The sequence below is a fragment of the Jatropha curcas genome, chromosome 3 (genome assembly GCF_041381405.1).
Source record: "Jatropha curcas cultivar XTBG-Jc1 chromosome 3, XTBG_Jcur_1.0, whole genome shotgun sequence".
Lineage (NCBI taxonomy): Eukaryota > Viridiplantae > Streptophyta > Magnoliopsida > Malpighiales > Euphorbiaceae > Jatropha > Jatropha curcas.
The window spans coordinates 31,390,352-31,457,427 of NC_143153.1; the positions used below are offsets into that span (position 1 = coordinate 31,390,352).

Below are 67,076 nucleotides of genomic sequence, written 5' to 3' on the forward strand. Positions count from 1 at the left end.
ATTTTGCCTTCATGATTATACTTATATGCTTGTAAGTATTAAAAGTACTCATCATGTGATTCGATTAAAAGAAGAAGATGAAGAAAATACCAACATTGTGACTTGACCTCATGATTCAAATCTCAATAAGAAAATGGAGAGCAAAGGAAAATAATTCTTAATTAAGGTTAGAAATAATTCCCATTTATTAATTAATATAATGTTAAAATGTCTTATTTTGGTTTGTCATGCTATAAGTTGTAATAAAATTATTGGTAATCAATGGGAAATTATAAATTATAGAATTCTTGAGTATTGACTAACAATATATTTTCATGATGTGCCAACTGTAAAAATAATAAAATAAAATAAAATAAATACATCTTTATCTTAAGCAAAATATTATACTTAAATAATTAAATTCAAACAAAAAAAAAATTTACTTAAAGTATTAATTAAAACAGCATCATGCATGTTTTCCCATTGAAAAGTCGAAGGTTATAAGTTTCAAAAAGAATATTAAAAGATTATGAAATGGAAAACTGAAGTCAGTGACCTAAATAATAATACTTCTGCAAGCAATGTCTTTTTTTTTTTTTTTTTATGTCCCACCTTATCAGTAATCCAACAGTCAAATAATGCTGCTTGTACAATTATTTTTTTGACTTTAAATATTTGATTTGATCTATTCTAATTACTAAATATTTGTTAAACATGGGTAATTGCTTTATTAATTTCTATATTTAACATTTTTAGTTGTCATTCAAAACTAAAAATTGGAAAAAATCCAGAGTTTAATTAATTAATATAATTAAAGAAATACACATGGATTGTATTTTTTAAATATTTTTATGCATAAAAAGCTAAAAAAAAAAAAAAAGAAATGGACGTGTAATAATGAAAATAGAGAAGTGTCGTGGTCAAGAAAGATGGTTTATTTATAACTGTGAAGTTGTCTATAGCGAGCTTATTCTATACGGCTAACGTCTGCGCAGAGAAAACACGGCTAATCCACGTACGAAAGAGACCTCAGTCAACATTTTACTCATTTTACATCTCTACCCTTTTATTTTCCCTCAATTATTTATGAATTTATTAATAATTAAAAATATTATCATTTGAATTAAAAAATTATTTTAATTGGTTTTGTGTATTGAGGATCTTATTTTCCATTATTTCCTAGAGTCAATTAAGAACTTCTTCTAAATCAAAATATTTATTAATACTAATACCCAAAAAAATATTTTTTAATATCAATCATTTTCAATTTTAATTAATTAAATAGGTCTTCCTCTCTCTCCTTTCTTTAAAAAAAAAAAAAAAAAGGAAAAACAAAATTTAGCCATATACATAGGTAACGTGGAGAAGTCCACAAAAAAAAAAAAAAATGATAGTATATAATCATTTGGTCTATTTTTCATTTAGTCAAAAAGAGAATAAAAAACTTTGATTTAGTTGACTTTATATCCCTATATAAATATTTAAAAAATATTCCGTAGCATGATCTTTTCTTACTAGTTACTCCAATGGAACTAAAAAAAGGATTAGGTGCTCTATCCCAAAATTGCACGTATTCAATAAATATAGAAATACCAACCATTAATATAAATGGAACGGATAAAATTTGATCCATTTATAAATAAATTAAATATAAATATATATTAATTCAATTCGAATATACTCAAATTAGATCAGATTAATTTTTTAATTTCATTTAATATAAAATCAATATGTAACATTTATTAGAGAATTGGATAAAAATGTGACAATTTAGTCGAGCTTATTTGTAATTTATCTTTATAAATACTCATTGAACTGGTTTTATTTGTAGATTAAATTGATGAAAAATAAATTTTCTAATATTTCTGATTACATATTTAAAAAATAATATATTTTTATTTTTATTTATTTGATTTATAAGTAAACTATAAATTTCCAATGAGTTGAATGAAAGCATAAGGAACGGCATTTGTGACATAGGATATGATATTTATAGCCCATGAGATTGAGAAGGGTGGTGAAGGCCCACCTCCCTCCTTTCTCAAATTCCTCAAATAAAAAATTATTCATTATCTCAAAAGAAAAACATAAATAAAAGAGGTTTAGATGCTGTCCTGTCCACACATCACATACTTTATTCTAGTCAAACCTTTTATAATTGCGTGCTGACTCTACCCTTCTCTCTTTGTCTTTCTACTGTAACAATGTTCATATTCTCCAGTCCATGGTCTTAATGTTCAAGGGTATTTTGGTCATGTTAAAATTATGTATTTAGTCATGAAAAACCAACCTCTTCTTCCCTATTTGAGTGTTTTTCTTTTTCCTGTTTTTTACTTCTGCACTGTTTGATTATAGAAACCAGAAATTAAGACAAAAAAAGGAAAGGAGACGGAAAAAGAAGAGGGGGGTTTTGTGGGGCTTTTGATTTTTTTTCTTTCTCTAAGTAAATAAAAGCAGAGTTTTTTGTGTCTATAGCTTGAGTTGGAAATTGCAGAGCAATTACCCAGTCATTGAAGAAGGTCTCAGAAGAAAAGGTAATGACTCATAAATTCTTGACCAACCAACCCTAAAAGCAATTTCCTTTTGAAAGATTTTTACTTTCTTTTTTCTTTTTTGAAATGTCATGAAAATTTACTAAGTACTATTTATGAACCTCTATTCTATGGAGCATTTATTGGTTTCAGATGGCTTCCCAACGGCACCAAAAACCTCTGCTTTTAATTCTCTTCCTATCTAATCCAACTTCCCAACAGAAAATACTTGATTCTCGATAGTTTGCTTATTTCTTGTTTTCTTTTTTCTGCAGAAAATTAAGGTTAAATGATTCAAGTCTCTTCAAATAGTAATCAAGAATGATTTTTGAAGAAGCTCATTTAGTTCTTATAATACTCACTTCAATTTTCTTGAGAGCTCATAGCCATCATAACTCATCGATCCCTTGCCAGAATTCTTGTGGAATCGGTAACTCAACCAAACGGGTTCCACACCCTTTTGGGTTTTCTGATGGATGCAAGATCCGATTAAATTGCAATCGAGAAACAGGGGATGTCAAAATCGGAGAATTTATAGTACAAAATATAACTCCAAGTGGAATCTTTATATATCTTCCAGCCAAATGTAATCGTTCTCTCGAATCAATCGAATCTCTGTTTGGCCATAATTATGCTCCAGCTTGGCGAAATGGGTTACTTCTTCAAAATTGCAATAGTTCTTTGTCCACCTGTGTTATACCGACGAGTTCGTTTTCAGATCAGTTGCCAATACAGAATTGTGATGCTAAAAGTGATAACATAAGTTGCTATTCGAGGGAAAGATCGGGAATGGATGTTTTGAATTATGGGAACTTAAGTTCTACTCATTGTAAGTTCGTTTTCTCTTCGTTTGCTATTGGGTCGAATAGCCGGGTCATCTCTCTCGAGTTCGAAAGAGTAGAGTTGGATTGGTGGCTTGAAGGTTTCTGTAACAATGATTCTTGTTCACATAATGGGAATTGCACTTCAGTCAAGTATGATCACGGGAAGGTTGGATTCCGGTGCCGGTGTAATGATGGGTATACCGGAGATGGGTTCAAGGACGGTGAAGGTTGCCGGAGCGGTGAGTCAACTCGGTCTTTTTTGATCAATTAATTTGCTTATGATCCTTTATTTATTTAGTATGTTGATTTTTTTTGGTGGGGTTGGGGAGGTGGGTATGGGTTGTCTTTTGACCAGGGGCAAGTGGCCCTGAGTTGGCTAATTGGAGAAAGACATTTCAATAGGGAATTGGTCGGTCCATGGTCATAAAAGTTGAAAAAGAAAAATTAGGAATGTGGAATATGATCTGATGGTTATGGACCATATATAGGAATATTACCCTAATGAAGGATTCGTTAAATTTTGGTTGGAGCTTAACAGTAAAGACATTACTCTTCTGAAAAGTTTATGAAAAAGGTAGTATTTTTTTGGCTCCAATATCATTGGTTTTAGATTATGGATGAAAGCCATTCCTTTTAGTAATCAGAAATCCTTAAAGAGTTCTAGCAAGGGAAAGAAAAAAAAAATCAGGGTTCAAGAGTTCTTACCCTATCACTTTAATCCATTTTAGTTTTAGAAAATTTATTAGTTTAACAAAGTTTGATTACTATTAATTAGTTACTTTTATGCAAAGTAACATAAAAATCTTTGAATACCTCTTTGGATGATGTAAATTGCAAAGGATTGCTCTAGATTTAAAAAAATGAGGGAAATGTAAAATTTTGACTTTTGTTACTTCAAAAATGTACACAAAGTCATCTTGGACCTGTTCAAAGATAAATTTAATCACATTTTTCACTATATTTTATGGCTTAATACACACACAAGTCTGACCATAATTAGTGCAGTATACCTGCCCTGTTTGTTGTCTCCTCTAGTATTGAAAAATCACCACCCTGTTTTTTGACTTTAAGTGCTAAATTAAAGGGGGAAAAATGTTTAGGTGAACAGAACCATTTGATCAAATATATTGATGTTGACTTGGCAAAATATGACATTGATTTTTGTCTACACATTTGTGCATGAGAAATGTTTGATTTGGCTTTTTTTTTTTTTTTTTTTTTTTTGGATTTAAAAATTGGTTTACCATAAGTTGTCAAGAAATGTTATGGCTGATAGATAGATTTGAATTTGAGTTTATGTCGAAGCCTTACGTGCACTAGCAGTTAGGCTAAGCCTGAGAATGCAATTGGGAATTGATTTAGATAAATATTTAAGCATATGATATCCAATTATCACATTTGGAACTTCATATAGCCTTGAAAATTTTCAATTAGACAATTTTTGCTGATATTTTTTTGTTGTTATATTGTCAGTATCTGGCTGCAATCCTTCAAAGTACATAAATGGCCAATGTGGTGGAACAGCTAGAGTCGGTGTTCTTGTTGGAGGTAAGTTTCTGAAACTGTAGCAGCAAAAAATAATGTGTTATTTGTTTTGTGTACTGCTGCATACATTTACTCAATTCTGGAATTTGGTGTCCACATTGTTCTGTTCTCAGGTGTTATTGCTGGAGCTTTATTAATGTGTGGTTTGGCATTTATGTGTTACTTTATCCGACGGCGTTCCACTTCTTTGAGAAACAGGTTGAGTGCAAGGCGACTTTTATACCAAACTGCAGGCAACTCAAGTGTTCCTTTTTATGCATTCAAAGAAATTGAAAAAGCTACTAATGGCTTCTCTGAGAAACAAAGACTTGGAACTGGAGCATATGGTACTGTATATGCAGGAAAACTGCACAGTGATGAGTGGGTTGCCATAAAAAAGATTCGTCATAGAGATACTGATAGCATTGATCAAGTCATGAATGAAATTAAGCTCCTTTCTTCTGTAAGTCATCCGAATCTAGTACGCCTGTTAGGATGTTGCATAGAGGAGGGTGAACCTATACTCGTCTATGAATTTATGCCTAATGGAACTCTGTGTGAGCATCTACAAAGAGAGAGAGGCAAAGGGCTTCCATGGACAATAAGGCTCACCATTGCTGCTGAAACTGCTAATGCTATTGCCTATCTGCATTCTGTAATGAATCCGCCAATTTATCACAGAGACATCAAATCTAGCAATATACTGTTGGATTACAACTACAAGTCAAAGGTTGCTGATTTCGGTCTTTCTAGACTTGGAATGACGGAGTCATCCCATATATCAACTGCACCACAAGGGACTCCAGGCTATCTTGATCCTCAGTATCATCAATATTTCCATCTTTCTGACAAAAGCGATGTTTACAGTTTTGGAGTAGTTCTTGTAGAGATCATAACAGCACTAAGAGTCGTTGATTTTTCTCGACCTCACAGTGAGGTAAACTTGGCTGCACTTGCTATTGATAGGATAGGTAGAGGTTGCGTGGACGAGATAATAGATCCACACCTCGATCCGCATAGGGATGCTTGGACATTATCATCCATACATAATGTAGCTGAGCTTGCATTTAGATGTCTTGCTTTTCATAGGGATATGAGGCCTAGTATGATGGAAGTAGCTGAAGAGTTAGAGCACATTAGGCTTAGTGCTTGGGTTCCAAATATGTACACAGCCTCACCGGCAGCTTCCTCTTGCTCATCACCGGACAATGGAAGTGAGAAGTCGCTGAGTGTTATTTCAATTAAGAAGGCAGCGGTAGTGAGCCGGAGATTGCTTGTTCCTCAAAGGGCAGCAGATTGTTTGACTTCATTGGAAGAAGTTAAAGATAGCTCCCCTGTTTCTGTTCAAGATCCATGGTTAAGCGAACAGAGTTCACCTTCAACAAATAGCTTGTTGGGTAATGCAGTTCAGTGACAAAAAGGCTGATTTTTTTGTGTGCTTGACTTCAAATACTTTATTATGTGAATACAATTGAAGTATCTTATAGTGTTTTTTTTCATTACTTACTGTTTTTATAGATCTTTGATAGATATATATGTAAATCTTTGTATTTCGACCTATTATCTCTCGTTTTCTTTTCGCATAAAATGTTGACAATATTGAAAAGAGAGAAAAAAAAAAGAAAAAAAAAAAGTTATTCTGCATATATTTTAGAAAGAATGGTGTGTGCATGAGCATTATTTTTTGAGGGGGTAACCCACATCTAAGCTAATTTTCCTTCATTTGTTTTCCGTGGTGGATTGACAGAAGTTTAAATTTACCTTTTACATTAACATTTTTACACTTCTTTTATGTTGAATGAAAAAAACCATAAGAGACTTTTTTTTAGAATCATTTTCTATTTTTGGTCATTTTTCTATAATAAAAATTTGTCCTAGAAATAAAGAAAAATAATTTTCAGTTACAATAATATTTCTTTTCCACATTAGTTAAAAAACAAAAAGAAAAGAACAATAACAAGGGTAACCAATGCAAGTGAGCCCTAGCATAGTGACTAGGGTGATGCCGAGGTTCAATTCTTAATATCGTGGCATTTAATTCCTTCTCCTTGTAGTGGATTGTCTTATCTGAATGAGCTTTATAACGCCTCTAATGGGCTTTCAAATTGTTGTTACTGATGTCGATAATGCATCGGGCTTTCAAATTGTTGTTACTGATGTCGATAATGCATCGTGTTTGTTACTAATGTCGATAATGCATCGTGTAAAAATTCATTGTATATAATATCGAATAAAAAAAAAAAAACAATGGTAACCAATAAACAGCAGCGACCTGTGTTTAACTTTCACGCTGTCGTTTTATGATGATACGACTTGTATCTTAACAGTAATCCACAGTCCACTTATCTACTTGGAGAATATTCATATTGCATGAGAGATCAAAGTGCAACAATCTGTTCATATAAAACTTCTGTTTTGAGTAACTGGACAGCCATGCAAGACTAAAATCATTAGCAAAACTGAGAGTGACATGCAATGTCCCCCATTGAAAGCAAAAGTCTACGAGGCATATAAGTAAATTGCAAGTGCCATTCACAATTAATATCGGGAATATGTATCAATTAGTATTTTGTACATCAATACCTGCAGGTTATACAATACACGAAATTCTTCCGTAGAAAGAAATTATAATCAAGAAACAAATTGAACCTGTAGAAACGTGTAAGTTTTTACAATTTCATAGCTGCTTCTTGGCAAGTGAACAACAATGCAATCTCAATTTTGATGTAAATGTTCAATCTGCAGAAACAATTAAGATTAGCTCCTGGATACATTTTGCGCACGGTCAAGCTTTACTATATGAAAGTAACATATATGCTTGAAACACATTTACTTGGCTCATTGGCAAAAATAGAACATTCCTATTTACCTATGATATGGCTTGCCTCACATTGAGAAAGGCAATCTGACACATAATCATTTTACTGGAGTCATATTTTAAGACAAGTGCAATAGATGGCCTAAAGCATTCAATTCAAGATTGAAAAAAACGAAGCAAATGCATAGATGCTTTCAAAAAAAAATTCCATCATCAAAGGTAAAGCCAAGTTGTACTCCTTCAATGTCATGAGTTCTTGGCTTATGAAAGGAATAAATTGTAATCATGTGCTAATGCATCTTGATATGGATGTACTCAAATAAGATTATATTAATGCATTAGCAACCAAATGAAGCAATTTATAAATTGATCAAAATTACTTCTTGGATTCATTTTCAGAAAAGACCCTTTCAAATGAATGTGAACCCTGACAAAGGAAGTGTTCCATGCTAACAGAGAACCTTGGTCTTATCCCATGAACATCATCTCTAAATTAATGCCGCCTCATCCTACAGACTTGCAGAAATTTGGTACAAGGAGAAGAACATCAGTAATTGGGAAACATATTACCTTCGAGCTACACTTCAAGTGACAATCAGTCGGGTCACTTTTGAAGGAGGAATAGCATCTATCCATGACTTCTAGGATCAACAACTTGGTGCACCTTCCTAGATTCAGCACTTGAATACTGTCCAATAACACGAGCATGAGGAACATTTGCTTCCCCGCGAGCAAGAGCATCTACATTCTCAAGGAGGAACTGTCTCGGAAATCTACCAATCACATTACCCTCTTCATTCCCATCTTTGTCCAGGAATGCAAAATGTGGAATACCCTCAACACCAAACTCATCAAGTTCTTGTTCCCATTTTGTATTGTCAACATTCAGCATAACAAAATTAACACGATCCCTAAATAAAACAAAAGGCAGCTATCACTAAAAAAAGTGAAAATAGACTAAAACAAAGCAATTAAACAAGCCAATAATTACCCAAAAAGACAAAAAAATTGCACAATTTGTCAATCAATGGAGTTGGTCATTTTTAGAGACCAAAAGTGATCAAATAAATATATATAAAAAGATCGTTACTTGAACTGCTGTTCAACTTTGTAAACATCTGGAGCTAACTCTCTACACACTTCACACCAATCCGCATAGAACTCCACAACAGTGGGCTTTCCATTGGAGAGAGCCTACATAAATATCCTTTCTTTTTTCGTTAAAAAAAAAAAAAAAATACAAAGCTAGAAAAATAAGCTTTTTGACACAGAAACGTAATATATAAAAACCTCTTCGTATGGTACAGCATAAGCAGACAGGTCCTTTAAAGAAACACCGAAATCCAGCCGCGCGGATAAGAAAAGCCCCAGCGCCGCAAGCACAGAAACCGCCGCTATTTGCCTATTTAAATCTTTATTGGGAACGGGCAATCCAGAGGTGGGGGACGAAGTTGAACCTTCGGTTTTAGTATCGGTTACTGAAGCAGACTCAGCAAGCACCTTCTCCTGCATTGAAATATAGGAAAGTTAGGTCTTTCATATAGAAACGGAAGAAGAAAGAAAAAAACAGTACCTTTGTGGAGGTTTCGGTGGGTTTGGAGTCTGTTTGGCAAGCTATAATGGTTGGTAACCGGCTAGGCTTAGTTTGGCAGCGAAGAGAGGATTTCATGAGCAGCTGTGGAAGTTGATCGGCTTGAAAATATGGCCGGAATCTATGGAGGCCTAAAGGATTCGAAGCCACACGAGCCATGGAGATTTTTCTTCGAGAATTTCTTCCTTAAGGTGTTCTGATTTTCAATTATTTTATTGGATAAATCCAATTTAGACTTTGGCGTGTGCTGATGATAGACGACAAGGAGTTTGATGGTGAACGACAGGTTAGTCTCGAGAGAGACATTTTATTGCTAATTTGAATTACTCTTTATTTGAAAAATTGATCCACCGGTCGTTGGACGAACGCGCGTAATCTGCATTGAGCCTCGTCTTTCAATGTCGTTTTTTTTTTTGACGTGTACATATACTAGCCAGTCTTATTGCCGTTCCATGGGTTTTAAACCCACATGCTAACTGACACATCGTTTTAACATATTCCGGAGCTCAACGGCAAGTCATCGAACGACAGCCCATCCTTGTCTTCGTAAGCTCTTCTGAATCAAACCGGACAATCCAAATTTGAGCCTTGAGATTTTTTTTTTTTTAATTTAGTGACACTTGAATTTTATAATAAAAATTTAGTGACACCTCAATTTTTAGGATCTTAATTATTAAAATTTTACATATTCAACACTTTAACTTATAAAATTATAAATACTAAACATATTAATTTACAAAATCATATTTATTAAATACTTATTAAATGATTAAAAATATGAAAATTATTGTCCATTAATTTTTGTCAAGATATATAAAAAGCATGGCATTTGTTAAACATCTACACAATAATTAACAATTATGTCAAATTATAAAATTAATTTTTTTTTTACTAATTTCTAATTTAATGGAATAATTTTGTTTATTAAAGTATAGTATGACAATATTTTTTCTATCGAAGAAAAAAGAAAAATGAAATTCTATGGTTGATGAACGAAGAGGAAAATTTTTCCAGTCAAAAAAATTTTCAGACCACAGAGAAAATTTTCTGCAAAAATTTATGTTTCCAGCACATAATCCATCATCAACTGCATTACTACAGCATACTAATCAAAATGGTAATAAATTAGAAAACCAGATTTGAATTTACATTACTCGATTGAAACTCTTAACACATCGCATTACCAGAAGCAAATCATGATTTTCGACCTTCAGGTCCCAAAATCCCATTTACGACGGAAGTAGCCACTACAACACCCAAAACTTCCGCTCCCGCCACCACAACGGCCTGTGCCAATGCCCCAAAGCTCACTGCTCCCTCAATTTCTCTCTCTACTGTCTCGACACCTCTCTCCGCCGTTTCGATCCCTTTCTCCACCGTTTCTATCCCTTTCTCGGCCGTTACAAGTCCCTTCTCAGCCGTTTCAAACCCTTCCCTCACGAGCTCTTCCGCCTCTTCCTCCGCTTGCTTAAGCTTCTTCCTTAACCCGAACAGCGGTATATCCTCCGCAATGGACACCGATTCTCTTGCCGTCAATGCCGGTGCTGCTGTTAGAAGGAAAAACAACTTCCTTCTGCTGGTGAAAGATGCCGGCACAGATTTAGGAGCGTGCGCCTGGCAGGATGGAGGCCGACGAAACGACAGCGTGTGGAGAAGAGAGGGAGAAGATGCGGAAGCCATCGACTGTGCAACTGAAAGAGAGCAAGATTATCTTTTTGAAAAGACGATGAATATATGTGGTGCGCAGCGTTTTTCAACTGTAATTGTAAAACAATAAAATTACAAAAGTAGTCAAGTCGTTGAACAGATTGCTTCATGTACTAGTAGGCAATACAGTCATTTAGCTGCGAAAATGAGAACGATGCCGTATAAAGGATAAACATACTTTTTCGTGAAATTTCCCTCGCTTTATCCAATTTTTTCCGCCAGAAAACAGGGTTTTGAAGCGCCAAATTAAATACACCAAAATCATTTCCCTCTCACATTTTCATATTCTAAAATCGAGAATTCAACAATGGCGGAAGAAGAAGCTGTGATATCTGAATCATCAGTGACAATGACTGAAGAAACCCTCGTTGAGGCCCCAAGCGTAGCGGAAGCCCAACCTTCGAATGAAGCCACTATCGAATCGAACGCGCTGGGCGGCACCGAGTCCACTTGCAACAATATCAACAGCAACGAAGAAGCTCCGGCTATGACTTCCGATGATGATAAAGACAAATCGCTAGAGTTAGCTGCCGAGTTGACGGAGAGAGGAACAAAAGCCCTCAAGGAAAGTGATTATGGCGAGGCCGCCGAGTGTTTCAGCCGTGCCCTAGAAATCAGGTTAGGGTTTCAATTTCGATGTAATTTTTCTTATTTATTTTGGTTCTAATTTTAGTTGCTGAGGAATTGCAAAGAATAATTAAAAAAAAAAGAGTGAAATTGGATCTTGATATGTCTTTCTTTTTCTATCTTCTTGATGATATTTTTTTTAAAGAGTTAGGGTTTATCAAACATTTCTTTTAACTTGTAGCTATTATCATGTGATAATGTTTGGTTTGCTCATATATTGTTTTGTGAAACCTTCCTGTTCTCTGCTCATAATAAACCCTTGAACTGTATTTGTGATGTTCTTTGCATTGGTTGGGACTAGGGTGTAGGCTGTGTTGGGCCTTGGGGTCTGAGGCAAAGAACAAGATAGTAGCGGTTAAATTTGCGTCTTTATCCTATAAAGTGTCCAGAATTTGTGTGGCAGATAAACAATTATCGGATACTCCCTTCTTTACAAATGGCATGATTTTGGGTTTCGTTTTCCAGTGACACTTCTTTATTTTTGTACTAGCTTTGCCTACTTTTGATAATTTATTGCTTGCAATTACCATAAGGAGTTTTCCTATACTGTCATTCAGAACATGCCATGCTTGCCTGCTGTGATGTCTATGGTTACTAGTTTGGAGCTGTTATTTTGATATTCTTTAGTTACAAGAGAGAGAAATAGTTTAGTAATAGAGTTTTTAGAATGTCCATTTTGTACTGAAAGAATAGGCATTACAAAAATTGCTCTGCTATTCTAATCTATTGTGCATCTCTCACTAGATAATTTAAGATTTGAGGGTGCTTTGAGACTCTCTCTTATGAATACTTTGTTAATCCTCGTAATTATAGGGTTGCACACTATGGTGAACTTGCCTTTGAATGTCTGAACGCATACTACCAATATGGACGTGTACTTTTGTACAAAGCTCAAGAGGAGGCTGATCCATTAGCTACAGTACCCAAGAAGGATGATGAATCTAAACAAGACTCTGATAGAGATGGATCTGTTAAAAGTGCAATAAATGGAGAATCCTCGATTGCTTCTGTTTCGAGTAGTGCTGATGAGGACAGGACTGATGCCAATCATCAAGGAGCAACAAATGATGGTTAGTATTTTGCTATCATAGTATGTGTGTGTTACTGTATTGGAAGTTCATATATAAAGTTGGCAAAGGACCTTTTTCACTTGTGCTCATGGTGGTGATTAACATGCTTCCATGCTTGTTGAAGTTTATCAGCATCATATGCTTATACACACACACACACACACACACACACATACATATACAGTAGTTAAATGGATTAAAGTATCTAGATTTTTGGGGCTTCCTCACTCTCTGTGTATACAATGATAGTATTTTAAATTCTTTTTGCATGACCTTCAGCTATTTTTGTTACTTAAATGCATGTGATTGTTAAAAGGTTAACAGCAATCAGGATAGAGGATGGTGATATTGGATCATAATTGGGAGAAGATATTGATATTTGTTTTTACATTTCCACCATTCAATGACATGGTTGTGCCCCTTGTTCCCATAGACCAAGAAGACTCACCACAGTAAATTATGGTTTAAGTTTCAGATTTATATGTAATTGCAAGACTGTTATATGGGTTTGGCTACTTGATTTGTTACAAAAGTAATGAGTTATGGAATCAAATCATTTTTAGCTCCCTCGTTTCACTTTTCCCCTTTACACAGTATGCATATGATCATTTTAAAGTACAATTACAATCAGGATCAGGAAAAATGTATTGAAAAGAGATGGAGAGTGGAGAAACCAGCATTTATGTGCCCTGAAATGGTGGAAAATGACCAGTATTATTGTCGAGAATATACTATTTCTCACTGTTTCCTGTTATTACTTTTTTATTTTGTTATAGCTTCTGGTGGAAAAGATCAGGAAGAAGGTGATGAGGATAGTGAAGATGAAGACATAGCAGAAGCTGACGAGGATGAGTCTGACCTTGACTTGGCATGGAAAATGCTAGATGTTGCCAGGGCAATTGCTGAAAAACACTCAGGCGACACGATGGACAAAGTGGATGTGCTATCAGCATTGGCGGAAGTTGCTTTGGAAAGAGGTATTTGAGCTAGTAATTCATTTAAAATATCCTGAATTTTGCGGTTTGTATTAATTGCACCCTAAAACGACCTTAACTCCCTGGACACCTCAATTACAAACTTTTGTAATAATTGTATCCTAATTTTAAATCAGGTCAGAAAAATGAATAAACAATATAAAGCTAGGACCCACTCCTGACACATGGGTTAGTTTGCAACCCAACTTTGGTGAAGCCATTAAATGCACCATCTAGCCAAGAGAAAACAACTCCGGCCTTGTTCTTTCTCGGTACGGATTGCGTGAAGATCTATAATCCCAAAATCCATAACCCTAAACACTATACTTACATCTACCTGCAAATTGTAAAAACAATTGATTTTTGGCAATACAAATATATTATGTTTTCCATCAGCTGCAAATTCTATGAAAACTAGAATTGTACTGTTTCATACATTATACAGAAATTGCTGTGAGAACATAAGGCTGAACACCATTACAAACACAGAGAAAGTGTTATCAACAATAAACATAGGAAAGTAATTTGATTTCCCATGCATGTAAAAGGGGAAAAGAGCCAATTCCAAACAAGAAAGTGATGAAAAGGTGGGAAGGAGCATGGATATCCAGGTCATAGCATTAAAATCCACAACCATAACCTTTACCATCTCAAAATTACAAAATCTAAAATGAAGTATATTAGAATATTAAGTAACAAATGTGCGAAGAAAGAAAAACAATTAAGATGAAAATGAAATCATTAGATGTTAAACTTGATGCCACTTGAATTTGATGCTTCATAAGTGTTACTTGTAATCATCCCTCTTTCAAGATCATTAGATCTTCCTCGGCCCTCTACAGCAGCTTGATTGACTAAAAATATAATTATTTCCATGGTACTCGAATGAAACAGAACAAGGACCAAACTAGATCAGAATTGAAAAATTGAAGTCTGGGTAAGTTGTTTAAGGTTAGGGATTTTGGGATTATAGCTAGATCTTCAAGCCATCCTTACTGAGAAAGAACAGGGTTGGAGTTGTTTTCTCTTGGCTAAACGGTTCGTTTAATGGCTTCAACAAAGTTGGGTTACAAATTAACCCATATGTCAGGAGTGGGCCCCAGCTTTATATTGTTTATTCATTTTTTAGATCAGAATTTAAAATTAGGGTAGAATTATTACAAAAATTTATAATTGGGGTGTCCAGGGGGTTAAGGTCATTTTAGGGTACAGTTGATACCAACCGCAAAGTTCAGGGTATTTTAAATAAATTACTCTATTTGAGCTGAAACTTGAAATGTTGGGACAAAATATGCTGCTTGGTTCTGTAAGCCTCTTGTTTGTCTTAAATATGGTTTGTACTTCTTGTCATGCTTCATGTAGAGGATATTGAAACATCTCTCAGCGATTACCAGAAAGCCCTATCCATTTTAGAACGACTTGTTGAACCAGACAGTAGACATTTAGCAGAACTGTATCCTTGTTAAGGTTGGAACACTCCTCAATTTGGGATGATTAAGAATCATCTATTGCTAATGAAATATCTATTCAATCAGTTCTAAATACTTCAATTTGTATCTTTTCTTAATCAATTATCCTAAATCTTTTATGTTTCTTCAGCATTTTTCTTTGTCAGATCCTTAACTGTATTTCAGAAATTTTCGCATATGTTTGTGCTTGGAGATTGGATCTAGGCCTCAGGAAGCAATAGCATATTGCCAGAAAGCTATATCAATTTGCAAGTCCAGGCTACAGCGGCTCACAAATGAAGTAAAGAGTTCCTCCGAATCTGCAATATCATCTGCAGTTTCTGAATTAGATGAAGGTGTCCAACAGTCATCCAATACCTTGCAGAGTGATAAATCTGTGACGGATAAAGAATCAGAGATTGAGACACTTACTGGCTTGTCTGGAGAGCTAGAAAAGAAGGTCATCTTTGTCTCATGCTCTCACTGTTAGATATTAGAAAAATTCATTTGAGTATCTTGGGTTTAATGTAAATCTCTGGATTTGCAGCTCGAAGATCTTCAACAGCTGGCCTTAAACCCAAAATCAATTCTTTCTGAAATCCTGGGAATGGTATCTGCCAAGGCAAAAGGTGGAGAGGATAGTGCTGCTCCAGCTGTTGTGAATTCTTCACAGATGGCTACTGCTAACAGCAATGGAGGCTTTGACTCTCCAACTGTTTCCACTGCCCACACGAATGGGGCTGCAGTCACTCATCTTGGTGTTGTGGGAAGAGGAGTTAAGCGAGTGTTGATGAATACAGGCTCAGCTGAATCAAGCCCAATGAAGAAAACTGAATTGGATTCTTCAGCAGATAAAGATGGCAATTCAAATTAATCATTCCCATCTAAAGGTCCATCCTTTGGCATGTGTAGTCCAAACCAGTAAGTTCCAGTCTTGTATTCTGCCATCAAAATATTGACACAGGGAATCTTTATAAGCTGCTTTATTGGCTGTGACTTGGACTTGTGCCTGGTCCAGGATTCTGTTGTATGATGGAAGTTCTAGTACTTATGTCTATTATGCATTCTGCAACATGAGTTGGAAAACAATATTTCTACAGCCTCTTGTAACATCTTTGCAAAGATTTCAGTTGTTCTGAACTTGTCACTTCACTTGTTAATCTTGGAGAAAACAACCTTTTTAAGCCATAGTGCTGCATCTGAAACCTTTTGTGTGCTGAATGCCTGTATATACTTAAGCTTGTTTTGTTTGGTTTCTTGCTGAGTTCTAGTCTAGCAGAATTAGTGATGATAGATTATAGATGATACTTATCTTTGGTATTGTTGGCTACCTGTCATGATTTTAGGAAACCAATTGCTGTATTACATGGATTCTTGAGGTGTGTGCTAGTGCTATACATGTTTTAATGTCCTTATTACAAAGGATATAGGTGGTCCAGAACTGTGTCAAATAAACTAGATCATGTTAGGTTGGACATGGAAGCAAAGTCATGGTGATTGGCGTGATGAGTGGATGGATTATATTGCATTAAGACACATCTTTTGAACTTGAAAAGTGAAAATTTCGATAAAGCGTATGATTGAGCAGGGAATGCAGCTGAAAGTAACTGATCATGTGAGAAACTGAATTATGAGCAGGACCACAAATGTAAGAAAGCAACCAGTTGGTGTTGCAATGATAGTGAGGGCACCAACAATGATAACAACTTATTGTCTAAAAAATATCACCATACGTCGAGGTACTAAGGAATAACAAAGACAAAACTATAGAAGAAAACTTGGTAGTCATTTGTTTTTTATACTAAACCCTAATTGTAAGTCCGACAATGATTAACGGTTTGATTTCATCTTGTCCTTGAACAACTCATGACTAAAGGTATCTTATTCATTGATCTTTGGCAAATTTTCTATCCCTTCTGGTTTGGGTATTATTTTACTTCGTTCGCACCTGAAAAATTGTGTTCGTTTATTTAAATATTCATTCGGCAGCTTAGTAAAATAGTTGCCATTAGATTCCGAGGTATCATGCCTCTAAGTTTGTTTATATGTATTATTGTAACGATTATGTCGAGGCAATTTGATGATATCGAAGTGGTAAATTGGTAATATAAACTGGGGCTGGAGAAGGGAAGTAAAGAACATATTTAACCAAAACACAAATCTCTAGTAACATATATAGTGAACAAAACCATGTGTTTTAGAGTGGATTGCCAGAAATGTGGGAAGTATTCATGGGCCGGGTGTGGCAAGCATCTTGCCGCTCTCTATGGTAGCATAGAGGAGGGAAAGCACTGCATGTGCCGATCATGGCCGGGTGTTCGCATCCCAACTCGTGCAGAGGAAGCTATTGCTCCGCAACCGTCAGTAGCTTCACCTACAACCACCACAGCAGGTATATTTATCTGCAAAATTAAGGTTACTCAGATGATTATTTAAATAACTTGGATATTTCTTTGTTCCAAACATTTAATAACTATATTAACACTCAACAGTTCAACCTTTCAACGCTATATTTTAGAATTGGAATATATTCTTCCTCATATGTTTATTAAGCTAATCTAATGTAATAATCTTACGTCATAAAAGTACGTGCAGGTATTGAAACATCTCAAGATGTTGGTCGACAGGAAGTGGTGTAAGAGTGATGATGATGGGGCTAAATATAACCTTCCCTTGCAAGAATAAATTTGTCTAAGCTTGGCTATATCTCAGCGAGATGTTATTAGAAATAATGTAATGGGTCAATGTTTTATTGACCAATTATCATGTTCCTATATTTTTAAATAAGCTCTATTTGCTCACGAACAGATAAGTGTGTGGTTTAATTAATAAAAGAATCAAACTCCTGTTATCTTGTGCAGGGTGCCATAATGCTTCAGATTAACGCACTAGTCTCTTGGGTTTTGGTTTTTTTTTTGGATGATTTGTTATGGTCTTTGTGCATTCCATTTTCTAACCTACTTGGCTATTGTTTGCTATAACAGTAGGAATTTGGTGAGAGAGAAGTGAAAGTTATTTAAAATTGAAACTTAAAAATGAGAGATTCTAGGAAGATGAAAATGGTGCCCTAAAATCTCTGAAGTGGTAGGGAGTACCCATAGTTTCATGTATTCAAGACAATGTGACCCACATTTTAGCATTCTATAAGCAAAAATATGGTCTGACCTTTGATAAATTTTGGATCTTTATTGTTCTGCTTTTGTTGTCCTTTTCATTTAAGAGTGGCATAAGCCATTCACATACCACAAAATTGCTGTGTGTGTCCTACTGAACTATGCAATTGCTTGTTTTTGTGCATTTTGTCTAATGATTAGTCACCAAACCACGTGAAATGTAGAAATAAAAGGGCTCCATTAGTCCACTCACAGTAATCATCTCCCTCTCTTTGAAACTTTCATTCACAATCAACTATTATAACAGAAGATTCAGTTCTATGCAAGTGGTGGGCTGTGGGGTGAGTTTCTTTTTCCTTTTAAAAATCCATAGCCACTATTTCTGACATCACCATAACCATTCTTTATTATCAAAATTTTTAGTTTAATAATTAGATAATTATCCGTACGATTTACTGGTTCTATTCATAATTTCATGTTTCATTATCAAAATTATGCAAACATTCTAAGCTGTTTCATGGATGATCACATGCTATTCCTGTCACCTAATTAATATGGCCATAAATGTTTTGAAGGAAGGTAGGATGGTAGATATGCTGCTATAAATGAGACTGTAACCCATTTCTTGTTCTAATTTTTTTGTTCGTTTTCAGACCTAAGTTTCAAGGGAGGAAATGGGAATTCATTTGTAAAGAGAAATGAATTTCAAAAAAATCAGCCATTTTGAAATTGTAAGGTTTTCTTTTTATGTGGGTCATATCTCCATGTGACCATTAATTTCCATGTAAAATTTTTAGATGAATCCTATGGGAATTTTACAAAGTTTGAAAATTTCTCCCTCTCTTTAAAGAATTGCTTCATTTTCTCTCTTTCATGCATAATCAATATTATAGTGTTGTCACCAACTAAATTAGTGCACCAGCTAAGAGTTCTGTATTCTTGCCATTTGGACTTTCATACATATAATAGAAATTACTATTAGCTTCCAAAATAAGAAGAAATCATTAAGATCTAATCATCATTATCTTTTTGTCGCTTTAGCTGTGATGTATCTTCCAACTAAAGATTATGATTGTGAGATTGTTAATTACAAGACAAGCGTCAAGGCCTAAGTTGAAATCTCTGATTAAGACTCATTATGTTTGCATGTCCCACCCACTTCTTTTTGATTATTAATCTATAAAGGTAGGTAATTTACATATCATTAATCTCTATGACCTTGGACTTGGATAATTGGATATTTGGATTGATTGAGCCATGCGTAATTGCTTAAACAAGTCCTTGACAGGGTAAATCACATTAAATTATTCCACAATTTACGCAAAAAGCAAGCAAGCAATGTGTTTATTGCTAGTGGGAGGTAAATGTAATGATGGCCTTTTTAGGAAGGAAGGAAAAAGAATTCTTCCAGAAAGACTTTCTTTCTTCTGTATAAAGATACAGAAGAGAGGTTTGAGTTGTGGAGTGGTTGGGATTCTGATCCGATTCAAAGAAAGGCAAGGGAAATTTTAGTAAAGAAATGATATAAATAAATTATTGATCTACTTTTTCGAAATCTGCTAAAGCTTTTTCATTTGTTTTGTCCGTTCTGAGTTTATATTTGGATACCCAAACTCACTCTTTCTTCCTCAATAAACACTGTGACTCAAAAAAGAAGCAAAAACATTTTGCTTTCTTGCTTTCTTTCAAGACTCCACTGTCTTCCTACTCATGGATCTAGCTTAGTCTGCATAAGGCATCTAAACAGGAATAGATTTTCCTTTTTAGAAGATAAAAATGGCAGCTGAGAAGACCATCACCAAGAGTCAAGCATGGTTAGAGCTATCTTTAATTTCCCTTTTCTTTTAAAGGAAAATCAACAAAACATCGGGTGATATTAATTCAAGTTTTCTTGCAGGTTTTGCACTACTGGATTGCCAAGTGATATTGTTATAGAAGTGGAAGATATGGCCTTTCATCTTCACAAGGTCAGCCTAATAATACCCAGAAAATCTATGTAGATTGTAAGACTATACTATGACCTAATATAAGTCATCTATATTTCCTGATTTTTGTTGGTTATGTCTTGGTTCAGTTTCCTTTGATGTCTAAAAGTCGAAAGCTTCACCAACTGATAACAGAGCAAGAAACAAACGAAACATCTACTGCAGGAAGAGAAGGAGAAGAGAAAGAACCTGAAGACGAAATCGAGGAAATCCATTGTCAGATTACGCTTCCAGATTTTCCGGGCGGCTCGCAGACTTTCGAGATGGCTGCCAAGTTCTGCTACGGCGTTAAAGTCGATCTCACCTCTTCCACCGTCGCGCCACTTCGTTGCGCTGGAGAGTTTCTTGAAATGACGGAAGAATATTCAGAAGACAATCTTGTTTCTAAAACAGAGCGGTTTCTCTCTCAATCTGTACTCAAGAGTCTCAAGGAGTCGATAAAGGCGTTAAAATCGTGTGAGAAAGTTATGCCTCTTGCAGAGAGCCTAGGCATTACTCAACGTTGCATTGATTCCATTGCTTCCAGGGCTTCCTCCGCCGACCCGGCTCTGTTTGGCTGGCCGGTTAGTGATGGAACCAATGAGAATAAACCCATATCCAATCAAGCTTTATGGAATGGGATTGAATCTGCCGTGCGAAGAAAGGGAGCCGCCACCGCTTCTACAGCCGCCGCCTTTGGTGGTAGATTTGCTAATGTGGCCTCATGGTTTGAATATTTGGGGCTTTTAAGTTTGCCTTTGTTTAAGCGATTGATTCTCGCCATGAGAGCGCGAGATCTGAGTCCACAGATTATAGAGAGTTGTTTAATGTTATATGCTAAGAAGTATATTCCAGGCGTATGTACATTGAACCGGAAGCCATCTTCGTCTTCCTCTATAGCTTCAGAGAGCGAACATAGAGAAGTTTTAGAGACTATAATTTCAAATCTTCCATTAGAGAAGAGCTCCAGATCTTCAACGGCGACAAGGTTTCTATTCGGCTTATTTAGAACAGCAAACATATTAAATGCGTCAGAATCGTGTCGTTCCGCGTTGGAAAAGAAGATCGGATCACAATTGGAGCAAGCTACACTGGACGATCTACTAATTCCTAGTTATTCATATCTTAACGAGACTTTGTACGATGTTGATTGCTTGGAGAGAATTCTAGGCTATTTTTTGGATGGACTCGAAGAGAGAAATGCAGCCGGAGTTGAAGCAGAGGAGGAGGAAGGTGATCGCAATGTGAGATCACCGGCATTGATGCTCGTCGGAAAACTAATCGACGGTTATCTTGCTGAGATTGCCTCCGATGCCAATCTGAAACCTGATAGATTCTACAATCTGGCAATCTCTTTACCAGAGCAAGCTAGGCTTTTCGACGACGGCCTTTACAGAGCCGTCGACGTTTATCTCAAGGTAACTATTAACACCATATAGATTTTGTTAACTTTTATGCTCCTTAAATTAATAATAATTTTAACTGTATAGTCTGCATTTTTCCTCTCAAGGCTCATCCATGGATATCAGAAGCAGAGCGGGAAAAGATTTGTGCAGTAATGGATTGCCAAAAGCTGACATTAGAGGCTTGCACACACGCAGCACAGAACGAGCGGCTTCCACTGCGGGCGGTGGTTCAAGTTTTATTTTTCGAGCAGTTACAACTCCGCCACGCAATCGCCGGAACATTAATAGCGACGGAGACGGCGCCGCAGGAAACTGCTAGACTATCGCTGATAAGAAGAGAACAGGAAGATGTAGAGGAGGGAGCTGCAGCGACGGCGGCGGCGGAGGCACGGGAGAGTACTACCTGGAGGGCAGCAGTGAGGGAGAATCAGGTGCTACGACTAGATATGGATAGCATGAGGACGCGGGTGCATCAGCTGGAAAGAGAGTGTTCTACAATGAAGAAAGTGATCGATAAGATTGATAAGGATGGTCCACGTGGATGGAGAGGGTCACTTACGAAAAAGTTGGGGTGCAAATTCAAGACTCAGGTGTGTAATTCTCATGAACAGGCGGTAGTAAATGCAAGCAAAGGAAGGCACCATCACCACCAACAATAGGCTCTCCCGTACGTGAACACAGCTTTGTCGTTAATTAATTAAAATATTCCGTTGTCTCGTGTGAGTTGACCAACTTACACTGTGTAGACGGGTGTCCATGATTTGTTATGTCCATGTAAGTGGCTGCCACGTATGATCTGAAAAAGGAAGGAAAAATAAAATTTCCAAGTCTTTATTTTTTCTGACCGAAATTATATTGTTTGATTGGCCAAATTTACACGACTTTTGAGGAAATGCTGTTCCAGAAAGCAAGTGGCAGTGGGAGATTAATTACAGCCCCTTTCTCTGTATAAAGTTTGTGCAATATGAATACGACGAACTCACTCCTGGTCCGTCCAAGGATTTGATTTGATTTTTTAGTTTATTTGATTTAGTTTGATTCCTTTTATTTTTTATTCTCAAATTTAATTATATAATCGAATCACGTTTATTTGATTTTTAAAAAATTATAATTTAATTTTTTTAATCTTACGATTTGGTTTGATTCTAAATCAACCGAACGGCACACCTGGCCTTTTAAATTAGAAAATGCTATTGGTCTGGGTTAGGATGCCAATTTCAGACTAATCAGATATTTTTTTTATTTTAATTATCTCGTATTAAAAAATCTATTTGTGCAATTAATTTAAATTTGCACTGCATAATTCATAAATGATAAAGCATTTCATTTTAAATATTTACACAAACTATATGCTCGGAACTAAAGTTCAAATATTTAATTATAAAAAAAGAGATTTTTATCGTTTCATAGTCATCCATCCGCAGTTTAACATCAGAATTGATCCCTGCTTTCCTTTGAACTTTTGGAATTTAGTTTGTTATGCGGTTAAAGTAAGCCTACGCGACAATAACACAAACACTCTGGCCTCATGATACAATACGTAACGCTTTTAAATCAAATAATTTTAAAATCAAATTAGTTGAATTAAAATAATTAACTTGTTGGCTTCGTTTTTCGATTTGATTTGAATTATGCCACTTGGCGCACCCCTGTGTATACACAAAAAATTGAACTGAGAAGGTGGCCTTGACGTTGGGCTCATTGATGGGCCTACAGTATAAGTTTCTGTAGGCAACAACAAGCCTTATGTTTTGAGCTCGAGTTAGACTCATTTACAGTTCAATTTTTAACGCGGGTGATCTAAACAGTCAACGGTCTAAAAAACAGTTAAGAAGGAGGAGGAAAAAGGGATCCGAAGCTTCACTCTTATCAATATCATGTATCCTTCCTTCCATTACCGTTATCAATTCTTTGATTTATTATTAATAATAACTAAAATTAAGGTCTCACCTTGCACTCGAAACGGTGACGTAGTCATCATCCTCATCCGTTAGTACAGTACAGATCCATCCAAACGGAGTTGCTTCAAAAGGTAGTTTTCTTCGAGTGTCTTCGTGTGATTAGAACTCTTTCGCTATTAATACCGGGACTTTTGTGTTTTAGATCTGAGAAAAAAGAGGGAGAAAGTGAAAGAGCAAAAATGGGGAGAATGGATTACTTGAAAATGAGTACTGATGATGTAAAAGCTGATGATTTGATCCAGTCTGATATCAATGAGCTCAAAATTGCTGCAAAACGACTCATCAATGATGCTACTAGACTTGGTGGCCTTGGTTTCGGCACTTCTTTTCTCAAATGGGTCGCTTCTTTTGCTGCCATGTGAGTTTTTTTCTTTCTTTTCTCCTTATTCTTTTTGGGCTTTTCTCTTTTCTTTTGTTCTGGCCTGGGTTTATTATGACTTGAGAGTATATTGTGTAAATGTGTGAAATTAGCTCTTTTTTACGATTTGTCATGCTGTTGTTAAAAGGGAAACAGTAAAAGGAAGGAAAGCGTGCTCTTCATATCTTCCTTTTCCAGAGAAAGAATCGTTTTTGTCTCAGTTTAGTTTTTTTGTTAAACAATTAAAATCCAATGCAATATGTTGATATATTCATTAAATGGATTATCTTTCACAGACAGCACTTTGCTGATAAAAAAAAAAAAATGCTAGTTTCTTTGATTTGCTGAGTCCTGTATAGGATGATATATAATTGTTGCAATATATATGACCATACATATTGCAGTTTTCTTGCTTGTAATGTTAGAAAATGCCAAAATCTAATGCTTTAGAATTTAAGAAATGAAAAGAAGAAAAGAATTATTCCTATATCCTTTAATCTCTTATTCTTTCTTGAATTGTGAGATTCAATGAAACAAACAAAAGAAGTAAAGGACTATGTTTCATTCTAGGTGGTTTAAATTTAGTTTCTACTTAGTTGCATCTGTTCTTGCCTTCGATTCTGACATTGATCTTGGATTCTTGGTCCAAAATTTAGCAAGCAAACCATTGGCTTACTTTCGAATTGATTATATTAATCCAGATATCATTTTATGTTCCTTTAAGGAATGTATTTTGCAATTCAATGATATTTTCAATGTTCAATGCAGATATTTGCTGATATTGGATCGGACAAATTGGAGGACTAACATGCTGACTTCGCTTTTAGTCCCCTATATTTTCTTTAGTCTTCCTTCAGTAATATTCAACTTCCTGAGGTGATATGACCATCGGCAATTAAGCTTGTGTATATCTTTCATTTTTCATTTATCTTCTGCTCAACTTTTTTTCTTGATACATTCTTATGTTTCAGAGGTGAGGTGGGGAAATGGATAGCATTTATTGCAGTGGTGCTTCGGCTTTTCTTTCCTAGACACTTCCCTGGTATAGTTAATTTCCATTTCAGTGCACCTGTTGATTTTCTTTTTCGGTTTTATGTGGGAATGCTATCTCCAATTGCCTTTCTTTGTGCTTCTTCCTCCACTTTTGACTATTAAGAACCATAATTTTCCAACTTATTGGGATAATTCAGAGTTGAAATTCCAGGTTACCACTGTTGCTAATTAGTATTATCTGAGAATTAGTTAGTTAACCTTTCACCATTCCATTTAGCTATATGCATGCATTTCTTTTTCACTTACAATTGATATTAGTAAACCGCAACAATCAAATCAAAACTTGCTATAGCAGCTTGCTTGCCGACACGGCCAGCCACTCTCACTCTCTCCCTTTACATGCACACGCACTAACTTTAACCTCATTTAAATTCGGAGAACAATTCTGTCACCTCTTTAGTGTTCTTGATCCGACTTTGCGGTTATTAACAATGGCAGATTGGCTGGAGATGCCAGGATCATTGATTCTGCTTCTGGTTGTGGCTCCTAACTTCTTTGCACACACATTGAAAGACCACTGGGTTGGTGTTGTCATATGCCTCTTAATCGGTTGTTACCTACTGCAAGAGCACATCCGGGCATCTGGCGGATTCAGAAACTCCTTTACACAGTCTCATGGAATATCAAATACCATTGGTATTATTCTGCTCATAGTTTACCCAGTGTGGGCACTGGTGCTTCACTTCATCTAAGCAATAATGGTGATAAGACTTTTGGATTGGATTACTGAACTGTTGCTATCAGACTTGATCAATCATTTCATGTATTGTGTCTAAATTTATTTGTTGTTTATGTCCAAGATGTGAGAACTCTGATCCATTATTGTCAATGATAACTATGATTAATTATTTTGAATGGATCAAGCATTTTTTTATTTGAAGCCATTTATATCCAGTATATATATCAGGTGATTCCTTTTTCCAAATATAGCATGCCATAGACTGATACATTATGTAGAACACAATTGTATCTAAACCATGTGATAAATTAACATTTTGCTTAATTGGAGTTGATTTTGAGGTTTGTAGCCTTAGAAATTTCAGCCCATTAAATTACTATTAGACTGATAAATATGTTTAGCCCCAAAACATATTATCTTGTTACTCATCTAATTTACAAATAATCTTTTATAAAATGCATATAATTTCTTCTTATTAAGGAAATTACTTGCATACATTTAGTGTACAGATAGAAGAATCACTCATACACCAAGCTAATAGTTAACTGTTATTTCAGAAATTCATCAGTATCTATTAATTTTTTTGTCTATCTTGTTTTCTAATAAAAAACACTGATACTCTCGTTTATTTCATGTATGTTTATGAGATTTTAAGTGATTATTGCTGATTAAAAGTGAACCATTTTTTTTTTTTTTTTCGTTTTTAATTCGAAGCCCAATGGTTCTGGGCCCATTGAGTTAAATCGACTGCAACAAGCCCAAATTATTCCAACAATCCTTAGCTAAGGTAAATTAGGTTAAATGAGGGCATATGAGTAATTTGACAAACGGAATCGAATAAAACGAAGCCCTAGCTCTAGCAACCTTTCACCTATAAAAGGCAACGCAAGGCCTCGTCTTCAACAATACATTCTCCCGTCTCTTTGCTTCATTCCGCATCATCTATCTATATGTGTTAATTGCGTTTTCAGTTCCTATTTGATTTCGCTTTTCGTTTTCGTTTTCCTTCCCCGTTTATTCTTTTAATTCCTTTTTCTTGAATGTGCGTCAAATAGTTATTTGAGTTTTGGTTTCTCGATGATGAAGAAAAAAAGATGACGAGTCCGATCAATTCCATTCTTTCAATCGTGACGACAAATCGAGGCATTTGTCTGAGAGAAATCCTTTAATTGCTATTTCGATTTATGATTTTTTTTTTCTTAGATCCTTTTTTTTTTTTTTGAGAAAAAAGTATTTTATATATTTATAATTGCTTTTCTTTAAGCGGGATTGTGATGATTGATATTCTATTTCTTATAGTTTATGTGATGATTCAACACCTCCTACTCATTCTGAATCCCGCTTTTAATTACTCAGAATAATTTTTCTTGTAAAAAAGATTTATATTAATAAAATAAAGTTGTGTTGGAATGGTAACTCACGCAGCAATGATGATAAAGTGATCTAACTCTCTACTTTGTAGTGAATTGAGGGTAAACCTGTGATCTTCCTTCAAGCACTTTTGAGCTGCTCTCTTGATTCTTTATAATTTAAGGTTTGAACTAAATATTAAAATTTTTTTAAGAAATGTTAAAAAAAAAAAAAAACAAAAATAGTATAATTTGCAAGTCTTGATAGGTTTGGACCAATAATGGACACTCCAGAATGAATTAGTATTTATAGTAATAATTTAATTTTAAAAAAGAATAATTTTAACAATTATATTTTTTTTATAACTAAATTACTATTAGTTCTCATATTTAGCTTAATTAATAATTCTTGCAAAACATTTAGTTAATTTTCTCAAATAAGTACAAAATAGTATTTAACCAAACATGCATACTTTGTGCCAATCAAAACATACTCAATATAAATATTATAACATTAACCCAGAAAATAAAATTGTATAATATTTTGTATAGAATGGAATAAAAAAATTATGTTGATTACAAGGCAGTGGACAGTAGAAAATGTGTCTTATTAAATTGAACTTAGAAGGGTATTTTTATCATTTATGATCTTATATTTCATTAATTGAGTTTTACTTGAGAACTGCTTAATGTATCAGTCGAACACAATTACATTAATTTCCCAGAGAATTGTTCGATTTGAATCAAAGGCAAAGAGGCCTAAGTTCCATTGAGTGCCATATAATTTATGTGATATTATTAAATTTAGCTCCATCCCTGAAAATTTTTATAAAAACTTATTTAATGAGAACTAATAATGATGGTTGACTCTATTTTAAATAGTTATTTTTAAAATGCATCAAATTTTTATTTTTCTAAACAAAAGCAAAGCTTGAATTCGTTCAAATTTTTTTTAAAATTATCTTAATTATACAACAAAGATGTATTTGAGTTTAATTAGACTACGTGGGAAAAAGAAAACTATAAGAATTAGTTTGATATAAGAAGGCTAATGTGTTAATAAAGGCAAAATAAGTGATTGTTTTAATTCACCATTTAAAATATATATTTAATTATTATAAACAGGAAAATTCAAACATTGTGGCCTATTAGCTCAGTTGGTTAGAGCGTCGTGCTAATAACGCGAAGGTCGCAGGTTCGAGACCTGCATGGGCCAATTATCTTTTTTTCTTATTTTTATAAATTAATTACTATTTAGTATTAAAATATAAAGTCAGAAAATGGCAAAATGATTTTAATCAGTAATCAAATGAAATATACCAAAAAAAAAAAAAAAAGTTTTTTTTGGCCATAATAATCGGTAATCAAGCCCTACTTCTGTTTTGTATTTTGTTTCTCATAAAAAAAATAATATAAACTACCATCTAGCTACAGTGGGGCAGACAGGAATAGGAAAATAGTACACTAACATCATCCAATCTGAGCTGACTGAGAGAGCAGTATCTATATCCTAAATGAAAAACTTCCACGTGGCAATCTCCATAACCATTGTCATTAGCTTGAATCAACCAATAGGAGAAAACCTTATCCTATCCCTTATCTTCCTCACACCAAAGCCACCAATATACCAACTTATTGCCACAAAAACACTTCCTCTCTTCTCATGCACTCACTTTTAATACATTCCACAACTCAAACGAGGACCAAGTGAAAAAGAAGAAAACAACTATGGCAGCCTCACTGCAAGCAGCTGCTACTCTAATGCAACCCACCAAAGTGGGTGTGCCTTCTAGGATCAGCCTTCAATTGAGATCTTCACAAAATGTTTCTAAGGCTTTTGGGTTGGAGCCTTCTACTGCTAGAATCAGTTGCTCTTTGCAATCTGATCTTAAGGATTTGGCTCAAAAGTGTGTTGATGCTACTAAGATTGCTGGATTTGCTCTTGCTACCTCTGCTCTTGTCGTTTCGGTATGTGTTTTGTTAATTTTCCTGTTAATTATGTCCTTTTTATGTATATGCAGCTTTGACGATACATATATTGTTAGTATAGATTATTATTTGTTGTGAGTACTCTTTTTAACTAGTAATTACCAAGAACAAGAACAAGATTAACTAGTAATTGCATAGATTATTATGTGGTCTGATCATTGATTAACAAGCACAAGATTGATTAGTAATTAACATAATAAAAAAAAAAGTTTATGTTCAATTAAGACTTGTTTTTCAGGGAGCGAGTGCAGAAGGAGTGCCAAAAAGGCTAACCTTTGATGAAATCCAAAGCAAGACATACATGGAAGTAAAAGGAACTGGAACTGCTAACCAATGCCCAACAATTGAAGGTGGGGTAGACAAATTTGCGATCAAACCAGGCAAATACAATGCCAAGAAGTTCTGTTTAGAACCAACATCTTTCACTGTCAAAGCAGAAGGAGTAAGCAAAAATGCTCCACCAGAATTCCAAAACACTAAACTAATGACTCGCTTAACCTACACACTTGATGAGATTGAAGGACCTTTCGAAGTAGCCCCAGACGGCACTGTTAAGTTTGAAGAGAAAGATGGCATTGACTATGCTGCTGTGACTGTACAATTGCCTGGTGGCGAACGCGTCCCTTTCCTTTTTACCATCAAACAGTTAGTAGCAAGTGGAAAACCAGAAAGCTTCAGTGGACAGTTTCTTGTACCATCTTACCGTGGTTCATCTTTCTTGGACCCAAAGGGCAGAGGTGGCTCAACTGGTTATGATAACGCGGTTGCATTGCCGGCCGGAGGAAGAGGAGATGAGGAAGAGCTAGCAAAGGAGAATAATAAGAATGTAGGCTCATCAACTGGGAAAATTACACTAAGTGTTACTGGGAGTAAGCCTGAGACAGGAGAGGTTATTGGAGTGTTTGAGAGTGTTCAACCATCTGATACTGATTTGGGAGCAAAGACACCAAAGGATGTGAAGATCCAGGGTATTTGGTATGCTCAGCTTGAGTCATAGACAATTTATGATTAATGTTTCTTATCTTTTCTCTGTATGAATTATTAATATTCACTTGGTTCAGATTTTGCTAAATGTTTAAGGTGGTGTTGCTAAACTTTTTCTGTCACCCTCTTGATGTGAGAATTGAGATGCTCAATGACACTATTATCGTCTTGTATATCATTATCATTTCATTTAACCTGCTTGTAATGATGCTTCGAAAACCAAGATTCATGTTTTCATCAATGGTGGTATGTAACAGAGTCCATTTATGGGTAGGAGACTGCAAGTTCCTGCTTGGGATCATGGTGGATTATGCCTAAACTTTGTGATACTGGGCACTATAATGAAAATTATTATTAGCTAGGACTAATAAAATCAGTATTAACATGGTCAAAGACAATAGCAAGTAAGGAAAATTTCTGTAATAAAAAATAATGTTAGTATTATAAGCAAGTATTTACAGTTGATAATTATTTTTAACATCAACATAAGATGATGTTGAATTATTGATCTTAATTTAATCTTTATTGTAATGTAGCCAATCCATATAGATTTTGAAATCCATAACGTTGGTATTTGAATTGAATTAGCCAGCCCAAACAAAGAATTATCATTCAGCTCTGGTCCATTTTGGATATGTGAGCTTTCGCAGTGGAACAGTTAGTGAGGAAAAGCCCAAGGGAGAGTACTGCCTGATGGGTAATCGTTACAACCAGAGATGATAATTTTATCTGACCAACAGCACTTGATCTGATTCGATTTTGACCGGTTCAAACAATATTTTATTATCTTTATCAGGCTTGGATTAGATTCGAATTTAAGAATTTGGGTATTTGCTAATAATTTAATTTAATTTTGTCCAATAATTTAATTTAAACCTATAAATGAGTTATTATATTTAATAATATAAAACTAATTTTAAAAGTGGTATGCAAAACAAAATTCAAAATTTTTTAACAAAATAAAAGGATTATTTCATTAAAAATTTCGAAAATTGTGATCCTTACACTATTTAAAAATAAAAAAAAATGTTGAAGTGGTGGGTTTGAAGGTGCCTTTTCAATTGAATACACAAAAAGAATCACGAGAAAATAGTTCAAAATCATTGGTTTTTCCTCTTCCATGATCACACAATTAGCTACCTAAAAGTAAACAAAAAGATTAAAAAAAAAAAAATCCATCATAAAAATCAAAAACTTCATATGTCTCTCATGTTTTTACTTTTTTAATGTGATTGGATAGTAAGACCTTTTAATTTTGGAGCATCATACTATATTATTTACCTATTTTATAATCTAATAAAATAATTTTAATGCTAATCAAAATAAAAATTGACAATAAGTAATGATGCGATTATATTCTCTCTTCTTTTTAAATTTATTGGAGGTTTTTATAGGAAAAATGACATTGTGGGTTACACAAGAGGGGTAGCCTTCCCCTTCACTCACCAAATTGATGAAAATAACTATGGTTGAGAAGATTCAAATTCGAAACCTCCCGCTCCTCGCATAAGTGAGAAAACTAACCAGACCACCACTTTGATAGGTGATTATATCTTCTCTTTAACTAAAGGAGCCAAATATCCTGAAATTGTTTAAATATTAAAAAGAAAAAAAAGAATTATTAAAGTAGGTTGGTCTTACTTTAGTATTGATTTAATTTAATGGTCAAAATATAATATTCCCCACTTCTAATTTGTTTATTTGAAGCAAATGCAATGTGACATTAGAGTATAATAAGTCCATTTCTTTTCCTTTTTTAATTGGCATGAATTAGTCAATTTACATTCCAAAATTTCAGCCACTAAATTTCATTTCAAAGTTCTTTTTACAATTATAATGTTTTAAATATCTTACTAGATGTTAAAGTTTTTCAAATTGAATTCAAATTTCAAGTTGAGCTCAAATATAAAATTTTCAAACTCACTAAGTTTCAAACTGAGTTAAATTTTATCGAACTGAAATTTGAACATGGCAGGTTCGAGCTTAACTCGAATCATTTACGCTCATACATGCATTCATATATGTAGATATATATAAATACTAATATCACTTAGAAGTTTAAATTAACTTAAATAATTCATTTAAATTCTATAGAAATTAATAATTAATGCATCGATACACTTATACACCAAACCAGTCACATATGATACAACTTATTAATCATCCGTCTATCTTTATTTATAGCGTTTTAAAAGTAATTTTGTTAAGATCAAGCAATATTAATTATTGTTTTTCCAATTTTACTTTTATCTCTACTATCATTTTTCTTTTCGAAAAAACATTTGTGCAAAGACTCGAGATCTACTTATAATTTATTATTTTTCTTAATTTTTTATCTAAATTTTAAAATTGGATATTAATTTAATAATTTTTTATAGTTCATCAAAATCCATTCCTTCCATACTGCCCTTTTAGCAGTCAATACGGCTGCCAGCCAACTCTAGCTCAGCAAACAACTTTAACAGTATCTGCCACTTGGCTCACACGAGACCCCGCAAATTCACCAACACTATTCCACCTCCACTACCATTTAATTTACTGTCATGGACGATTGAAAATTCCACATCACATATAAGAAACATAAGAGTCCAAGAGAACCCAAGAGGAATATATAGAAAACTCTCCATGCGGCTTTTCCACTCTCAACCTTCTTTCTCTATCAACTAATAAATCCCCTTCAAAACAAAATATATATCTGGGTTTCTTTTTTCTTCTTTAGTTGTTATTGTTTTGTTCAAATTGATTGATGAGAAAGGTTGCAGAAGAAAAATGAAGTATTTGACATGAAGATACGGAGACACGCAGAGGTAGAAGATGGAAGAGGTGCCTGGAGCAATGGGTACAAGCGCCAGCTTGGCTTTAAGATTGGGCCAATCCATTTTCTCTACTGCGTCCCTTCTCTTCATGTGTTTAGGCATTGACTTCTACAGCTATACTGCTTTCTGGTACTTAATTAATTCTTGGTTCTTCTGATTCTGCATTAACTGATAAGTTTTAATTAATTCCGATTCTGCAATACCCATATTTTATTTTTTCATTTTAGTTCAATATTTGCAATTCTCATGCCTATCACCTGTTTCGTTCTTTGTTCTAAGTTTTTCATTTCTTGTTTCCACAATTATTGGTTATTTATCAATTAATGAGGATCATTGACATAAAGGTCGGCCAAAGTTTTATTATTTTATTATTTTTATTCAAGTCACCGACATATTCTTTGTTGAAGAAAGCGAACATGCTTAACGTTTGCTAAATAGGATTCTCTTTTATAAAGTATACTTGGTTTATAAGCAAGGCAGCTAAAGAGAGAGAAGAACTGTGGAGGGGTCAAATTATCTTGTTGAAATTTCACTTCAATTGTGATAAACTTTAGTAATTAGGAATATTAGGGATTAGTAATTGATTCGGTGCATTTCACATTTGTTGCTTAAAGGCCTTATTTTTAAAAATTGGCTTTTTTAATTATAGTATGATTAGTTTTACATATGATGATTGATGATTGTGCTTCTAATGGTGGCTTTATCCAATGACATTTGAGAAGTTGATTTAAATGCTGAGGTGTTTTAAACTTGAAAAATTCTGCAAGTTTTACTATTGTTAGTGTTCTTGGTCCAAAAACTTGTAACAATTTTTCATGTAATTTTTTTCTTGAAGCTAACTGCCAGTTTTCTTTATAGATACTTTAAAGCTGATCCATTATCTTTCTGATAATGCCCTCGAAACGTGTGAATTTCAGACATTTTAGTTTTTCAAAGAATTATTGATCAATCATCTGCCTGATAAAATCTTTGAAATTTATGGATTCTCTGAAGAATAGCAGAATTTAGCTAATTGGGTTTAGATGAAAATAACAACAAGAATTTAGGAGTCTTTTTTTTTTTTTTTTTCTATCTAAGTAATATCATTGATTTCTCAAATTTGTGCTCTCCATCACTGCAAAATTATCCTTTTTAAAAAGAATCTCAACTCTCTCATCTCTGACCATTTCACTTATCAATTAATGATTGAATTAGTATGCACAGGCATTTAGTAAGTCAATTTTTGTGATTTTCCTAATTGGTGGTCATTTTGTAATGTTTTTTTGTTTAATGCAGCTATTTGGTGACTGTAATGGGTTTGGTAATTCCATGGAGCTTGACTCTGGTGGTAGTAGATGTATATTCTGTCTTTGTTAAATGTCTACCTCATCAACCAAGAATTCTGTCAGCCATTATCATTGGAGATTGGGTAGGCAGTAAAATTTTCTTTCATCAAAAGTTCACCATTTGATAGGAAAAAAATGTCTATTGATATTGTTAAATTTTGATTCTATTTCAGGTCTTGTCCTTTCTATCATTAGCTGCTGCAAGTTCAGCAGCAAGTGTTACAGATCTTCTCCTTGATGTTGGAGCTTCATATTGCCCTGCAAAATTATGCAACAGATACCAGTTATCTGCTGCTATGGCTTTCTTGTCTTGGTTTCTGTCATTTGCTTCATCTCTCTTTAATCTTTGGCTTCTTCCTTCTTTGTGAATTACCTTATGCACACACAGAAACCAGATGGGTAAGATCTTGACAAGTTGCTCAAGGTCAAACCTTGTATAGTATTAAATAGTGTTAACTGTTTACAGCTAATTGTGAAATGATAGGTTTGTTTCCCCTCAAATCACTGAATTACAAATTCCACTCACTGGATTTTTCCAAAGATTTCATTTCTCTAGTACTTCTTGGAAAGAAAATGCTTGCATTTGTAGGGCATACTAGACTTCGACACTCGAATTCAACTTTAAAAATTTTAAGCTTGACCTTGGCTTCAGACTCGATACTCGAATAAGTTTAAAATAAATATATAAAATCTCGATGAGCTTTCAAGTTGAACATCATTAGATTCGAGTTCAACTCTTTTACCAATGAGCTGATTTGAGCTCGAGATCGATTGGTGCTGAACTTTTTTCTAGCCAAACTTAAACAACTCGTGAGCCAGCTCGACTCATTTACACTCCTAATCATAGTCTAATATGAATTCGAAAAATATTATAAGGTTTATAAAAGCTCCATTTACTAAATCTATAATTTCTTTCATGAATCAAGGCTCGTTAACAAGTTAGTATCACAAAGCTGTTCAGTTGTCCTGTTGACCAGATTCTTTATTTTTTATCTGTGGCCTGAAGGATTAACAATGGAATTTTTTTTTTTTTTTGTTCTTTGCCGACACCTCAGGCATAGTGAGATGTAATGGTTGATTAGGTTGTGTTATACCCACAGGAAGTACATGTGCTTCTAATTTAATATTATACATAGATCAATAAGAGGAATCTGGAAAGAATGTTAAGAGTGGGTCCAGATTGTGAAGACATTTGAGTATCTTGTTGGAGAAATTCAAATTTGGGTCACATTGGAAGTTTGAAAAGCTTTTTCCATCTCTCAATGAGGGATTTGATTGTGAGTGCAAATTGATACCCCGCAATAGATTAGATAGTGGACCCTTTTTATAGTAGTTGTAGAACTACACGATAAAACCAGTTTGAAATAGCATTTATGAAGTATATCTGCGATTGAATATGGTCCTCTCCTTGTGGGAACATCAACGTCATCATAAATTTTCATCCAACGGTGACCAAACTTCATTCACTATTTTTGATGATTAATATACTCCATCTCAAATAAAATATATTTTCTCCGTTTTTAAATACTTATCATATTTGATTATTTTACATCTCTTAGAAAAATCATTCAAAATATATTGAATATTAATTTGTGTAAAAATAAAAATACCTGCATCAATTTTTCTAAATTTTGATTTGATTATGTTATATTATCTTCTATTGCAGCTCACCAGATGGAACCTCAGTATGATCTTGAAGAAATGATGGGAGGAAAACTTTTCTCCGTGGTTCACAAACACGAGATAAAGTTTCTTTCTCGTTTATGAAGGCCAAGGAAAGTTTTCCATTTTCTCTCAACTCTTTATTAACATTTTATTTTTTCTCGGCCTTTTATAGGTGGGCCTGTTTAAGCTAATAAACCAAGTCGGATCAGGCCCAAAACCAATTGTTAAAGGCATAAAAAATTGAAAATTCGGAACAAATTAAGGCATCCAGTTTGTTCTCGAAACCAAATGCCCAACTGCCATGGTCTTCCCTTTCAAATGTTTGACCGTTGCTTCCCGCCTTAACCGCGCTTTTAGCTCAATCCACCAGTTCGAGTCTGAAAATCAACAAATTCTTCATTCGCTGCTAGAGAAATGCTCCTCCATAAAAGAACTGAAGCAAATCCACGCCCAAATCGTCCTTAATGGCCTTAACCATCAGACTCTAACTATCAGCAAGGTAATCTCTTTTTGTGCTGTTACTGATACACGAAATCTCGACTACGCTCAGCTCGTATTTAATCAAATTACTCAACCCAATAAATTCATGTACAATAGTTTAATAAGGGGTTATTCTAATAGTAATGAACCGATAAAGTCTATATTACTATATCGCCAAATGATTGATTCTGGTCTCTCTCCGAATGAATTTACTCTCCCTTTTGTACTTAAAGCTTGTGCTTCAAAATCGGCATTTTGGGTTTCTCTGCTTGTTTATGGACAAGCTCAAAAATTGGGTCTTGGGTGCCATGTTTGTGTGCAAAACGGTCTAATAAATGCATTTATTTGGTGTGGGTTTATCAATTTTGCAAAGAATGTGTTTGATGATATGTCTGAGAGGACTTTGGTTTCTTGGAATTCGATGATTGGTGGGTATGCCAAAGTGGGTTGGTGTAAAGAAGCGTTTTTATTGTTTAAAGATATGAGAGAAACGAGGATAGAGCCTGATAAGTTTACTTTAGTTAACTTGCTTACTGTCTGTTCGCAAAGCTGTAATATACATTTGGGTAGGTTTCTACATTTGCATATTGAAATTACAGGGTTGGAGATAGATTTAATTGTGAGAAACGCACTTCTAGATATGTATGCTAAGTGCGGGCATTTGCAATTGGCTGAAAGACTTTTTGACCAAATGTCTGATAAGAATGTGGTTTCCTGGACCTCTATGATTAGTGCATATGCTAAACATGGGCTTGTTGAATTTGCTCAGAAAAAATTTGACAAAATGACAATGAAGAATGTGGTTTCTTGGAATTCAATGATTTCGTGTCATGTTCAAGCAGGTCAATGCAAGGAAGCTCTGAATCTTTTCCATGGGATGCATAATTTGGGAGTGATGCCTAATGAGTCAACCTTAGTCTGTGTTCTTTCGGCCTGTAGTCAAATTGGCGATTTGGTCACGGGTAAGAAAATTCACCGTTACATATGCAGCATAAGCAGTATAGATAGTGTTAACCTGTGGAACTCAGTTATTGATATGTACGCAAAATGTGGCGCTCTTGGGCTTGCTATAGACATCTTTAACAAAATGCCAACTAAGAATTTAGTTTCTTGGAATGCAATTATTGGAGCACTTGCATTACATGGTTGTGGATTGGAAGCAATCAAGCTCTTTGAAAAGATGCAAGCTGAAGGCATTTGTCCTGATGAGATAACCTTCACATTATTGCTTTCAGCTTGCAGTCATTGTGGCCTTGTAGACATCGGTCGAGATTACTTTTACAAAATGAGGTCTGTATATGGAATTGTACATGAAATTGAACATTATGCATGCATGGTTGATCTTCTCGGGAGAGGAGGTCGTTTAGACGAAGCTATGATGCTAATAAGAGGGATGCCAATGAAACCGGATATTGTGATATGGGGTGCTTTACTTGGCGCTTGTAGAACTCATGGAGATGTCAGAATAGGGAAACAAATCCTAAAACAGTTACTGGAGTTGAAGCCATCCGGTTCAGGGGTTTACGTGCTTCTTTCGAACTTGTTTTTTGAAGCTGGAAAATGGGAAGGCATGAAAAACATTCGAAAGCTAATGAATAACCATGAAATCATCAAGTGCAGAGGAATTAGCTCAATCGAAGTTGAGGGCTGTATTTATGAATTTATGGTTGATGACAGCAGACTTGAAGTTTCAAGTAACGTATATTCTCTGCTTGATCAATTAACAGATCATATGACATCAATAGGGTATTTCTGCAATTTCTCAAGTGTGTTTTCAGAATCACACGAAATGTAATTTTGTGACAATAAACAAGAAAGACCATTACCAACTGTAAGTATACTAACTCATGCAGGATGATTCAAAATATCGAAATTTTTTTCAAAAAGAATCAGATTTTAATGATTTGAACTATAGATGTTTAGCATTACAAGATATGAACTTGACCAGTGAGCTACTCACCCAATGGCTTCTTTGTATAATTTTACATTGTGGATTTGTTTATTTACAAAATTATTGTTGTTGTAGCTATTTATTACTGAATAATTCTAATGAATGAAGAGCCTTACAGGAAGGTTTAGACATTCGAGAAGGGCAATATTATTATACGATTTCTTTTTCTGTTAATTTATATAATTTAAATAAGATGAAGTCGTGTGTCAAATATTTGATTTCATGCATCCAAATATTTATCTTCTAATAATATAAATCCAACCCATAAAAAAAATATTGTTTTCTTGCTTTTATTTGGAGATATACATTGTATATAATACGTACATTAGTTCATCAAGACATTTATGGAAATCATAATTGGATTCATCAACTAGTTTGGGGATAATTCGGATGACTGAATAAACCAATGAAGAGTCAAATCAAACACCAACCAAATATATAAATTAGATTACTTTATCTTAATCTTTTTTTTTTTTTTTTAAAGTTTGAATTTTGGAACTTGACAATTTTATAAATTAAAATACATAAATGCATAATTAAAAAGTAGTCCTAAAATCTCCAAGTATCAACTCCAATAATTTTAGATTAGATTTTTTCTCATAAAATCCTCTCTTATCCATGAAAAATATATTTTAACACTAATTAAATAAAATAGAAAATATAAATTAATTCCTTGAATAGGGTTTGAAAATATTAACTCCTCTATCCATTAGGATAACAATAAGACGATGAAACATAATGTTATTAGGATTTAAAGTTAACCTAACTATTATATAAGTGCACAAAAAAATTAATATTTAACGTTTCGACGTCAAGAATTATATATGGAGACAACGGAGTCTTGCCCATCATGGTTATTTTCGTTACTAGAGGCTAAATTTTTTGAGACTTGCGATACTCATGGTTCAAGAAAGTGTAATTTTTTTTGTATTGATTGTACAAAATCAACCGTTTGTGAAAGTTGTAAAAACGATCGTAATCAACATGAAAACCACCAATTTATTCAGGTAAGTTCTTCATAAAACAATTCCTGATATTTTGATAAATTAATTAAATTTTAATCCTGATAAATTAATTATTTTGATAAATAATTCCTGATAAATACTTTTTTTTTTCAGGTATTCAGAGCTTCATATCATTCCGGAATTATTCCTGCGATGATAAATAAATTTTGGGATGTTTCTGATATCCAAACTTATAAGATCAATTATATTAGTATTATTTATATTAATCCAAGACCACATAAAGAGCAGCCGCATCAGAATCCTAGTCAAAGATGTGCAACTTGCAAAAGAGAATTAATTCAGCAGCAGCAGCAAGAAGAAGAAGGCTTCTTACCTTACAAGTTTTGTTCAATTGGCTGCAAAGTCATTGTAAGAATTTTCATACATATATAATTTTTTTTTTCTCTCTAAAATTTATTATCAAATAAATAAATTTTTTGCAGGAAAAACTTGCCACTTTGGATGAGGAGCAGACGAAGAAAAGAAGAAGAAAAGGAATTCCTACAAGGTCTCCTTTGTTTTAAATTACTATAATTATTATTAAAAAAAAAAAGATTATGATGGATAAGACCAACAAGTATATGTCAAAATAAAATCTTTATTTTTGGATCAAATTTATGATTTATTATTATTATTATTATTATTATTATTATTATTATTATTATTATTCAAGTTACATGTATCAAATAATAGATCCCAGAATGAACTTATAGCTAAAAGACATATTTTCTTTGTTGGTTATATATATTTTTATTAATTTGCATTGTTCATTAAATTATAAAAAAAATGATTAACACCTTAATATTGTAATTATAAAATAATTATTTGTAGATTTTGCATATAAAGAATATTATAGTGACCATTGATCATAAAGAAATAGTTAACTGTGAGGGGACCTACAATTAGTGGATACAACCTTGCAATAGCCAAAAAGAAATATATGATTGAGAGAGATAGATAGAGCATAAAGGAACTTTCTTGGCAATGACAAAGTCTAACTTTATAATATAAATCCATGAGAAAAATTGAGTCAAAGATATAATTAGAAATACTGTCCGTGTTGACAAGACCTAAAAATTCTAATTAAAATTAATTAAGATTAATTAGGGTTACAAAAATACATAATTATAATTATAGGATGTGTTTTTGCTGGTTGTTGAGTTTTATTATTTTTTTCTTGCCAACTATGTTTGTTCCATCAATTGTATGCAAGAACATAAATCTTATTGGAATGTCATGGTTCCTTGTAACCTTCAAGCACAAATTATATTTTATCGATTCATAAAAGTCATTATTATCAATAATGCAATAATCAAGTCGTGGAATCAACATCTTGAAAAGTGCTTTTAACATAATCATTTCTTAGTCCTCCGATAGAGATTAGTACCTTATCTAGGTGTTAAGGGATGAACATGAAATATTTCTATAGATTTTAGGAGTACTTATTTTAAGGGGAAAGTATAGAAAATATTGTCCTAATTAGATTGAATTCCTAATCCTAATGTTCTTAGGATTATTTACCTAATGAGTAAATTTTATTACAAAAATTATTTAATAATAATTCAAATTTAGAATTAATTTATGACTCGATTTTTTTTTTTTTTTTTTGAGTATTGAAAAGGATGTATTCGAATCTGGATCTATTGACATACCGTACATACACTTGCCATTAGATTATGTCTTGAAATGCATATTTGTTTTCCTTTATTCTTTCATGTTGTACATCAATTATACATGCTACTACAATAATAAGTTAATATATAGTGATAAGTTGTTTTGGAATTTGGATTTGATTGAAAGGGAAAGAGCCTTTGGAGCTTCAAGAAAAAGAAAAAAAGAAAAGGGTTTTGAAGATGGGAATCCAAATTCCTCAATTATTAATAATTCAATTATCAACTACAAATTTAAATAATTGATAAAATAAATGAAGAGCAGATCTTCCTTCCTCACATATATAACCCACATGGATTTAGAACATGCATTCTGCAAAAACACACACTGTGGCCTTGCCTGTTGGCCCCCCTTCCTTCTAATTATAAATTCAATTTAAAAAAGATTTGATTATTTAAAAAAATAATTATTTAAGGTGTTAGTACAAATGTACAATGCATATGTACTCTTGCTTTTACTTTTAGGTTCAACAAGATTTTTCCATGAATTAAAATTTAAAAGCATGTGCTTGTGCTTCTCCTTAGTTCTTAAGGTTCCTTTCTTCCTCCATACTTGTTGCTTTTCTTGTCTCAATTATTCAAATAGATATGGTTGCCTAGTTTTTCTTTTTTACTTTTATATATGTTATTATTATTATTATCATTATTATTATTATTATGAAAATGATATTTAACCTACTAATATATATAACCGCTAATGTCTTATCTGATACTGTAACCGTTAATGTCTCGCCTGATAAGACATTTAGTTTTTGATAAACTGACAGTGATATATGATATACTTTTTTTTTTTATTATTTACATAACTGTAATTGTCACGTTAGATGGGACAATTGATAGTAACGTATAAACGGTTCAAATACCATTGCTCAATTATTAAATACATTTTCATGATTTTCTTTCATTTTTTAGCATAATTATATTTTTTTTAATTGGGATTTCTTAAAATTAATTACTAGATTTATAATTAAATATAATGTCTAATTATTTTTAATTATGACATAATCAATTTTAAATACTAGCTTCAATGTTAATTTATGTTTTGACACAAGCATTCTAGTGACTTTGTCAATACTAGCTATAAGTTAATTGAGACTTTTCCCGTTATTTTCTTTAACACCAAAGGTTATTACATGCATATTTCTTTAGTTTATTATTATAATTCTTTTTTCGTTTATTTAGTGAATTTCACTTTAAATTTAAAATCTTTCTTTAATTTCTGAAAATGACTCCAATATTATTAAATTTAAAGTTACTATTGCTATATAATTATAAGTGTTTTTAGACCGTTATGATTATAATTTTTTTTAAATTCCGTTTTTTTCCTATTTTATATCGTTTGTATAAAAATTTTGGAAACTTTCTTCTAATTTAATTTTGACATTTATACATAAAGGTTAAGTTTAGATTTCAAAATGTATCAAAACTCATTTTGTTATAATTTCCATTGCACAAATTTCTGTATAATAAGTTTCTGATAATAATTAATTAAAATACATAATGATTATAAATAATATTTAAATATTATTGCTTGATTTTAGAAAGAAAATGAAAAACTTTAGTTCAGGCAATTGTGTAAAGCCAAAAGAACAAGTTAAAGCAAGGTCATGCTTTGTAAATTGCATGCTCCATAAAAACAAAATACAAGGATTTTGGGTTTGAACCTGAACCAGACCAGAACAGACCAGACCCAACCCCAACATCTGATTACGCCATCTCTTGTCTCTTTGTTGGATTTTCAGTTCACTGCTTCATTTCCACGTGTTTTCCTATATTCCATGCATCGAACCTCCTATGCTCCCTGTTTTACTGCCACGTTTCCTCTCTTCTTCTTCTTCTTCCGTAAATGGCCTTCAATTTACACGTAATATCTTTTTTATTTTTCATTTTTTGATTTTATTTTTGTTTAGCTTTGCTTTTTAATTTTTCACTGTTACTGCTCACTGATCACTTAATTACTAAACCATCCATTTTAAGAAAATTAAAAGAATTCTTTCAATTATTTAAATAATTAAAAATTGTTAATTATGGAGGCTTCATAAATTTCATTTTATTTTTTACAAAATAAGAAAAATAAAAAAAAAAAAAGAAATTTCTTTCTGATAATTAGATTGGCCTACCACGTTGGGACTTTGCTGAATTCTGCTAACAATACTTCACAAATTTTAAAACACCTTCAATTATCTATATCGGTGAATTGAAGTTTCATCATTCAACATATATGCCAAAAGCTTTATAATTGGTTGATGGTCAAATTAATACAAGAGAAAAAAAAAAGATTAAAGAATTTTATTATTTGGAGAAAAATAAGAAAAACAAGGAAAAAAATAATTTGTTTGAATGAACTATTGAATTATTGTATATTTTCATTCATGTAATGATTTCAATATATAAAATATTTGAATACATTAAATAAAAGAAATTAAAATATAATACATTATGAAATGATAATTGTCCACATTTATCCCATGTGTTATAAAAACCTTTGGGTACCAAACATAAAACGACTAAAACAATCATGTCAAAAGGTAAAAAGTAAAAACCTTTTCTCTCTTTTTCACTGACCCACTCTATCTACTGAATTTGATTTTGATGCCTATTGCTATCATACGCCATTATATATATTTTCTGGTTATACTATAACTTTCAAGCTATTTCCAAAATTTAGTAAGTGAAAAAAAAAAAAAATCACATTCAAGAAAAGTACACATTTGCAATTATTAGATTCTCGTGCACAATGTGAAGACTGAAGAGCAACAACTTTGTTTGTCAAACCTAATTGCCCTCTAACAATTTAAGCATATTCGAAACGTTTTTATAATAGAAATATACTAAAATCAAATTAATTCATTATTTTTTAATTGTAATTACTATTAATTAAACCACAATTGTGTGTACAACTGTACATTAAGCAAGCTTAGAAATATAACTTAATTAACTTTTCTCTGTTTGCCCCATTTGATATTGGTGCTCGGCCTAGTAGTCAGGTAAAACTTTTTTAAAGACAGATGCGATTTCAGGTTTAAATTCTTGGGACTGAATGCATTCTATTATTGTTGATTATTGGTTTAATTTAAATTATTAAATATTAATGAACAGTACAAAAACTAAAAGCTCCAGTCCCTATGTGTGTAATAAAAGCACAAATGGAGGGGTAAACCTTAAAAAGGACACTAACGCTGTGCATAGATAAAAGCTGTCTTCAACAACTTACAGCCTGGCGAGTGGCGAGCCCTGCCCACTGATCGATGAAGGGCCCCCATTCATAAACGACAATGATGACGTGGCAACCAGATACAGATTATGAGGCACTCTCTCTTTCCCTCTTCCCCCTATATATATACCACCTCCTCCTTCTCCGTTCTTTCAAGATCCAAAGTTTCTGCATTTTTTAAATTTAACTAAAAGTCGAAAATTTCTCATTTAAATAAAAATTTGTTACATAAGGTTTACCGAGAAAATGGGTATCTGCAATTCTTGTGAATCTACTCACGTTGCTACTGCCAAATTAATTCTCCAAGATGGAAGGCTACAAGAATTCTCGTACCCGGTTAAGGTTTCTTATGTTTTGCAAAAGAATCCGACGTATTTTATTTGCAACGCCGACGAAATGGAGTTTGACGACGTCGTTTCCGCCATAAACGACGATGAAGAGCTCCAACCTGGACAGTTATATTTCGCTTTGCCTTTGAGTAGGTTAAGGCATCCATTGCAACCGGAGGAAATGGCTGCATTGGCAGTAAAAGCTAGCTCCGCTTTAATGAAAAGTAATGGTGGTGATAAATGTGGGTGTGGCCGGAAGACGGTGTCCCCATTGGTGTTTTCCGGTGATAGTGATCTGAAGTCTAAGAGAAGATTGGCAGCCTCCGCTGGTTCTGGCGTTGGTGGCGGTAGGAGAGGTAGTGGTGGTGTGGGTGGCGGAAGGAGAAAGTTTTCGGCAATGTTAAGTGCAATACCTGAGTAGGGGTAGTTTAGGAAATGAAAGAAGGGTATGAGTGTAAATATTGTAATGATGAGGGTTCATTCTGAAAACTTCTCTGTAGGATTGGTCTTAGTGATGTGATTAGCTCGATTGGTACATTACCTTTGGCTGTCACCCATTGGAGGGTCGTATTACAATTTTACCCCTAGATGAGTCGATGAGCTTATAAATTATATAATCATTTTGTTTTATTGTAAAATATTGTTATCAGCCTAATCAAAATCATGAAAGCTCCATTGAATTTCTGCGTACGATACTGAAAATTTTAAAAAACATATAGCTATATCGGAATTATTTAGCTTAACATATTTTGAAAAGTTCACTATCATCTTGTTTTTGTACGCAGGCCAGAGTGATAATTTAACGACTCCTCTGTTAGATTTTATTAAACTTATTTGTCCCACCAAATATTACATTTTAAATTAAAGTTAGTCGTTTTATTTATTAAGAGATTCAATTCGCTGATATAACATGCGAGCAACACAATCGGGCGACAATTTTCATACCTAAAATTCAAATTAGAAACATTTAGTTAAAAAGGAAAGGACTCCCGACCAATATTGGTGGGTATTCTTTTTTTTTTATTCACCAAATTATTGACAATTATTCTAATTGATTAAACTCGAGAATTTTTATCCTAACATAAGTGAGAAGACTAATGAAACTATAGGTAATTTACTAATTAAAACTGATTTAGTTAAACATGAAATGTTTTCCATAAATGTAGGAGGGATGGAACTACCTGTTACTTTGGGAAGCTGCTCTACTCTACATTGGCTTTAGGTGGACATCATCTCCCCAAAATATTTTATTTTTTTTTTAAAAAAAAAAACATATTTTGTAAAAAAGTCCTGCATAAAAATTATTTAGTAAAATATTTTATCCTCAAGTGTTAATTTCTAATTCTGCCACTGCCCTAAATTCTTCTAATTTCACCTTTAAAAGAAAATACGTGATATTAATTTATGAAATTCCTCTATAGATGGTTAATAATCCATTATTTGGATAATGTCATTATTAGTGGAGAAATCATTAGCAATTTGGCAATTAATTAAAATCACTTGAATATATATGGTGATTAATATTGCGACTAGAAGGGTTAAAAGGATTAAAAAAAAAAAAACAATTGATCAAAAAATCATTTTTCTCATTAAAGGATAAGGATAAATAGAGCAATACGATAAACAAAATAATGAAAATTGGAAGTATGTGTTTGTCTTCACATAAGAAGAGAATGAAACTTTCCACTTCGAAAATTCAATAACAACTTAATTATCATGCATATACAAAAATGATAAAAGCCGACAAATGAAATTGGTATAAGCAAAGAAAAACATGGTGAGGAAATTAATATAACTTAGTTAAGTTATTACAACATTTTTGAAACTGACAATCAATAATCAATAGCAAGAACATGTTACTATTGAAGTCATTTTACGCGTAATGAGATAGAAAATGACAATTAAGGAAATTGGCATTGCATTATATTTTTGTAACTTACTAATAATAATATCCACAAATTTAAATTAAAATTTGCTTGTAAAATGTTAAATTTATAAAAATGTGTTGACAAAAGAATGAATGGGAAAGATGGAGTCATTTTCTGTTTGGTTTTGATGAGAGGGAAAGGCTAATACATGGAAGGAGATTGAGAGGGTTTTGTCTTGTCAAATGGAATTTTGCATGAAATGCTGCCATTGGTACAGCTGTTGCGATACGGTCATGCCACCGTGGATTCCATGTGAATCCAACAAGTTGACACGTTAATCCATAACAGAAAAAAAAAAAAAAAAAAAAAAGAGGAGTAAAATATAAACCATTGGGGGAGTGGTTTGAAATTGACCTGTAATATAAGAGATTTAAAATCTAAAATCTAAAATCGCCGCACCAGTGGTTAAGTATAAAAATGCGTATAAGAATAGAGGTAAAAGATTTGAAATCTGAAATCACTACGCTGCTGATTCAAGTGTAAAAATGCGTATAAAAAAGTACTTTCATATGCGTATAAACCCATTAATCAGTCTTATAAAAAACGAAAAATATATCGATTTGATTTGATTTGATTTCATAATAACTTCGGTCCAATTCAATTTTAATCTTGAAAGTTCGATTTACTCCTTCTAAATCTCAGTTCAGTTTAATTCATGATCGACTGTTTCTTACCCTTACCCTTAGTATTATTAACAATATCAAAGAAGTTATCTTGAAAATTATGGATATAATCGGGTTAATTTACTATTATTATGCATTGAGAAGTAAATATTAGCAAATTTTTTTGAAATTAATTTGTAGAATCCATCAATTTATAGATGGAAAATTTATATAATCTCACTTAAAACTCGAAGAAAATGCAAGACATATGTGATAAGGTGAATCGCTGTGATTTTATTGCAATAAAACCTATGTTGCCTGAAGCATAAATTTTGTTGACAATACATACACCATAAATGTGCAAAACCTTTATTGATTTCTATGGGAGAAATAAAATGGTTTTGACCCATATAGCTATCATGAGAGCCAGCTATATCCATAGAACAGAATCCAATGTTACTTAAGAAGGTGAAGAGAAATTACCTAAAGAAATAGGGAATATTTATAGTTACATAAAGAAATAAAAAGAAGGATCACTCTTATGTTATTTTTATCTTTTACCATTCATTTTATATGCAAGTGGGAATAGAATTGCAAAAGTTCATAATAAAGCATACAATTTGATATTTGGCATCACTATATATAATAATTTCTTATTGGACTGTCCATAAGACTATCGTACTTTCCATTGGTCCCAATTGATGGTTTTGAAAAAAAAAAAAATCATAAAAAGGTTTCTTTTTTCTTTTTAATAAAAGGATTATGTATATGCATTTCGCATATATAAATTTATATATATATATTGATGCATTTCTTTATTTGGTACAAAATTATTTTTGTAAAGTACATGGATAAATTTATACATTTGGTATATGTAAAATTAATAAATTTACGGAGTTATATCTGAAATTTATATTTTATCACTTTAAATTAAAGTGCATGCCGACCAATTATCGTGATACATAGATATTGGTAAAAATAATTTCCCTCTCCCTCCTCTTTGTATTCATTATAATGATTGACAGAGATAGATTCTGAATGCAAGTTGGTGGACAAATTTAATCCACCTATTCAATAATGGAGATTTGCTGCAATTGAATGTTTTGTACCAAGTAAGAAAAAACAAAGAAGGGCCATAGGAATCCCTCAAAACATATATACCCGTTTGCCTTATATGTCCAAAACTTACAAAATTATCATTTTTTTTTTCTCTACCTCCTTTTCAATTTTCAATACTCAACACATTCTTCCGTTACGCGTAAACACCGTTTTTGGAAACAAGCTTTTAATATTTTGACTCAACATTATTTTTTTAATATTTGATAATATAGCATTTGAACTAACTTTTAAAGGTTAATGTGATATTTTATAAAAATTAATTCATAACATTTAGCTTTTAACGTTTTACATTTTATAAAACGCTACTCAAACAACTGACCTTTAAACGTTATCAAAACAGCTAATTTTGCCCACGATATTCAAAATGCACTTCATATGAGTTACAGTTATACTAATCCATTACATTTTCATAAACTCGTAACTTTACACATAAAGTAATATAGATAGATTAATTGGCAATCATATGGTTGCATTATTTTCACTTTTTGAGTGCAAATTATATCTCCAGCTTCAAGATAGGCCGCTCATTTTCTAGCCTCCTGCTACTGTAGTATTTATGAATAATAATATCTTGGTATTAGAGCCCTTTAATTAGATCCAGCTGTAATTTAGAATTGGCAACTTCAAGGTTAGGTTAGACTTTATAGTTTATCCTTTCATAGTTAGAAACTCCCACCAAACTTTTGATTATTTGCCGATCATGTGTACTCCGATGAAATTTTTAATGTTCCATGAATTATATACTGAGAATAAAATGTTTTGGATAATTAGAAAAAAAAAAAAAAAGAAAGGACACTTATTTTTATGAAGAGGGAGGTTTTTTTTTTTTTTTTTTTTTTTCCAAATCATTTATTTGTGTGTCCAATAAGGAAGTTGAAATATATTTGTATGTATCTTTTTATGTTATAATATAAGAAAGATAGAAAAAAAAAAAAGCTTAATTTATATATTTATAAATGCAAAAGATAGTATTTAATTAATTATGTATAGTGAGTCAACTTTCTAAATAACAAAGTATTTTTAAATATTTGATGTATCCCAATTGTTTTTATTAGCTTACTAGCACTCACATATAGTTGAATAATCAGCTTTTGTTGTGTTCTTTATTCTATGTAAAAGGACCTTTAGGCATTTCCCTTCCCTCTATCTCCATGGATTTTTCTCTTATAAGGAAGCTTGTCGGTTCCTATTTACTATTCTCAATAAGATTTTGATGGTTATGAATCTATAAGTAATGGAAAGTGATGGCCACCAATATTTAGAAAGACGATAAACTGAAATTTTTTTTAAAAAAAAAATTCCTTTTGAATAATGTTGTTCTATGAATAAGAAAGAAAAATTGCAGTCTTACCGATAAGATTTTAGTTGGAGTAATAAACGATCATAATCCACGTAAAAGTGAAAATATAAGTTCGATCCTGAGAAGCGCACTTTGTTGAAAGGACAAAAAATTTTATGCTCTAAGATTCCATCGAGCTGAGATGTTATACTTTGGATTATATAAAAAAAAAAATTAAGAAAACCTACGGATTGTGGCTCAATTGGCAACACAGATTGAACATGTAGGAAGAACCATCCGGTTTAATTCTTACTAACCACACCCGCAAGCTGCAGGGAGGAGCGAAGAGTCTTAACTGTGTCTAGGCCTTGAGCCGGATTAAAATGGTACCTGATATCTACATTGTATTTAAAATTTTAAAAAAAAAACAATATTCTCTTTATCATCATTAATTTCTAGTGGTCCTGTTTCACTTGCACGTAAGAAGCAATAACGTGACTTGAAAGTTGTGCTCTTATATATTCACCAAATGAACTTTCTTGCATATTTTGTGTATCATAGAGATCTTGTAAAGGGAAAAGGATAACTTATTTATTTATTTATTGAGTTCTCTAATTAAAGTATGTCTTTTTTTTTTTCAAAAAATAAATAAATAAGGCATGTCTTATTGAATTCTTATACTGAAGTACAAAATTAACAATAATAACCTGCATGTATCCAAGAAAAGATTTACCTAAGACCACCAATAGCAAACCCTAATCTTAATTGGAAAAAACAAAAACCCTAATCTTAGTTAGGGTTCAAAATTTATTAAATTTTTACAAATTCACAAATAAATGCTTTCCTTCTAGTTTGGCTATCAAATACTCAAAATTTAAGCCTTGTTGATTAAATAAAATTATCTACGTAAATAAAAAATGCATGTTTTGATCATTGAAGTTCAAAATTCTCCTATCTAATACTCAAAAGAAAAACATTGATATTCTTTATATATATATATATATATATAGATTCAACTAAATTAAAATAATAAGCTACCAATGGGTTGTGGTCCATTTGGCAATGCATGCTGGATATATGGCAATGTATGCTGGATATATGGCAATGCCTCCGATTAAATGCATCTACAGAGATGAGTGAAAAGTCTTAACTGTGATTAGGCCTCAAACCGGATTAAGTGATCTCTAACGATAGGATTATCAGATACAATTGATTTACATTAAAAAAAAATTAAAATAATAGCTAGTTTGCATAAATTTCAAAAGGATGTAGCTTTGAGTGTAAGAAAGGTTCCAAAAGTGGAATACATGCAATATTTAAATAATAGTAGTAGCAAAATAGATTAATAATTTAATGGATTTCACTTTAAACTAATGGCACATGATTAAATAAAAGCTATAAATAAATTCGACTTGGGTGCTTGTTAGGAATCTTATTTGTTATTAATCTAAATTTCATTTCAAAAAGTGAGGCTATTGATAGCATAAGGTAGGTAGAAATACAAAAGATGATAATGGCAATAAGGAAAATGACCATCTACAATTGTTTTATATATATATATACATATATTACTTTGGCTTTGTCGTATGACCCCTCAATGCTTGTAAAATGAACAAAATCACATTTAGTTTCTTAATTGACTATTTTTTCTTTATTTTCTATTAATATTTTTTTTCCTTTTTTTTACATAAATAATTGCATTTTGGATTCCCCCATCACCAATAAAAGAAATTGTCATATACAAACTTGTTTCTAGCTTTACATATTAATTAGATTTTTATCCTTTTTTCCCAATATTTTTCATTTTAATCCATGAAAATACATATTAATTTTTTTTTTTTATTTTGATTCATAACTTTTACAAAGTGTAATAAAAATTTTATTTCCATATTATTTCTAGTAAATAGTGACTAATTAATTTTCAAAACAAATCTTTACTTTAATTTCTATAGGTTTAATGTACCAGTTTCAAGGGGCACGAAGACTGCAAATTGACAAGTTCTTTTTTTTAAGTGGAGTACAATTAATGAGTTTATCAAATAGAAGCATGAAAATATTAATGGAAATAATTAATGAAGGAAAAAGGAAATTAAATTAATTAATGCAATTTTCGTACGTAAACTATATTCCCCGATAGCTTTTGAATTACCTTTTAGTGTTTTGACTATCAAAACTCTATCTCTATCATTTATAATATTTAACATTTAGCGTTTAGCTTTTAGTATTTAGCATTTAGTTTTTGAACTAGCTTGTATCCTATTTCTTCTTTTCTTTTCTACGTTCACAATTTAATGTACAAACCAATTCTCTAAAAATAAAAAGTGTTTATTTTATTTTATTTTTACACATCAACTTAACAGCAAATGGATATTACCATTAAAAAGCATTTTTTGAAAAAAAATTTTCTATTTATGTGGCAATTAAATAGAGAAATCCATATTAACATTAAGATTGTAGATGCTCTTAAAATTACTTTTGAAGTGATTCTAAAGCTCCATTTGCTTCCGTAAAATAACTTGCAGGAAAATATTTTCTATAATTTTCCGTTGTTTGGGGCGCTCAAAAAAATAATTCAACGGAAAATATTTTCATAGTCAAAGGAAAGTTAAGTCATTTTATAAGGAAAACAATTTCTAATTTTCGAGAGAGTAAAACATTTTCTAGACATTGGTAAACCTTATAAATCCATTTTTTTAATTTATTGATCATCATAATTACTACCACTAGTCACCATTTACCACCGACCACAACTACCGGCTACCACCACCGGCCGCCGACGGCTTTCATAATTTATATTTTTTTCATTCTTTTCATATTTAACACTAAAATTTTAAAATTATATAATTTCTATTATTCTTAATATATTTATGGTCTTATGAGATAAATACTTTAATATTTTTAACTAATTTTCATTATTACAATTAAACAATGGAAAAAAAGTTATTTAATAAGTCATTTTCCTTAAAAAAAATGGAGCATGAAAATCCAACCCATTTTTGACTCTCAAAACCGAACCTTCCTCTCTTCCCTTTGTCAAGACAGGACACAAATATTAGAACAGCAACAAGAACATAAAATGGGTGCATGTGCTTCTTCTCAAAGCGAAATAAGATCAAGATCACCATCATCATCAACGATCAAGATCATCGACAATGATGGGAAATTACAGGAGCTGAAGCAGCCAATCAAAGCTGGTGATATTACAGCAAAGAATCCAGACAGCTTCCTTTGTAGCTCAGAATCTATGTATTTAGGTATGTGCATCCCTCACGTGCCAGAAGAGGAAGAATTGCAACTTGATCAAATTTACTTTCTTTTGCCACAATGTCAAGCTCACAAACCCCTCTCTCTTCCTCACTTGTGTAGTCTAGCTGTCAAGGCAAGCTCTGCCCTTGGCCTTGCCAGTTTTCCGGTGTCTGAAAGTCATGGATACGTTAGAGTTTCACTTTTTCCGGTGGAAAATTTATGGCCGTGGAAGTGTAGAAACTAGAAAGAGACGTGTAAGAAGTTGCAGCCTTGCAGGCGAAAGACGCGTTTTTCCGTTATATATCATCTTTTATACAATTTTTGTATTCATTGGATGTTAATGTGTTCACATTTTCTTTTCTTTTCTTTCTGTTTTTGGAAGCTAAAGAAGGAGAGCTATTCAAATTATTTTTGTTGTTTCTGTTATGCTATCAATTACTAGCAATGATTTCATTTTCATTATTACAAAATTCATCTGTTTTTTTAGAAACTAAAAATAAATAAATAAAAAAACAAACAAACACGAATTGTTCTAAAGCAGTTGGATGGGCAGCCCAACATGTCCAAAAGGCCGAAAGGTAAAATCCGTTGAGGGTCAGAAAAGGGAAAACGAAAGTGTTCTTAGAATTATTCTTTGATCTATGGCTGGGCCTGGGCCTAACATTACTTGCGTTGATTGCCCGTTACATATGGCAGCGGAAACCCATTAATTATTAGCAGTAGAGTAATACATAGTAATGCTACCAATCATGTCACGCACAAGAAATGTTTTTAAAATTTGACCGAATATATTAAACTGATTTTATGATTGAATTGCAGTGGAACTAGTTTTATTTTTTTCAACCTAGTTTTTTATTTTATATTTTTAAAATTATCTATAAAAAAAATATTATAGTGACGAAAATGATAAAATTATAAGTATGGAAGTATTTTTCAAATTATTAATTATTAATATCAATATAATTTTAAAATTATTCATCATCGATATCAAATATTATATATTCAACATCATAATAAATACAACAATTTTAAAGTCACTTATCATTCCCGACAAATATAATAAAATTTGTGTATTACAATCTTTTTGATATTTTTAGAATTAAATTATAATTTTTATAGTACTATTTTATTAATTTTTAAGATATTATTTTATTAATTTAATAAATAATTGTTAATTATAGGATAAGTATTTTGGTAATTAAGCATCAATGTTGGAATTATTGATCCGATCAATCAATTTGGTTCCATTGTTAAAACCAAACTTTATTAATGTGTTGGACCAAAGAAGTACAAGCATTATAATGAGCTTTGGTCCAATTCTTTCACGGGTTTGCTAAAGTAAATGACAGTTAATGTTTTTTCTCGTGACCATTGTAAATTTGTCTACAAACAAATTAATCCTTAACTTTACTTATTAGATTAAAATAAATAAGTTAAAATGAAAAATAAAGGAGAGAATGGTAATATCGATCCTGCCTTGATTTCATCTCCAAATAATGCAAATCACATGGGTTCTACAGATCAAAGTCAACCGGGTCACGTGCAAGCTCGAAGCCAACGCATAATTAATATATCTAACAGATTTTTTCTGATGCACTTGCCCTATAAACAATTCCGAAGTATCAAATTCCATAATCCTCTGTACCTCTACCCCATTTTGGGTGGCACTTTGTCCCTATCTCCTTTAACTCCTAATCAACTCAATCACCCACCTCAATATTTTAATGCCCTCCCTCCTTCAATTCATAATATTTCCAAGGATTTTCAATCTTTTTATGCTTTCAACTATTCTGAACCAACTATTAAACTTGTTCTCTTTCAAAAAAATAAAAAAAAAATTAAACTTGTTAATTCAATTTAAATTATATAATTAGATATGCTACTTAATAATTATTTCCTATGTCCTAAAATATAAGTGGTTTAAAGTTTTTGTACAGAAATTAAGAAAGCGATTAATTCTCTTAAATTATAACAAATTAAAGAGTAATTCGATCAAATTACTCTTTTTTTCAAAATCAAGTAACTTGAAAGGTAATTATAGTGTCTAGTATTATAAATAAGGATAACATTAGAAAATTATCATTTATTAATCTTTAAAATATTCAAAACTATTTATATTCTAAAATAGAATTGTTATCCAAAAAATTACTTAATTTTGGAACGATATGAATATTTTATAATACTATAAAGATGTTATTAACGTTAGAGATCGGAACCCTTATCATCATTCTTAGATAGTCTCATTTTTATATTTAGTCTCATCTTTAATGGTTTCTATATACACATTCAAAGTTAATTCAAATATAGCCAAATGGTACGATATTTTCCCACCGTATTAAATTCTGAGCAGACATATTTGAAGTATATTCAAGTAGTAAATAGGACATGTACCTAATAATTCCAAATCTCCACACACACTCACCCCACTATGGAGCCAGCCTCTATAAATCATTGGATTGTCAACTAACAATCTAATTTGTTTAATCTTATAGAAACCCACCTCAAGAAATGGTCTCTGCTTTGCTTCCTCTTCTAGCTCTAGCCATCTGCCATGGCTTGTCCTATGGGGCAGCAGCGCCAAATTCAGGTGGTGCACCAGTCCCAGCAGCCCTACCAACTGCAGCCAGAGAGTTCCTACAAGCACACAACCAGGCAAGAGCAGCAGTTGGGGTTGGGCCACTAAAATGGAGTGAGATGCTAGCCAATGCCACCAGCAGAGTAGCAAGGTACCAAAGAATCAAAATGGGTTGCCAATTTGCAAACTTAACCAACAGCAAGTATGGTGGAAACCAATTATGGGCTAGTGGCGTGGCTGTGACTCCATTAATGGCTGTTGATCATTGGGTTCAACAGAAGATTTACTATAACCATACTGATAATTCCTGTGTATCAAATCACCAGTGTGGTGTTTACACTCAAGTTGTATGGAAGAAGTCATTGGAGTTGGGGTGTGCTCAAGCTTCATGTGTGAAAGAACAATCTAGCTTAACTATTTGTTTCTATAATCCACCTGGTAATATTATAGGGGAGAGCCCATATTAGAGAAAGTTGTAGCATTGTTAATCTTTTTTTTTTTTTTTGGGTTCTGTCAAATGGATTTCTAATATGAAATGCTTTTGTGATTTAAAATCTTGGGTTTTAGTTTTGTGCTTTAGTTTAAATCTTTATTTTCTCATTTTCTCTCTACAATTTTGCTTACAAACCCAGAATATATTCCAGACAGGATTGCTGTGGTGAAATCTACAGAAGCAGACAATTACTGATCAGATTAGGATCTATAGCAGCACTAACACAGTTCTCACAATTGGTCTGTAAGGACAAATCAGTGAAAAGAAAGCTTCTCTATTTTGAAAATATTTTTTTTTTGTCACTAGCCACCGACAAATTTGAACCTCCAAAGTTTGAGATTTTCATAAATTCATAGGGACATCCAACTGCCAACTGGAGCTGTTATATTGATGGTTAAAGGTTCTGGTTCAGGTGGAGACAAGCATGTAATGCAAGGGTCAGTTTGAGGAAAGCATGTAATGCAAGGGTCAGTTTGAGGAAAGTGTGGTTTTGTTGATTTGAAGTTATATGTAACTGTCAAAGATCCTTCAGGTGGTTAACCACAGACGCAAAACATATTATTGTCACAAGTTAACACTTCTGCTTATATATGAGATAATGCATATGTTACAATTGTTGCCTACAGAAGTTTTTTATAAACAAGTAAAATATAGAGTTGAGAAAATAAAAAGAATGAACATACAAAATTTATTTACAAAGATCAATACACAAGTTCATTCTTGTCCAGCATTACAGAAATCAAAAAATACTTCCGTGACACAGCATAGAAGAAGACTGGAGATTACATTATACAAACTAAAAGAAAGCATTGTTCTATTCTAACATTTCTTTTTCTTTTACTTCATCCTCTACTTTGTACAAGGAAATTATAGAATCTCAAAATGTGAAAAATCCTCGAGAAAATGCAAATGTGACAAACTCATGTTAAAACCTATTGGATGCATGCAAGTAAGCAATCATCTTACAAGCTCTTTAGATATTAAATACCGAAAAGTGAAATTGTGAGGAACCCATTCGATGATCTTACGAGGTTTTCCTAGCTGACTTTTCTTAATACACCTCCTTAGAGATTCAGGCAATGAGTGTTGGATCATTTCAATAACACCAGCCTGACACAAACCTGAATCCTTCGCGAAAGATTCTACAACCTTGGGGAGTAAGATCTTTTGATCCTTGCGTACCCCAAATGTAGCTCGGATATACTCTTCTTTCGCAACTTCAAGTTCTTGAAATACTTTCTTCGGTGTGTAGACACGAACCTATGAGAGAAGATTACAAATTGATATAAATCCCGTTTGATAAGAGAAACTTAAAAAAAGAAAAAAGGTGCCCAATATGTAAGGACTTAGTTTGGTGATTCAGATGACATTTTTTGCCTACAAGGAGAAAATTTTCCAAGCTGATTCATCCAACACACTTGTATGTACTCCTACTCTTTCGAAAAAATAAAGATATAAAGCAGATCAAGGATTTTGTACCGAAGGATCAGAATGGCTTCCAGAACAGAGTGCAAAGTGCAAAAGGGGTTCTGGATAATCGATTGCATATGCTTGCCGTTCATCCCCTGTCTTGAATTTTGATTTTGATGGAATTAATATTCGTAGCCACTACAATCAAAAGCAACCTTTATCAGCTTATACATAACTAAAATCAAGCAAATCATAATATATCGGGGAATACATTATGCATGTATAATAATAATACAAATAAAATATATATTTATACATGCAAATATATCTTAATTTTCAAGATAAACGCAAGGCTAGAGATCCACCTGTCCTGGTCGAGACATCCGACATCCAAGTATAGAATTCTGTATCGTGTCTGCACTGATTGTATGACCCCCAACATTGTAAGCAGCCTGCACAGAGCAAAACTTTAACGAAAAGAAAATACGAAGGAATCAAATTCCTCCTTATAGAAGACTAATGAAAGTCTTCTTACCTTCAAGAGCAGAAAAACTCTCTTTACATTGCTCTGTGGAATCCCGTAAGCCAGAAATGCCTATAGGAACAGAAAAGATTATGTTCCAATTCCACCCACAACAGAAATTGAAGCTGTGTTAAGAAATCAACACTTAAAAAAAATTCTATTGACAAGAACCATTACATGCATCACTAATGCATTGTGTATATTGATCCAGAAAGCCATCTTCTCCTCATGTTTCAGCCTCCTAGGATCAACCTCTTCCAATTGACAGATGAGTGACCTGAAACAGAATACCTTAATAGGCTTGTAAAGAATTTGAAATAGCAAACATGCACCCATCACTTAGTACCTACTTTATCAATAAGTTCTTGGATAAAGACTAAATGGCTCACCTGAAATTTTGCAGCAAGTGTTCAACATCTCCCAACTTTTGACTATCTCTATAAATCCATGGCACTTCAACCATTGTACTGTATGGTCCACTAAATTCTTTCAGTCCTTCGACAAGGAAAGGGTTATCTAGCCGTACATCAAATGATGAATTATTTCTGAATCCTGGACTCCACATATCACATTGATCTCGTGGGGAATATACACTCATTGATGACAAAGATGAACTAGGAGATGAAAGGCCATTATGTGTCAAAGGTGGATCTGAAAGCTTGCAATATATAGCTGACATGCACTTGACCATATCCTCTGAAAGCTTGTTAGGTGTCTCTGGAACATGATCAGAAATGCGTGTTCCAAGATGCTCAGCCAAACTGATTAGGTTCGTTTCATTCTGAGCATACTGCATAGAAGTCATCACGGGTTATAATCCAATTAAGTGAGGGTGACCAAGCTTTTTATATAATCCCCTTAAATTAGTTTTTGTTCTGCCTCAACATGGAAACAGATTGCCAATGGCAAGAAGGAAAAGATGAAACGGAAAAAATTGCTGAGCACACAATATTTTCTCGCATTTAGTTCTGGAAATCGATTCTTAAATCATGTTTTGATGTGGTCAAAATCCATGGAAATTGTGGGGAGTCTAAACCCCAAAAAGAAAAAATCGGAAACATTAATGAAATATAAATTGAGTTACCTCCATCATGGACAATGGCTGGGAATGGCAGGCACGTACAGCTCTTCCAAAAGACTCTGCTTGAGGAGAGGTTCTAGTTGGAAATGCTGAACGTTGCGATAGTGAAGAGTGACAGCGATGAACACCAGAATCTAATAGCTTATCTTCTCCCCCAATACCACTTGAGTCCCTCCATGGATTATCATGGAGCAGACTACCAGATTGAGTAGCTGAAATTTCTCTCCTTGATGTTATATCAGGCCCAGAAACATCCAGGATTCTCCTCCCTCCGGGGCTAGTCACTGGTGATTTTGGTACTTCATCCTTGCTAGGTGGAGAAAATGAGGATCTTTGTTGATCAAAAGCTTTCCGGTATAAGGAGAGAAGATATTGTTCCAAATACACAACTTCCAACTCTAACACTGCGATTTCCTTTATTAATTCCATGGCTGACTGGAGTTAGAAAAACAAACAAGCAGGGAGGAAATCAGAAACCTTGGTTGTGACATTTACTCTAGAGCTACTGGAAAATACAACTACCATGATGGTAGCGTAGTCATGTATGCAATAAACTGTTTATGTTTCCATCAAATGAAAATGAGAAGCAGTTACCTTAGGCATTGAAATGTCAGACGTGTTATCATGCGACAAAGTCCTATAACCCAATGCTTTTTCCAGAGCACGACGAACTTCAAACTGATTTTGTAATCTTTTCTCCAGCTGTAGAATCTACAAGCAAAGTATTAGATATAACATGTAACTAACAAAAATATTTGCAGTGAGAGAACACCTAAATAGCCTGTAGTTTCCAATATGGAGAAGCTAGCTTCACACCTCTTCCTTCAAAGAAACTTGAACTTCCTTCTTGGGAGATTGTTTCTTCTTGGTTTTGACAGAGTCCTTCAATTGCCCCATGTCCTATCATCAGATCATTACCATAAATCATATAACATCGAATTTGTTCTAAGATTGTTCATTCTGAATGAGTATCCACTACGTCAATTGGTTGATCATACAAGGAGTAATAAAACGAGCTCCATCTATGGGGATTAATTAAAATCATTATTCTACTGAACTTACAAGAATAATTTATTCCATTCAACTCTATTTAGGGCCATATGGGAGATTTGATACAAAGATTTAAGATTATCATTCACAACTTCACCCACCCAACACCTAAGCAAACAGATAAAAATAATAGCAAAGGAGAAGAGGGTCTGGAATATAATAATGATAAAATAAGAGCACAAGGGATCATTACTCAATAATGAATTGCTGGCTTAGGGCACAAGGTCTTTACATAACATGGGAAAGGAGAACCAGAAACTCGAACAATGCATAATAATGAGAAATTCCTGGTATTAGTTCTCTAACAACCTTTTAGAAAAAAAATTCTTTTTCAATTTTTCAAGAAAAAAAAGGGGAAGGTAGTAGTCTTACCAGCTTTATGCGGTGTGATACTTCAAAAGAACTATCTGCTCCATCTTCCTCGACTCTTTTCTTATCGGGGAAGCTGCCATAGCACGAACAGAAAAGGCTTAGATGAAGTGGCTCTTAATTGGAGAATAAAGGCATTGAATTTCTGTAACTAAATCCTTCTTCATATACTTTAAATTGCTGACTTTTTTCTTCTATTAGAAAAGGAAAAAAAAAAAAAAAGACCAGATATATCTAGAGTTACCGTATTCTAGAGGTCCACTTAGAAATTATTTTCCCAAGACTCATGGTAAAACAATCTAATTCTTCAGTTACTTTCAACAACATCAATTACTTATTAATCACAAACTTTATCAGTGAAGAACTTGGGGAAATTTGAGAAGAAACCGCAAAGAAAGCTCCCCAAATTATAAGCAGAGAACATTGGAGATATCATGACTAAAAGCCTCTTTTTTCTTTTATTTCAAGAGGTTTTTGACTACTAAAAGAATTTCCCCATTGCTACTCTTTCTTGAAGCTCTCAATTTCATCTGGGTCACAAATTATTCAAGTTTGATCTAGATGGTAAATAGAGACCAACTGAAATAACAAGAGTAAATCCAAAGTAAGGGAAGTTTATATAATTGCACTTGCATTGTAGTTACTAGTAAAATACAAGATTGTGCAGCTGCAAGTATGAATGCCCAAATTTCCATGTTAATCAAATAAAACCAACATAGAAGTAATTCCAGTTAGGGAAAACCCCATCAAGTAAACATAAACAAGAAATGGACTGAAATAAGCATGAAGATAACAGTAATTGCAAAGTAACAGAGGACTGAGTAGCTACCTCTTTGAACGTTTGTGTCTGGAAGTCACTCTCAGTCCCAACATTTTACTGTCTCCACCCCCTTCAAACCACATCTATGAAAACAGATACACATTCCAAGAAAGAGCAAAACTTCAGTAAGACAAAACAAAAATTTCAAACTAGCAAAGAAAGTGAAAACAAAGCTAAAAACAGCTACCATTACACACCAGAAAAAGAACAAATGATACACAGATGGTTTCTTGACAGATTAACCAGAGTAGTAGACCCACTAGTCCAAAAAAACCAAATGGGTTCACAAGAGTACCAATTAGGCTCTAAAAACTTTACTCTTCTCAATGTATTTTACCAATCCAGTGGTTCCAGGAAGTACCCACAAAGTCATCATTTGCAGCTAACAGAGTCAGAACATGGCAGAGGCTGAAAGGGTTCTACTTATTAACATAAATGCCCAAGTAAAGATAAGAACTTTAGGCTTTTGACTAAGTGAATCTTCACTTTGAAGGGACTAAGCTTAGTCAAGCTTTTGTAATGGGGAGAGCTTTATTTGTGCATTAAAAGATTCAAAACCAGCTCGTGGGCTTTAATTGAAGAAGAAAGTTAACAAAGTTATGCTACTGAGAAGAGTAGACCCTCTAAATGTCAAAATGAGTAAAAAGTGAATATTTTTCTTTCAGCCAGAGCCCAGAGGGATCCCGATGTACAAAGGAGGCTGATGGTAGGAAGATAAATACTGGCTCTAACTGTAAGTGCATAATATAATAAAATAATAGTCTCTATCTAAGGCCAAATTTGCACATTCTCTTCTCTTGTTGTTAAGCAAGTGAGGTTTGGTGACCGTCCCTCCTCCCTTGTCCTCTACAGTCCTATCTTGTAGCCCCCTGGCTAAGGTTCCGATTTGTAACTATAATCAAACCGATTTTGAACTAGGCAAAATCAAACCAATTGGAATCTTACCTTATGGACATCAAGCCGATTTTAAAACTGTACTTTCTATTTTCTTTTTATATCGACAGATGGGTAATTTCTAATTATGCAGAATAATTACAATAAATATGGTACCATATTTTGTTTGTAATAGGCAATTCTTGTTTTCAATAAATGGAACATAGCAAATCATAAAATTGTTGGACCAACCAACCAAATTTTTACTTTGGATGTTCCTTTTCTAGACAAAGTTTCTAAAGTCAAAAAGGTTCAATTCCTTGTAACAAATATTAACTTTGATTTGACTAATTCACTTTGCTTAATTGTCTGTATTACCAACTATAGCTTAATAGCACCTATGAAAGTAACACTTGCTAGTACTTTAATTAGTACAAGAGCACAGTGTCAAATTATTGATTGTGATGAGACATTGATTTCTACCTAATCATTGAATTAGGGCTTCATTTATTAACTAAACGAAAAATCGATTTGTTTCGTTATTTTTCTTAACACGCGGGAGGCAACACGAATTAAAATAATATTATAATTTTATAAAAAAAGTAATAGTAATTTATAAATTTATTCGATAAAAATCTTTATGGTCGATTTAAATATGAAACTTTTTACTTTCAATATTCATATAAAAAAATGAAAAAAATTAAGAGATAATTTGCGTTTTAAAATTTATTAATTCTTTTGTTTCTCAAGAAACATATTTGATGACACAAGGGGAGAGAATAATACTCCACTATAATCCAAAAGTTGCTTAAGTGAGTCCATCCAAATATAACAGATTTAAAGCATTAAACAAGAAATGGTCATGTCCAAGAGTAAGTTGCTAAAAGATTTTAAGGCAACAAGAAAAGGCAAAGCTCTCACCTCAAAAGGGATGAAAGGTGAGGTATAAAGGAGACATTGGATGCTTAAAAGGATATGAAGTTTTGTGGGGTTTCTCTTTGTCTAAATCTCTCCTTTGATAAAATTAGGGTTGATGGGTTTTAGGTTAGATGCCCTACATTGTCCTTCAGTATTCAATAAACTAACGTTTGTCAAAGAATCCCTAAAATAAAATAGTACCTTTTGGGTTCTTGACCTTTATCAATATCGATATAAAAAGAAAAGGTAAATGCGTGTGAGTGTGGTCACTCAGGTCTCTCTTTTTGTCGCCATATTCACCTACTAAATAAAAAGAAAGTTTCTTTTCTCTCTGCAGCTGTGGAGAGAGAGAGAGAGAGAGAGAGAGAGTTTCTTGAAAAACTTCCCATTTTGTGATTGTTTATTTAGGAACTTTTTTTTGTTGAGATTGCAAGAAGATCCAAAAGCTCAGTATAACCACAAGAGTTCATCAAGAACCACATAGAGTCTATGACTAGGATGGTTTAAAATATTGAAAATATAGTCACTTAGGCAATGCTCTATTGATGGTAATCGGGATCAATTCTTACCCATATCAAATTTGCAATATAGATATTTTATTTAGTGTTTTTACACTCGTATCGGTATGATATTTACGTAGAACTCTCACATATATTTTGTTTAATGTTATAATTAAAATATATGTAATATTATATTTAATAGGTGTAAATTTCATAAATTTAATTGATAAATGTAATTTTATTAGTTAAAAGGTTGAATTCATCCTGCGTAAAGTTACATGGGCTAAATTTGTGTTTTTGGAGCAGATATTTTCATATGTGATTTAACAATATTCTATGTGAGAGAGCTCCATAGAAGCCTGATCTTAAATATCATTGGCTCTAAACATCTTCTCTGATCCAAATTGGGACAAAAACAAATATATCAACTGTATCTTTTTCAATAAGACAATCTAATTACTTAAATTTTATGTATACATAAACGGTACATTTTAACTTATATTGATCACTTTTTGGAATTTGTAGTAATGGATGATGGTAAATATTGTTATAATAACATTAAAATGGTAAGATAACTTGAAATGAGAAACAACCTTGCATTTAAGTAATATATGTAGCAGTTGGAATCATATGGTTTTAACTTTTAATATTGTCTTTGCAAGCTAGTGATTCTGTTTCTGCATTTGGAGGATCAAGAAAGAGTCAGATTGGTTTTCTTGGACACATCTGATAGTTTAAGCTCCGTTATCAGAACTTGAAATTTTCTGGTTCCAATAAATAAACAAATGAAACTTCTATTTTATCTTATTATCCTAATTTTATACGAGCCAAAATTTGGTAGGTTCTCAAAGCTAATATTAATAAAAATATATTAATCTGTCCAATTTTTCAAGTGGGTATCAATTTTTTAAGGAATCTGACAGACATACTTCATAGATTTATGAAATTTTTTAGTTGCATTAATTATATTCTTTTAATTGTGGATTACAAAAAATAACATCCTCTATTGACTTTATCTAGCTAATACACACTCAGAGTTCCATATAGAACTTCTTTTTTTTTTTTCTTGAAAATTTGTCATGTTGTAGACACAAGATTAGGTTTAGATACCCATGTGTCTGTACAAATTTTGATGATTAAGACTGAATCCCGTATTGGAGGCTGACATGTTTATTATCTCCAGTACTGAGAATAACTTGAACTAATTCACTTAAAAGACAGTAAATTCAAAGAAAGATTTGAAAATCAGAGGTCTCGAAGTAGGGCAACAGCTTGAATCTGCAGGTTCCAAGCTCCTGCAATTTCAGTTCTCAAGAAATCATGCACAATCTTCAACTGAAATTGTAAAAGAAGACAAATTAGAAATGACTATAGAAATTGGATGAAGTTCAAAGGAAGCTTGTAAAATTCCAAAACGTAGATTCTAAAGAAAGCGCAACTCGCTCACTCTTGTTTTTTTTGCATGCAATGCTTTTGTTTTGTATTGGTAACATGACAATATTTGAATCTAATCTTGTTACTAATTTTGAATTGCTTTAATAAAAACATAATCGTGCTTTTTAACGATTTTTTTTCCTCTATGGTACTAATCTCGACTATAGACTTAGTGTAATGGTAAAATTACTCCATTTTAAATCCTTTTCCGATCCTACAAATACAGAATATTTGATACACCGAGTCACTTTTATTCTCCTTCCTCTACGGAAAGGAAAATGTGCATCAGAAATTTCAGAATAGATGTTTGGTGATCTGAAACTTCTGATGCAACCATTACAATATACTAGTGGGGACTAATAAAGCAAGCAAAATGGCTTGAGTTGGTCACAAAAATCCAGAAAAAATGTTCTCTAGTGTAGTGATGGTGGGAAAAAAGGGAGAGGGTTATAAGGTTGATGTGTAAGATAGAAGGTGTAGTGTAGAATCCCACAATTGGGACAGAAAAAGTGAACTTTCCAAAAACATTTGGACAAGGAGTCAATGCCAATCATAACCAGCAAAAGGCATCTCTAATCTCCTCTATCTCTGTCCCCACTTCTCCACTTTTCCTTTTTTTTTTTTTTAAAAAAAAAAACCCTCTAATTAAAATGGTCCCAACTTCATAAGAAAATGGATGATTAGCTTAGCTGCAGATTCAAATTTATTAATTAATTTGTTAAAGTTTAATGCTTTAAATCAATGATATGCTAATAAATTAAATCAAGTGGGCATGCATGGCACTAGCCATAATTGTCTCTATCCTCTTTTTGCTATAAATCCTTTATCTTTCATGTGCATTGCCATCTAAAGCACTACGTATCTCCCTCTCTCTTGTTTTTTTTTTTTTTTATTTTTTCCCCTTTTTAACAAATTTATCATTGGACATTTATAAGAAGAGGAGTATTCCAATCCTAAATTGTTAATATATTATATTTATCGCAAATCAAGCTGTGGCGTGCTTGATCTTCTCATTTATTTGAAGAGTGAGAGGTTTTGAATTCGGATCGTTTTGATCACGAGAGTTTTCATTAATTTAGTGAAATGTAGTGTTATTTCGACTCGTTGGGTCTCTCAATAAATAAAAAAATTTACTCTATTTATCTAATAGTGATTGCATTACAATGTTAAGAATAAAACACTATATTTTGGTAATATCCTAAATTCTTAATTATCATCTCCTTTTGAGTTTTGACCACATTATTAACTTAAATTTATTTGACTAAAGAAACAAAAGTTGGACTAACTAAAGCATTCTTCACCTACTAATTAATCACAATTCTTTACATGGTCATTGTACTGTAATTAAGCATTAAACTACAAAATTAGTGGGCAAAGATGTGTTTTGTTGCCAAAAGAGAAAAAAAAAAAATACTCCATTAAAAAATAAAAAAAATGAAATGAAATTATGAAGTAGGACTCAGCTGATAGGTTGAATTTTGAGAAAAGATAAAGCCTTTTTTCCCATTCAAGTGCAAGAAAGATTGACAACCAAATTTTTATAAATGCTTTAGCTTTTAATCTCCTCTCTCCAACTTAACTAAAGTACTATCCATCATTCAATTTTAAAAGAAAAAGAAAATTTGCTCCTTTTTAGCCATTTCCTTTCTGCCAAACATCCATGCAAAGCACTGCCATTCCTTTTTTTTAAGTAGTAGGTAAGATTAAGAATCATTTTTTAGTTAGAACTACATATATATCAAATCTTTTTTTTGCAAAAATCAATTAAATGATTCATATAATCAGATTATTAGAAGTTAATTAGTCTTAATAATTGAGTATCTGTCACGTAATTTTCAATTTCAACCCTTTTAAAGTAGATATCTCTCTTTCTTGTATGTATAGAATTATAGATTTGACTTCCTCAAATAAAGTTAATAGTGTAAAGGGGTTGCAGAAAAAGAATAAAAGGATTGCTAACTTGGAGAAAAGTCTCCATTGAAACACAGAGTAAATGATGTTAAAGTGAAGAAGACCTTATCTTCCTTTAATTTGCCACCTCATTCCATGCTTGTTTTGTTTGCATTATAAAGGAAAAGGGAAGCAAAGAGAGGTTTAGGTACATTAAAAGAATCAAAATGCATCCAACTTTGCAAATTGCCAATTATTTATCTTTAATTAATGCTTCAAAATCATTCACCTCTAGACCTCTTTTTTTCATTAGAAGATTTTTGTAATTGTATATATTTTTTCATGCTATGACAATAGAATTAAATTGACATACACATCCATTTTCACATACTTAATCAAACTTATCTCTCTAATTCAATCAAAGAGAAGCTACTATTTGCAATAATTTTTATGATAATTTTTCTTTATATATATATATATTCACATAATTTTCTGCACCCTCCCGTAATCAATAACGAAGGTCATGGTTCGATCTTCTACAATACAAATTCCTTCCGAGCTAG

At 32.8% G+C, this 67,076-nt stretch overlaps 13 protein-coding genes, 1 long non-coding RNA gene and 3 other non-coding genes across 21 annotated transcripts; 14 read left to right on the top strand and 3 right to left on the bottom strand.

The window, feature by feature from the left end:
- The first annotated feature begins 2,220 nt into the window (after positions 1-2,220).
- Positions 2,221-6,416, top strand: LOC105639627 (Protein kinase superfamily protein). The gene is made up of 4 exons (XM_012223740.4): positions 2,221-2,513; positions 2,786-3,573; positions 4,808-4,882; positions 4,993-6,416. The coding sequence occupies exons 2-4, from the start codon at positions 2,832-2,834 to the stop codon at positions 6,270-6,272; spliced, it is 2,097 nt and encodes a 698-aa protein (XP_012079130.1). The 5' UTR covers positions 2,221-2,513; positions 2,786-2,831; the 3' UTR covers positions 6,273-6,416.
- A 953-nt stretch (positions 6,417-7,369) lies between these two features.
- Positions 7,370-9,558, bottom strand: HCF164 (Thioredoxin superfamily protein). Of its 2 annotated transcripts, XR_002285056.3 has the most exons (5): positions 9,250-9,548; positions 8,967-9,182; positions 8,767-8,870; positions 8,247-8,587; positions 7,370-7,597 (listed from the first exon to the last, which is right to left on the bottom strand). XR_002285056.3 is itself a non-coding variant. In XM_020681620.3 (4 exons), exons 1-4 carry the CDS (start codon positions 9,424-9,426, stop codon positions 8,305-8,307), a joined length of 780 nt encoding a protein of 259 aa, XP_020537279.1. In that variant the 5' UTR covers positions 9,427-9,558; the 3' UTR covers positions 7,989-8,304. The 2 variants fall into 2 exon arrangements, 1 of the variants encoding a protein (XP_020537279.1); XM_020681620.3 differs by lacking the exon at positions 7,370-7,597 and having other exon boundaries at positions 7,989-8,587; positions 9,250-9,558.
- An 815-nt stretch (positions 9,559-10,373) lies between these two features.
- YCF37 (homolog of Synechocystis YCF37) lies at positions 10,374-11,004 on the bottom strand. The gene has a single exon (XM_037635474.2). The coding sequence runs from the start codon at positions 10,945-10,947 to the stop codon at positions 10,462-10,464; it is 486 nt and encodes a 161-aa protein (XP_037491402.1). The 5' UTR covers positions 10,948-11,004; the 3' UTR covers positions 10,374-10,461.
- A 175-nt stretch (positions 11,005-11,179) lies between these two features.
- Positions 11,180-16,298, top strand: LOC105639623 (Tetratricopeptide repeat (TPR)-like superfamily protein). Its single transcript, XM_012223737.3, has 6 exons — positions 11,180-11,592; positions 12,415-12,671; positions 13,448-13,648; positions 15,008-15,098; positions 15,280-15,553; positions 15,641-16,298. Exons 1-6 carry the CDS (start codon positions 11,282-11,284, stop codon positions 15,965-15,967), a joined length of 1,461 nt encoding a protein of 486 aa, XP_012079127.1. The 5' UTR covers positions 11,180-11,281; the 3' UTR covers positions 15,968-16,298.
- A 3,318-nt stretch (positions 16,299-19,616) lies between these two features.
- Positions 19,617-22,587, top strand: LOC105639622 (Phototropic-responsive NPH3 family protein). Its single transcript, XM_012223736.4, has 4 exons — positions 19,617-20,020; positions 20,104-20,173; positions 20,281-21,588; positions 21,681-22,587. The coding sequence occupies exons 1-4, from the start codon at positions 19,983-19,985 to the stop codon at positions 22,233-22,235; spliced, it is 1,971 nt and encodes a 656-aa protein (XP_012079126.1). The 5' UTR covers positions 19,617-19,982; the 3' UTR covers positions 22,236-22,587.
- An 892-nt stretch (positions 22,588-23,479) lies between these two features.
- Positions 23,480-25,803, top strand: LOC105639621 (cold-regulated 413 plasma membrane protein 2). The gene is made up of 5 exons (XM_012223735.4): positions 23,480-23,608; positions 23,680-23,895; positions 24,664-24,771; positions 24,867-24,937; positions 25,387-25,803. Exons 2-5 carry the CDS (start codon positions 23,717-23,719, stop codon positions 25,638-25,640), a joined length of 612 nt encoding a protein of 203 aa, XP_012079125.1. The 5' UTR covers positions 23,480-23,608; positions 23,680-23,716; the 3' UTR covers positions 25,641-25,803.
- Positions 25,804-26,699: 896 nt separating this feature from the next.
- LOC119369538 (small nucleolar RNA SNOR75) lies at positions 26,700-26,787 on the top strand. The gene has a single exon (XR_005177071.1). It is a non-coding gene; the product is annotated as a small nucleolar RNA SNOR75 (small nucleolar RNA).
- Positions 26,788-26,893: 106 nt separating this feature from the next.
- LOC119369539 (small nucleolar RNA Z105) lies at positions 26,894-26,962 on the top strand. Its single transcript, XR_005177072.1, has one exon. It is a non-coding gene; the product is annotated as a small nucleolar RNA Z105 (small nucleolar RNA).
- A 1,156-nt stretch (positions 26,963-28,118) lies between these two features.
- Positions 28,119-28,192, top strand: TRNAI-AAU (transfer RNA isoleucine (anticodon AAU)). The gene has a single exon. It is a non-coding gene; the product is annotated as a tRNA-Ile (tRNA).
- A 423-nt stretch (positions 28,193-28,615) lies between these two features.
- Positions 28,616-30,143, top strand: LOC105639620 (oxygen-evolving enhancer protein 1, chloroplastic). Its single transcript, XM_012223733.4, has 2 exons — positions 28,616-28,944; positions 29,204-30,143. The coding sequence occupies exons 1-2, from the start codon at positions 28,705-28,707 to the stop codon at positions 29,960-29,962; spliced, it is 999 nt and encodes a 332-aa protein (XP_012079123.1). The 5' UTR covers positions 28,616-28,704; the 3' UTR covers positions 29,963-30,143.
- Positions 30,144-32,499: 2,356 nt separating this feature from the next.
- Positions 32,500-34,591, top strand: LOC105639619 (CASP-like protein 5C1). Its single transcript, XM_012223731.4, has 3 exons — positions 32,500-32,894; positions 34,041-34,173; positions 34,264-34,591. Exons 1-3 carry the CDS (start codon positions 32,764-32,766, stop codon positions 34,456-34,458), a joined length of 459 nt encoding a protein of 152 aa, XP_012079121.1. The 5' UTR covers positions 32,500-32,763; the 3' UTR covers positions 34,459-34,591.
- Positions 34,592-34,763: 172 nt separating this feature from the next.
- Positions 34,764-38,319, top strand: LOC105639618 (pentatricopeptide repeat-containing protein At2g22410, mitochondrial). Of its 2 annotated transcripts, XM_020681618.3 has the most exons (2): positions 34,764-37,197; positions 37,471-38,319. In XM_020681618.3, exons 1-2 carry the CDS (start codon positions 36,057-36,059, stop codon positions 38,028-38,030), a joined length of 1,701 nt encoding a protein of 566 aa, XP_020537277.1. In that variant the 5' UTR covers positions 34,764-36,056; the 3' UTR covers positions 38,031-38,319. The 2 variants fall into 2 exon arrangements, with proteins under 2 accessions (XP_020537277.1, XP_012079120.1); XM_012223730.4 differs by having other exon boundaries at positions 34,764-38,319.
- A 691-nt stretch (positions 38,320-39,010) lies between these two features.
- Positions 39,011-39,714, top strand: LOC149497924 (uncharacterized). Its single transcript, XM_089719313.1, has 3 exons — positions 39,011-39,193; positions 39,305-39,559; positions 39,634-39,714. Exons 1-3 carry the CDS (start codon positions 39,011-39,013, stop codon positions 39,712-39,714), a joined length of 519 nt encoding a protein of 172 aa, XP_089575439.1.
- A 4,497-nt stretch (positions 39,715-44,211) lies between these two features.
- On the top strand, positions 44,212-45,083 carry LOC105639617 (HTH-type transcriptional regulator). The gene has a single exon (XM_012223729.4). It carries the CDS (start codon positions 44,321-44,323, stop codon positions 44,822-44,824), a length of 504 nt encoding a protein of 167 aa, XP_012079119.1. The 5' UTR covers positions 44,212-44,320; the 3' UTR covers positions 44,825-45,083.
- Positions 45,084-52,309: 7,226 nt separating this feature from the next.
- On the top strand, positions 52,310-52,985 carry LOC119369252 (uncharacterized). Its single transcript, XR_005176915.2, has 2 exons — positions 52,310-52,585; positions 52,698-52,985. It is a non-coding gene; the product is annotated as an uncharacterized LOC119369252 (long non-coding RNA).
- Positions 52,986-54,991: 2,006 nt separating this feature from the next.
- On the top strand, positions 54,992-55,931 carry LOC105639615 (CAP (Cysteine-rich secretory proteins, Antigen 5, and Pathogenesis-related 1 protein) superfamily protein). Its single transcript, XM_012223728.4, has one exon. It carries the CDS (start codon positions 55,086-55,088, stop codon positions 55,617-55,619), a length of 534 nt encoding a protein of 177 aa, XP_012079118.1. The 5' UTR covers positions 54,992-55,085; the 3' UTR covers positions 55,620-55,931.
- Positions 55,932-56,296: 365 nt separating this feature from the next.
- LOC105639614 (uncharacterized) lies at positions 56,297-61,676 on the bottom strand. 3 transcript variants are annotated; one of them, XM_012223726.4, is made up of 12 exons: positions 61,096-61,676; positions 60,908-60,981; positions 60,082-60,154; positions 59,476-59,559; positions 59,254-59,370; positions 58,663-59,094; positions 57,968-58,368; positions 57,756-57,855; positions 57,591-57,650; positions 57,421-57,507; positions 57,125-57,253; positions 56,297-56,905 (listed from the first exon to the last, which is right to left on the bottom strand). In XM_012223726.4, exons 2-12 carry the CDS (start codon positions 60,979-60,981, stop codon positions 56,603-56,605), a joined length of 1,860 nt encoding a protein of 619 aa, XP_012079116.1. In that variant the 5' UTR covers positions 61,096-61,676; the 3' UTR covers positions 56,297-56,602. The 3 variants fall into 3 exon arrangements, with proteins under 3 accessions (XP_012079116.1, XP_089575671.1, XP_089575670.1); XM_089719545.1 differs by lacking the exons at positions 60,908-60,981; positions 61,096-61,676 and adding an exon at positions 60,323-60,814 and having other exon boundaries at positions 59,254-59,361; XM_089719544.1 differs by lacking the exons at positions 60,908-60,981; positions 61,096-61,676 and adding an exon at positions 60,323-60,813.
- Between the last annotated feature and the right edge of the window lie 5,400 nt (positions 61,677-67,076).

What these genes read in the sequence shown, in the direction of transcription:
- LOC105639627 (XM_012223740.4), top strand. Translation starts at nt 2,832, where the DNA reads ATGATTTTTGAAGAAGCTCATTTAGTTCTTATAATACTCACTTCAATT. An exon ending in CGGTGAAGGTTGCCGGAGCG is followed by an intron (nt 3,574 to 4,807) that starts GTGAGTCAACTC and finishes TTATATTGTCAG; the next exon opens with TATCTGGCTGCAATCCTTCA. An exon ending in AGTCGGTGTTCTTGTTGGAG is followed by an intron (nt 4,883 to 4,992) that starts GTAAGTTTCTGA and finishes TTCTGTTCTCAG; the next exon opens with GTGTTATTGCTGGAGCTTTA.
- HCF164 (XM_020681620.3), bottom strand. Translation starts at nt 9,426, where the DNA reads ATGGCTCGTGTGGCTTCGAATCCTTTAGGCCTCCATAGATTCCGGCCA. An exon ending in CCACCGAAACCTCCACAAAG is followed by an intron (nt 9,183 to 9,249) that starts GTACTGTTTTTT and finishes ATTTCAATGCAG; the next exon opens with GAGAAGGTGCTTGCTGAGTC. An exon ending in AAAGTTGAACAGCAGTTCAA is followed by an intron (nt 8,588 to 8,766) that starts GTAACGATCTTT and finishes TGTTTTATTTAG; the next exon opens with GGATCGTGTTAATTTTGTTA.
- YCF37 (XM_037635474.2), bottom strand. Translation starts at nt 10,947, where the DNA reads ATGGCTTCCGCATCTTCTCCCTCTCTTCTCCACACGCTGTCGTTTCGT.
- LOC105639623 (XM_012223737.3), top strand. Translation starts at nt 11,282, where the DNA reads ATGGCGGAAGAAGAAGCTGTGATATCTGAATCATCAGTGACAATGACT. An exon ending in AGCCGTGCCCTAGAAATCAG is followed by an intron (nt 11,593 to 12,414) that starts GTTAGGGTTTCA and finishes TCGTAATTATAG; the next exon opens with GGTTGCACACTATGGTGAAC. An exon ending in CTGGAGAGCTAGAAAAGAAG is followed by an intron (nt 15,554 to 15,640) that starts GTCATCTTTGTC and finishes CTGGATTTGCAG; the next exon opens with CTCGAAGATCTTCAACAGCT.
- LOC105639622 (XM_012223736.4), top strand. Translation starts at nt 19,983, where the DNA reads ATGGCAGCTGAGAAGACCATCACCAAGAGTCAAGCATG. An exon ending in ATCACCAAGAGTCAAGCATG is followed by an intron (nt 20,021 to 20,103) that starts GTTAGAGCTATC and finishes GTTTTCTTGCAG; the next exon opens with GTTTTGCACTACTGGATTGC. An exon ending in CCGTCGACGTTTATCTCAAG is followed by an intron (nt 21,589 to 21,680) that starts GTAACTATTAAC and finishes TTTCCTCTCAAG; the next exon opens with GCTCATCCATGGATATCAGA.
- LOC105639621 (XM_012223735.4), top strand. Translation starts at nt 23,717, where the DNA reads ATGGGGAGAATGGATTACTTGAAAATGAGTACTGATGATGTAAAAGCT. An exon ending in GTCGCTTCTTTTGCTGCCAT is followed by an intron (nt 23,896 to 24,663) that starts GTGAGTTTTTTT and finishes TGTTCAATGCAG; the next exon opens with ATATTTGCTGATATTGGATC. An exon ending in GTAATATTCAACTTCCTGAG is followed by an intron (nt 24,772 to 24,866) that starts GTGATATGACCA and finishes CTTATGTTTCAG; the next exon opens with AGGTGAGGTGGGGAAATGGA.
- LOC105639620 (XM_012223733.4), top strand. Translation starts at nt 28,705, where the DNA reads ATGGCAGCCTCACTGCAAGCAGCTGCTACTCTAATGCAACCCACCAAA. An exon ending in CCTCTGCTCTTGTCGTTTCG is followed by an intron (nt 28,945 to 29,203) that starts GTATGTGTTTTG and finishes CTTGTTTTTCAG; the next exon opens with GGAGCGAGTGCAGAAGGAGT.
- LOC105639619 (XM_012223731.4), top strand. Translation starts at nt 32,764, where the DNA reads ATGGAAGAGGTGCCTGGAGCAATGGGTACAAGCGCCAGCTTGGCTTTA. An exon ending in TACAGCTATACTGCTTTCTG is followed by an intron (nt 32,895 to 34,040) that starts GTACTTAATTAA and finishes TGTTTAATGCAG; the next exon opens with CTATTTGGTGACTGTAATGG. An exon ending in CCATTATCATTGGAGATTGG is followed by an intron (nt 34,174 to 34,263) that starts GTAGGCAGTAAA and finishes ATTCTATTTCAG; the next exon opens with GTCTTGTCCTTTCTATCATT.
- LOC105639618 (XM_012223730.4), top strand. Translation starts at nt 36,057, where the DNA reads ATGGTCTTCCCTTTCAAATGTTTGACCGTTGCTTCCCGCCTTAACCGC.
- LOC149497924 (XM_089719313.1), top strand. Translation starts at nt 39,011, where the DNA reads ATGGAGACAACGGAGTCTTGCCCATCATGGTTATTTTCGTTACTAGAG. An exon ending in AAAACCACCAATTTATTCAG is followed by an intron (nt 39,194 to 39,304) that starts GTAAGTTCTTCA and finishes TTTTTTTTTCAG; the next exon opens with GTATTCAGAGCTTCATATCA. An exon ending in CAATTGGCTGCAAAGTCATT is followed by an intron (nt 39,560 to 39,633) that starts GTAAGAATTTTC and finishes AATTTTTTGCAG; the next exon opens with GAAAAACTTGCCACTTTGGA.
- LOC105639617 (XM_012223729.4), top strand. Translation starts at nt 44,321, where the DNA reads ATGGGTATCTGCAATTCTTGTGAATCTACTCACGTTGCTACTGCCAAA.
- LOC105639615 (XM_012223728.4), top strand. Translation starts at nt 55,086, where the DNA reads ATGGTCTCTGCTTTGCTTCCTCTTCTAGCTCTAGCCATCTGCCATGGC.
- LOC105639614 (XM_089719544.1), bottom strand. Translation starts at nt 60,405, where the DNA reads ATGTTGTTGAAAGTAACTGAAGAATTAGATTGTTTTACCATGAGTCTT. An exon ending in AAGTTTCTTTGAAGGAAGAG is followed by an intron (nt 59,371 to 59,475) that starts GTGTGAAGCTAG and finishes CTTTGCTTGTAG; the next exon opens with ATTCTACAGCTGGAGAAAAG. An exon ending in ACAATGCATTAGTGATGCAT is followed by an intron (nt 57,651 to 57,755) that starts GTAATGGTTCTT and finishes CTGTTCCTATAG; the next exon opens with GCATTTCTGGCTTACGGGAT.